The sequence below is a fragment of the Cajanus cajan genome, chromosome 6, assembly GCF_000230855.2.
Source record: "Cajanus cajan strain Asha chromosome 6, NIPB_CcT2T_4, whole genome shotgun sequence".
Taxonomy (NCBI): Eukaryota; Viridiplantae; Streptophyta; class Magnoliopsida; order Fabales; family Fabaceae; genus Cajanus; species Cajanus cajan.
In genome coordinates, this window is record NC_138522.1 from 6,428,295 (window position 1) to 6,480,220 (window position 51,926).

The 51,926-nt window shown below is 33.5% G+C and overlaps 4 protein-coding genes and 1 long non-coding RNA gene across 10 annotated transcripts; 3 read left to right on the forward strand and 2 right to left on the reverse strand.

Moving 5' to 3' along the window:
- The first annotated feature begins 8,505 nt into the window (after positions 1-8,505).
- Positions 8,506-12,091, forward strand: LOC109815447 (uncharacterized). 4 transcript variants are annotated; one of them, XR_002241167.3, is made up of 8 exons: positions 8,506-8,766; positions 9,169-9,220; positions 9,316-9,376; positions 9,483-10,196; positions 10,295-10,517; positions 10,718-10,975; positions 11,057-11,365; positions 11,498-12,091. It is a non-coding gene; the product is annotated as an uncharacterized LOC109815447 (long non-coding RNA). The 4 variants fall into 4 exon arrangements; XR_014434488.1 differs by having other exon boundaries at positions 9,319-9,376; XR_014434487.1 differs by having other exon boundaries at positions 8,507-8,766; positions 9,867-10,196.
- Positions 12,092-19,688: 7,597 nt separating this feature from the next.
- LOC109815469 (BTB/POZ and TAZ domain-containing protein 1) lies at positions 19,689-24,028 on the forward strand. 3 transcript variants are annotated; one of them, XM_083076612.1, is made up of 5 exons: positions 19,689-19,955; positions 20,078-20,190; positions 20,276-20,612; positions 20,706-21,022; positions 23,599-24,028. In XM_083076612.1, exons 1-5 carry the CDS (start codon positions 19,854-19,856, stop codon positions 23,747-23,749), a joined length of 1,020 nt encoding a protein of 339 aa, XP_082932738.1. In that variant the 5' UTR covers positions 19,689-19,853; the 3' UTR covers positions 23,750-24,028. The 3 variants fall into 3 exon arrangements, with proteins under 3 accessions (XP_082932738.1, XP_020235787.2, XP_020235788.2); XM_020380198.3 differs by having other exon boundaries at positions 20,282-20,612; XM_020380199.3 differs by having other exon boundaries at positions 20,288-20,612.
- A 12,220-nt stretch (positions 24,029-36,248) lies between these two features.
- Positions 36,249-39,029, reverse strand: LOC109815456 (uncharacterized). The gene has a single exon (XM_020380180.2). It carries the CDS (start codon positions 39,027-39,029, stop codon positions 36,249-36,251), a length of 2,781 nt encoding a protein of 926 aa, XP_020235769.2.
- Positions 39,030-40,777: 1,748 nt separating this feature from the next.
- LOC109815453 (peptide methionine sulfoxide reductase) lies at positions 40,778-44,416 on the forward strand. Its single transcript, XM_020380176.3, has 2 exons — positions 40,778-41,305; positions 43,992-44,416. The coding sequence occupies exons 1-2, from the start codon at positions 40,973-40,975 to the stop codon at positions 44,241-44,243; spliced, it is 585 nt and encodes a 194-aa protein (XP_020235765.1). The 5' UTR covers positions 40,778-40,972; the 3' UTR covers positions 44,244-44,416.
- Positions 44,417-44,558: 142 nt separating this feature from the next.
- On the reverse strand, positions 44,559-46,671 carry LOC109815452 (vignain). The gene is made up of 4 exons (XM_020380175.3): positions 46,068-46,671; positions 45,426-45,661; positions 45,198-45,338; positions 44,559-45,001 (listed from the first exon to the last, which is right to left on the reverse strand). Exons 1-4 carry the CDS (start codon positions 46,513-46,515, stop codon positions 44,738-44,740), a joined length of 1,089 nt encoding a protein of 362 aa, XP_020235764.1. The 5' UTR covers positions 46,516-46,671; the 3' UTR covers positions 44,559-44,737.
- Between the last annotated feature and the right edge of the window lie 5,255 nt (positions 46,672-51,926).

The following is a 51,926-nucleotide window of genomic DNA, read 5'->3' on the forward strand; positions in this document are numbered from 1 at the left end:
CCGGTTGTAATTCTCCTCGGCTCTAGCTTGATTTCTTGTTTCGGCCAACTCTTCCATTTGCATGTATTTTTCAGCTCGGCGTCGGAGATCATTCATGTCCACAGGTGGCTTTTTGCATAAGCTATTGACGAACGGTCCCGGCCTGAGGGCAGTGCTCAACCGATCCAGCGCCACGGCTGGGTTGAGATCACCGATCTCCATGGCAATCCTGTTGAACCGGTCCATGAAACATCTCAGACTCTCTTTCTTCTCCTGACGCACTCCCGCTAAAGCCAACGAGGTCGTCCTGTACGGCTTGCTCGTCGCAAATTGCAAAGTGAACTGGGATGACAACTCGCCAAACGAGTCGATGGAAGAGTTCGGCAACCTGGTGAACCAGTTTAGAGCTCTTCCTTTCAGTGAGGTAGGAAATATTCGGCACAGGGCCGAGTCGTCTTGGGTGGAGAGAGTTTCCTGCGTCAGGAAAACATTTAGGTGTTCATCGGGGTCGGAAGTTCCGTCATATTTCTCAATTGGGAGGTTTTTCCAATGATCCATGAGGGTTGTTTCCATTATTCTCCATGAAAAGGGATGTCTTAGGGAATGAACGGTGGTTTCAGCCCTGTTGGCTATCAATGAGGTGCTCGGCATTCGAGTTACCGGCTCAGTCGGGGCGTGATAGGCAGATTCTTCTACGGCTGTGGGGGTGGACGGCACACAAGTTTGGTTCAGGTTCCGGAGTTCGGCATTCTGCCGCCGTAACTCGGCTAGCTCCCGGGCGTTGGCTTCTCTTTGCCTGCATATGGTGGCCATTTCTTCCCGCAACGCGCGGAGGTCGTCTTGTAAATTTGGTTGGGTTTGATCAGTATTCGGCTGGACCTGCTGTATCACGGGTTCCGGTTGAGTTTGGGGCATTCCGTACGGGTAACGCTCTTGGTTAGTCATGGTGGGATTGGCTTCGGTATTAACGTTGTGAGTCGGTTGGGTCGTTGTTGATTGTCCTTTGCGGGTCACTACCATATCTCGGTCTCAGTCGTAGAGTTAAGAAAGGGGCTGAAAACGTCTCTTCGGCCCCACGGTGGGCGCCAAATGTTCCTGTGTTAGGATACACACTCCAATTATCCTTGTTGTAGTAGGTTTGCTCTTGGGTCTCGGTCTTCTCGTTCAATCCGGGTGGTCCGAAGCGAGAGGGGGGGGGGGTGCCTGCAAAGACACTCCAACGCTCAAGTAAGCACTCGGCGTAATAAATGCGGTAGGTCAAAAGTAGTTACGTACCTCTCAGGAGTTCTATTTATAGGTGTTCGTGTTGGGCCGTGATTATGGGTTGGGCCCCGGGAAATTAGGGGACTGATCCGAAGTTTATGCTAATTAATTTATCCGTAATTAAGCCGGTAATGACATTGACCTTGGCCAACCGTACCGATAAGTTCCGTACGTTCGTGTGGGGTCGGTGGTGTCGGGTACTCGGCGTGTTCGGGTACAAAAAGCGTTCGGATTGCTCGGCCTAGTCGGCACCATACGGTATAATAATAATAATAATAGAGTTTTTTACTCAAATAATATAATTTTAAAAAAAATTTACCTTTCCCCTTAAAAATTTTTTTTTTACCCAAATAGCAACTGTACAAATTTATTTCCCTAACTAACACCATTTACTGTTGACGTTCAGAACGGACCGTTCTGAAACCAGAACGGGCCGTTCCAGATTAAAAAATAACACATAATGAATGAATCAGAACGGGCCGTTTTGGATTCAAAATTAGCACATACAAAGGGGAACTAGAACGAGCTGTTCTGAATCCGGAACGGGCCATTCTGGCCTATAAATAAATTTTTTTTTGTTCGATTCTCACTTATCAAATACCAAAACTCAGAAACTAACATCAAATAATTAAATTTATTGAATATTAACATTATAAATATAACTAAATAAATTTATTAAAATTCAATACAATAATAAAGATCAATGGTGGCTGAAACTGAATTCATGGCCAATATTTGGATATGTCTTCCTAGTGTGACCAGGGGTGTGACCATGCGAGTAAGGGATATGAACTTTCTGGAACCTGCCGCAATCACACCACATTACATTTAGTCTTACTGTAAATTCCCTAGCGGGTCATGCGAGCAAGGGATATGAACTTTTTGGAACTTGTCACAATCATACCACATTTCATTTAGTCTTACTGTAAATCTCCCAGTGGGTCATGTGAGCAAGGGATATGAACTTTCTAGAACTTGTCGCAATCATACCACATTTCATTTAGCCTTACTGTAAATCTCCCAACAGGTCAAACTTCTCTCGGATGTTGTCTTTCTTCCAACTTTGTGGCCAAATCCAGAACCCAAGAAAACTTTCAAGGGTCAGCCAAAGCCTAGCAGGATTAGAACAGAGATGGACATTAGAGAACAACATAATCGTGTAAAAAATTGTTCGTATTGTCACATCCCTGGTCACACTAGAAAGACATATCTAAATATTGGTCATGAATCCAGTTTCCACCACCATTGATTTTTATTGTTGTAATGAATTTTAATAAATTTATTTAGTTATATTTATAATGCTAATATTCAATAAATTTAATCACTTGATGGTAGTCTCTGAGTTTTGGTATTTGATAAGTGAAAATCGAAAAAAAAGTCTGAATTTGTAGGTCAGAATGGCCCGTCTGGTTCCACTTTTTGTGTGCTAATTTTGAATTTGAAATGGTCCGTTCTGATCCATTCGCCATGTGTTATTTTTTAATCTGGAACGGCTCGTTCTGGTTTCAGAACGGCCTGTTCTGAATGTGAACAGTAAATGGTGCTATTTGGGAAAATAAATTTGCACAGTTGCTATTTGGGTAATTTTTTTTAAAAATAGTATTATTTGAGTAAAAAATTCAGTTATAATAACATCGATGTAACTTTTCCTAAATATTGCACCGTTTAATAACTTTATATTAATTGTGAATTTTGTAAATCCAACTGTTTGATTGAAAATTCATATCACTTTATATGTGTATATCAAATTTTGTTAAAATTGAACAACAACTTGAAGGTAATTAAAATGTTCATATTTTAGTATATTTTGAAATACATATATTATGTCAATTTTTTTTTATAAGAATGAAGTATCAAATCATTTTGGATTAATATAAAATTTTGTATGTATGATCTAAGATATATGAACTTTTAATCCAACGGTTGAATTTACAAAATTCACATTTAATATAAAGTTATTGAACAATGTAATACTTAGTATAAGTTACACCGGTGTTATTATAACATTTTTCTCTCTCTCTGTCTCTCTCTCTATATATATATATATATAAATTTTTTATCCTTCTAAAATTAAAAATAGTTGTTTTTAACTTTTTAATCCCTACTATTAGTTGATACTTGTTATTTGTTTATATGTTAAATGTTAAGTAAAGTGACTATCTTATGTTATACCTATTAATGTATGCGACAATGCTTTATTTTTTTTAATTATGTTATTAATGTGAAATTTTCAATAATTTTATTGATAATTAATTTTCATTATGAAAATTAGTTGGTTACCATCCTAGGTGATACTTATTAATCTCTTTGATAATATATCAACATGTGTTATTTCTATTCTTTTTCAAAATAGTTCTTAAAATAAATATTTTTCTATCTTAAAATTAAGATTAAAGACCAAAATTAGTAAAATTTTGAAAGAGTTGAAGTTGAAAAAAAATATTTTATCAAAATAAAAATTTGCATGTTTTAAATAGACCGAAAATAATAATTTTAAAGTTTAGAGAAATAAAAAAAAAAAATTAAAGACTAAAAATATATTTAATTCAAAATAAAGTTTAAACCTTTAACTTTAACCACAATTATATTAATATACGAAAGTAATAATATTCCTCGAAAGGAAACCAAAGTTATATATATATATATATATATATATATATATATATATATATATATATATATATATATATATTATGTTTACAACTATTAAAAAAATGTGTACTAAAATTAATACTAATAATATTATTATATTTATATATTATTATTTTGCATAATATTTTAAAATAATATAATTATTTAACTATTTATGTTATATATTAACATGGTTGAGGCACTTTGCATGAATTTTATTTAAATAAAAGTAAAATTAAAAAAAAGTGAATTTGGATTTCTGCAATTACAAAAAAATCTTTAAAAATAAAAAAAAAAACGCAAGTAGTTTTAAATTTGAGATTTTCAGAAGAAAAAATGAAAATATAAAAAAAAATAGTGAAACTACTAAATTATTTGCTTTTATGAAGAGCATGTAAAAGTTGAAACAATCAATTTAAAAAAAAAAAAAAAAAACAATGATGCAGAAAGATAATGTATATCTGCAAAAAAGTGATTCATGCAATTATTCATTTCAAAGAAACAAGATCAAAAAAGAAGCAAAAAGACAATAGCTTATCCAAAAAGAAATGTTAAACAAAAATATATAATTACAAATTTGAAATTATATGACTCGTAAAAATATTGAGACAACTTCATGTAATTATATTAAAAAAAAGTGGATATCAAAACAGACTTCTTTATTAATATAATAAATTATAAATATATATTATAATTTTAATTTATGTATCAAAAAATATATATTTACTATTACTAAATAAACAAAAGTTTATAAATAATATCAGTATTTTTTTTATAGATATTATGATAGTTTAATAAATATAAATTAGTATATATATATATACTTTTACAAAATTATATAACTATATTAGACATGATATAGATATATATAAGAATGTTAATTAGAATTATTAATTTTAGTAATTAAAATATACAAATTTAGTATGCAATACCTATATCATATAGTTTAAATCAAATTTTTTCTTTTTCCTAAAAAAATCATTTTTTCCTAATATATTTATATTTACATTTATTAAAATATTAATTTATAAATTAATATATTAATAATTATTTCTTATTATTAGTATTAATTTATAAATGATATATCAATACAAATGATGTATAACATATAACTTTTTATTTAAAAGTAGTAAATATAAGAACAATTTTGATTCTTATCCAAAGTATATATACTATAAATTTCATGTATATATTCAAGAAACTTAATAATTCGTTGTTAATGAGGATTCCCCCATCCTATTTTTAAACATTTTTAAAATTTCTTCTTTTATATTTTTATATTTCAGATCATCACTCATCACATTAATTAATACATTAGTATTTGAGTGATAAATGTTCATTACAACAAAATTGACTTATATTGGTATTTAATATGATTTTTAGTGGTAATAAAAATTGTTTCAAAATCTTTTATTAGCATTTTTATATTAGTTATTGTATGCAGTATCACTAAAATATTTACTGGTATTTATTTTACATGCTGGTAAAGACCCTTATAATGGTTGGAAAAAGTGTATACGTTTTTGTGACATTTTTTTTATTAATATTTAATATTTTTTGTTATTGTCACTAAAAGTTTAATAAATGATTCATAATATTCTTTAATTACTTTATTTCTAGTCGATGTGAGACTTATAAGATGAGAGTAACCCTCTACTTATATATTATTTAATTTTCTTATTTTTCTAATTGTCTTATCTCTGAATTAATTATTTTATTAATTAATAGTCGATGTGTGATTTAGGTTTTTCTCAATATATGCTCTCAAGTTTAGTACTATTGAGTTTGGTAATGGTGAGTAATCTAATATCAACTTAGAATAGTAAATTATAAGTCTAACTCAACCCTACAAAACAAACTTGTAAGGTGAGAGTTATCATCCACTTATACACTCTTTAATTATCTTATCATTAGTCGGTGTGTAACTTAAGTTTTTCCCAATAAATAACTGTCGCTAATAAGAAATTTTGGTATAATATAAATACATTTTTAGTGGCTATTATATATCAATCATTAATATTTTTATTAGACAATAAAATAGAAATAATTAATTTATTATCATTAAATAATTATCAGTAATAATAAATTTTGTTGTAGTGATTACTTCAATAAATTTCTAAATTTTTAACAAAAATTGACGAAGAGACCAACTTCACATAATTGTAATATTTAATAGACAAATTTTTTTATTAAGCTTATTATAAATTTATCAATTTTTTATTTTTATATAAAAAATTAAATATGGACAATATATTTATTATAAATAAAAAATTTCTCACTATTATTAATTATAACACAAGGAATATGTAAAGATAATTTTGTTAAAAGCCAAAACACACTTTAATAATCTCTACAGTTTAAAAGAAATTAGTCTATTATATATTATAAATTGAGAAATTGTTGTAAATTAATTTTTTTTTTTATAAAACTGATTAACCATATATATTTTAAAATCATAAACTATATTAATATAATATAGCATATTAATGGAAAATAATGAATGATTCTTCCAAGTCCATTTTACCAAGTTGCTAATCCTATCCACATAAGCAAATGAATAAAAAAAGCAACTGGAATTTTATTTTTTCATTTTTTTGAAAATATTTATGTCATTATAATCAATGTGTGAACTGTATATGCCAAATCACAAAATTACTTGCCACATATTTATAATTTTTTCTTGTCAATTAAATTTGAATTCTAGTTCACTGATCCATAATGTTATTCTTCACATGATATAGAATAAACATATTTTTTGTAGTTCAAAAGATATGTAACTTCCAAACAATTCTGTTTGATGTCGGATAAGGCAACATGAACACTTCTCTCCTAAAAGAATTGGATATATCAACACGAGATGATAATTGGAAGTACATAATTAAAGTCAATCTAGTTTGGATGGTCTTAGATGAATGGGCCTCTTGCTTAACCAATTCTGTATTCAACTTGCTAATTTTTAGGTTTATGATATATACACCTCCATTCCATGATAGATACATTTTTTTTTAATTTTATTTAATATATATATATATATATATATATTTTAGATATTTAATTTTTAATTTTTAATTTTTAATTTTTTACATATATCTTTCTCTTTCTTTGTTTAACTCATGATATATATATATATATATATATATATATATATATATATATTAAGTACACCTCTTTTTTTTTAATAAAAATAAATTCTTGAAATATCATCAACGTAAAAAAAAAAAGGAGAAAGTTATAAATTAAATAATAAAAGAATAAAATTTTAAAAAATACAGGATAAAAAATTAAAAATATTTTAAAAACTAAAAAGAAAGAGATGTACTTAATAAAAAGGTGGTGTATATATCATCAACCAATTTTTATTAGTTTGGGCTTCGAAGCTTTATGTGGGCTTGAATGTTTTCTATTGAGACTAATAAATGTAAAAGAACTAGATTTGTCATTTTCGTGAACCATTTCCTTAAATCTTTTCCATTGTGCACATTTCCCATTTTCATAAACAATTTCCATTTTTTTTAAAAATAAAAACAATCATTGCATTTCCTTTAAAATAGTTTCAACAATATAAGGGTAAACGAAGTCAAAGATATGGTGGCTAGCAAAGGATCTTAACGCTTTTGCTAGAATGTGAACGATAAAATTGGCTTGCCTCTTAATATATAATTAACCAAGTAACTACTAGGGTTAGCCTAGTAATTGGGTGGGGAGGACTTTGGTTAGTTAGAAGTATTAGGACCTAGATTTAATCCTCATTGCGATCATCTTTTTAGTCTTTCCTATCTTTTTTAAAAAAAAACTAAGTATTTTAAGTTTGAGTTTACATTTAGAGGTGATAATAACTCTAAATTTTGTTTGGCATGAAGTATTTTCCATGATATAGTAGTATGTAGATCTAACAGAATACATTCCATTTCTACTGAAGTTCCATATTTTCTTATTTGCATCAGTGTAGTTTGGGAGGGGTATAGTTTCAATATTTTGGATATTCCATTGGCAAAAGAGAGAATGAAGTAGGTCTGGCCACCATGAACCTATAGTGTGATCAATCAATTCTTGGACTTTCATATTTTCTGAACTAAGACAAGGAACACTTGTGATGAATGGATTATCCTTAACCACCACCTATGAAGCAAGAAAGCTACGCCACACAAAACTTGGATTTGTAACAACTAGGCTCCCAAGAAATCCTCATTAGGATAGTATAAGTTTCCAAAACCATTTCCTTAAACCATGCAAAATCCCTTCTTTTTTCATAATGCCCTTTTCGACAAACATAAAGGACGTAATCCAAGCCCTTGCATTGAATCTCATAATATATATTTAAGAGAATGTTTTGTTAAACGTTTTCCAAAAGTAGTTAATTAATTATATTTGTCGATTTCAATTAGCTTGTGGACTGAGACACTACAAAAAATTAATTAATTTGTAGCGGTTTTTTTCTGGCGGTTTCAATAAACTGCCAAAACGTGTTGTATTTCTAGCGGTTATTATAACCGCCACAAAATATTTGAATTTTCGGCGGTTTGAAACCGCCACAATGTTTAAAATCGTTGCCAGCTCTTCATGCAACCACGTGGCCAATTCAATTAAAATATTTTTTATTATTGTTAAAAGAATAAAAATAAAAATGTTAAGTTAAATTCAAAATATCAAAGGCACGTTTGAACTTCTTCTTCATCTTTTTCGCTCAAAATTTTACATGCTATTGCCATGAGCGTGAGCATTCAATTCATATAGACGTTACATAGATTCGTTGACGGAGAGAGGCAGACTCAACGGTTTCAGTTCGAAAAGTTGTGCGTTCGAGCTTGGGCATATTCGGAGGCAACGTTGTGATTATTACTTCGATTCGCTCGTCGATTGCGATAATCTAGCATTCAAATGATGAATCTACAGGTATTTTGTGTTGGAAACTTTGATTCTGTTAAGGCTATTGATGATTTGCTAATTACAAGGACAAATGGTTTGGGGCTTAGGGTTTGGAACCATATTTTGATATTCTGTTAAGGCTATTGATGATTCTGTTAAGACATAGTTTTAATTTTACTTTTAGCTCAGCCATTGTCAATTGGAGATTAAAGATGGATCAGTGTTTTGGAAAGATACACAATTATATATATATAAGCCATATCATGTGTATGATATATCAGTATACTATATTGGATGAAATGGAAATTAAATAATGATGCGCAAGTGCCATATATAGAATAGCCTATGAAATCCCAACCGTAGTTCATTTTTTAATCTCTTTTTGACATCTTATTTATCACATTGCTGACTTTATTTTATCTTTCACAGGGACTTCACAAACCCAAATCTCCCTACAGAGCAGAAAGGCAGGCCTTCACAAGTATGTTATGTTGGTTCTTTATTTATCTATTAATGAATCAAATATTTATGAAGTCCATTCTAATATATATACTTTTCCTTTCGTCTATTGTTAAGTAGCCTGGATATGGTGATGGAGGAAACATGTGTGCTGCTCAAGGTTCTGGAGCCAGGACAGGTGATAACTATTTTAAACTGCTTTGGTTGGTCTGGTTTGTTTGTCATATTTTGTCATTTGTTAATGTACTGATGTTATTTTCCTCTTTCTAACTGGATTTCCGCAGGTGGGTATTTTTCACATCAAGTTGAAGTCCCAATTAGATATTATATTCTTGTATAGTTAAATATAAGAAGTTATCATCATTTTTTAATGTACTGATGTTTGTCCCGTTTTCTTCTTTTGAAAGCTGGCTTTCGCTTTAAAGTTGGTTTTGCTTTTCAAATTGGGGTTTAATTGGGAGAGGGGAGGAGCTTGTGTGTTGGGTTTTGGCTTCTTGAACTATGAGATCTCTTTCCACTTTGAGATAAATGACATGATAATATGAACATATAATTTTATCTTTTAATTTTTAGTAATATGACAACAGAAATGCATGAAATGGAGATGCTTTCTTTCTTTTTAAAAAAATAAAACAACTTATTTATTATTATTATTATTTCAATTATAGACGGGAAATTCTGCAGCCATTGCAGCTGCCTTTGGGGGAGGTTTGCCTTCTGGAATAATTGGGACAAATGACAGGTGTACAATTCTTGTATCAAATCTGAATCCTGACGTAAGCATTTTGTCAGGCTTCTTCTAGAAAGTTCTCTCCAATTCTCAGCTCATTTAGCTTGAAATTTGCTTATTTAAGATAATTGACGAGGATAAACTATTCAACTTGTTCTCTATTTATGGGAATATTGTGAGAATTAAACTTCTGCGAAATAAACCAGATCATGCACTTGTTCAGATGGGAGATGGTTTTCAAGCTGAATTAGCTGTACACTTTCTGAAGGTGTGTTTCATATCTATATCTTGCTGTTTGTATATTATGATACTACAATTTTTGTGTGATGATATCTTTACTCAAGCAATAAGTTTTTGTTGTTCCAGGTTATGTATCTTTCTGACATTCCTTCATGGAGAAGCAAGCATGGTGGAAAAGTTCTTGTGAATATTGATAGCTTTGGTGCTGCTGGAGATGGAGAATCTGCCACCTTTAATGGCGAAGCTAAACACATTCAGAGACATGTACAAGGAGGATGAGATTAGGGGGATCTTGGGTGAATTAGGGACTGACATTACCAATGAAATTGATTTTGAAGCCTTCTTAAAGGTTAGTAGTTTGGCATCTTTGACTCTTTCTTTTTCAATGTTATTAGATTAGATAACTTTTCCATGTTGTGAAGTTATAATAAAGGATGTTACGTTGAAATTAGTTGTAGAAATGAAACAGATCATGTGCTATATAATATTAAATATAATGTATGTTACTTAATGTAGGTAACCTTCCAATTAATTATATTTTTCATGCAGGCATATTTGAATTTGCGAACCCAAGCTACAACATAACAAGGTGGTAGGAGGCACTCTTCATCATTCCTCAAGGATTCCATAACCACCCTTCTTTACACAATCAGTGAATCAGAAAAAGCCTGCTATGTTGCCCATATAAACAACTGCCTTGGTGATGATCCATTTTTGAAGCATTATTTTCCATTGGACCCAGCTACAAATGATATTTTTGATCTTGCAAAAGATGGCATTCTTCTGTGGTATATATATATAAGCAGGGTATGCTGATTTTTTGCACTTTAATTGTTTGTATGAGCCTTTAATATATATTGGATTTGATATATGTCGTGTTGATTGCAGTAAGCATATCAATGTTGTCGTGCCTGGGACTATAGATGAGCGAGCCATCAATGCCAAACGAAAACTTAGTCTTTGGGAGGTAAATGAGAACCATACACTATGCCTCAATTCTGCCAAGGCTAACATTTGGCACACAGGACTTGGTTGAAGCAAGAGTAAGTTTAGCAATCTGAACTCCACAAATTGCTCTACCGACATTTACCTAGGTTCCATGGCCCTTTTGTTAAAATTAGCTTAAAGGGTCGATTTTGGCACGAGTATTCCATGGTTCTTGCCAGAGTCGGTAATTATCTCAAACAGAGGATTCCTGTAAGTCTCTTTCTGCTTCTTTTCTTTTTCTATAAGCCAAAAATATCCACTTATAATTATAATTTTTTTTAATTCACGCTGTATCCCATAGCTTACAGGCAACACTAAGAATTTTTAATGCTTTGGTTTCAGGAGATTTTGGAGGTTGAGATAGAAGACGAGAAACAATTGGATGACAGTCCAGAGAATTTTTAAGGTACCGTGCACGGCTTGCTGCCCTTTGGTCTTTTGTTTTAGGTGGTCGTTGACTATCCGATTCTCTAGATAACATAATTTTAGTGTGAATCAGAAACTGTTGAGAAATAATGATTATGGGAATATCTGTGTAGTTGTACTATCCTTGTTACATGTCATGGTTACTTACACACGAAACTTTCTCATATAATTCTCCTCCGTATCACCCATTTCTCTTTGGTCTTTGGGATACTACCTTGTTGGTGTCATTGATCAGACTCACCAAACAACACTAACTCTTATAGGGAAAATTACGACTGGAATTATTCGTATCTCCATCATTTGCAAGAGTATTGTGGTTTTCCCTTTTGTCCAATTTGAGATTTCAGTGATGAAGAATAAGGTGATTTGGTAGATAAACAGGGAAATAATATTGCTAAGAATTTGTTTTTCATTGTTTTTAGTAACATCATGTGATTTATATAGTGGAACATTTGTTGCCTCATTTACCTGCAATAAATGATTTATATGTGCGTGTACCATTTCAGTATTCTCATTTATTTGTGGCGGTCTAAAACCGCCAGAAATGTTGAGTCAAGCAAATTTTAGATTGATTTTGTGGCAGTTTAAAACCGCCAGAAACTGTCAATCAAGTAACATAAAAATGCATTTTGTAGCGTTTTAAAACCGCCACAAAGTAATTGAATTTTCTGGCTCCCAAAACCAGCGTTTACAAAATCTACGCCACAAACCGTTTTTGGCGACTGTGGACCCGGCGGTTATTAATGACGCTGGTAATGCCATTTGTGGCGGTTTTTAACCGCCACAAATTGGCAAAATAACCGCCACAAATCACACATTTTTTTGTAGTGAGAGCATATGTCACGTGAAAAAAGTTTTCACTTGACTCCTCTTCATTTATATATAGAATATATAACAATATTTTCTAGTGGTAAAAAAAGAAGTTCAAAACAGATTATTGAAAAATAAGAACACAAAACTGCAAAGAAATGAATGCTCACTTTTAGAGGATTATGTTCAAAGCACAAACCATCACCCAAGGAAAGGTAAAAATGAAGAAAAGTAACAAAACATGTACTAAGGTTAATAACCATGCATGTCTTGTTGGATTAGGGGTACTGAATTAATCAAAATTAAAAATTTAGAATTTTTTTAAAATTAATTGGATTCAAAGAATTTTTAAATCCAAACATAGAAACGAATCCTTTCTTTAATATATATTTTCAATTAACATATAAATAGAAAAATAAATAAATAGATAGATAGATATGAAGAAAAAGAGAAATATTGCCTTTTTATAAAGGAAATAAAGTTGACTCAAACAAAATTACTTCCCATGAAAAATACATGTAATTTATACTAAAAACTAAGATGTGACAATGTAATTTTATATTCAATGCATTCAAATCAACATTGTAAATCAAAATAATTAGTACTTGTAAAATCACACTCAATATGAAAATAATCAAACTAATTTTGGTTATTTTTTGTAACTGTTTATGAGTTGGAGTACTCCTTATATTCCCTTTTAATATATTTTATTTTTCCTAGAAAAAAAATGAAAAAGATATTCAATTAAAGTAATAAATAAATGATTTTGATATAACTAGTAAATTTAAATTAAATTTTATCAGTTTTATAATAAATAGTTATCACTTTTCATCAAATATAAATTTATTAATGTGCATAATATCACATTCCAATATTAAATTAGAAATTTTTTCATATAAATTTATTAGGGAAACTTAATTGTGTACCAAGAACCAGATATAGTATTAAAGTAAAAAAGAACAAATATAAAAATTATTATGCATCATTTTAATTTGCTTTTATCTTTATTTAATAAAAAAAAAACATTACTTTAATCCTTATTAAAATAATTTTTGTAAAAGTTTTCTTATTTTTTCACACAAATCCTTCAATTGTTATTTGGATCATTTCATACAACAGGCAAAACATCTCTCTCCAAAAAAAATTTACAAAAATTATTTAAAACACAATTCAACGTCTTAGAGGTTGGTGAGAATTTGCCTCATAATTTGACAAGGCATGAATAAAGATATATTTAAAGAGAGAGAAAAAAAATTCATTTAAAAGTACCTTTGGTACACAACAAATTTTTTCATGTCTAAAAATGATGATTTCTAGAAATCATGATTCCTAGTATATATGAAAATTTGTTTTATTGATCACAAATATTTTTAAGAATGTTTTTAAACCTTACTTGAAAATAAATAATTTTTACTGCATTAAATAAACAAATAAAGGTAATATGACATTTTTATCATATTAAGATTTTATTTTTATCTCAAAAAAGTTAATTTTTAATCTCGTTTGTGGAAATATTTTTGTGGAAAACTAAAAACTATTCTCAAAAAACAATGTTTTTTTTAGGAATTTTATTTTTTAAACAATAAACTAAACATGAGAAATTAACATTCTCGATGTCAAATTCCAAAAAAGTAAAAACTTTTTGTGTACCAACATTTTCTAACTGTATTAAAATTAGGCTAAAAACCTAATTTGGTCCCTTATAATAATTTTTTATTTCAATTTAGTCTCACTTTTATTTTTTGTTTCAATTTGGTCCCAAACTAATTAATTGGTTTCAATTTAGTCCCTAATAAATTAATTGGTTTCAATGTGGTCCTTCCGTCAAAATTTCTTTAACGTCGTTAAATATTGAGGACGTGGACGTCAGTTGGTGCTGACGTGGATTGATAATAGGCAGGCGGATGCCAACGTGGATTGGGACGTGGATACGTTTTTATTTTGCTTCTTGTTTATGTTTTTGTGGATGGGTAGTTGTTCATTATTCTCATTTAAGGTTTCTTTGTCCGCCCCCAGTTCTTCTTCTTTTGTTATTTTTCTTCTTGTTGTTGTTGTTCTTGTTCTTCTTCTTCTTGTTGATAAATTAGTTTTTGTTGTCCCCATGTTGTCATTTGTAGGATTTGAAGTTAGGGTTTATTGTTGAAGAATGCAAACGTCCCGGATGTCTGCGAATTCATGCCCAATGAACCACGAATTCAAGTGGGTTTGAAAGTCATGGTAGTAGGTATTTTGTTCCCTATTGCTATTGCGGAGAGGTTGCTGTGTTGCGAACAGCAATGACATCTACCAATGCTGGTAAAAGATTCTGGGGTTGTCCAAATTACAAGGTATGTAATGTAAATTAATTAAATTAATTTAGTCCTAATTGCTGATTTTGTGGTTTTGTTTATTTGGTTTTAAAAATTTGTAGTTTGGTGATGCTGAACAACAAGGATGCAACTTTTTCAAGTGGTCTTTAGAGGAATATGTGGATGAAAGGGATTTGTTGGTAGCTAGGCAGAGGAGAAAGATGAACAATCTCCAGAGTTCTTTGAAGTCAATAAGATGGTGGATGAAGTTGTTGATAATTGTTGTAATTTTTTGTTGTTGTTGAATTTGGTTTTAATGTATGTAATTTGTAACAACTTGGTTCAATTTGGAAGGGTGTTTTATTTGAAGTAGTGAAATATGGTGTTTTGTATTTAAAGACACCTTTTGGAATATTGTTGATGGTTATTTTTGTAATGTTGGTTTAATTGCAATGGAATTATCAAGAATTAGTAATGATAGTATTGTAGCATTGCCTGAAGTTTAAATTTAATGGTTTGTTTTTAAGATTAAAACCATCAGTGCAACAAGTATGAATGTCAAAGCATACCAAAATTCATAAACATACATATATTAAGGTTTAAGATTTTAAAGACTTTAATACATATGGTATGAAATTTGAAGGAGTTAAATATATATGCTAAGAAAGTTCAAAGACTAAACAAGAGAAAATGATAACATAAATTGGATTTAGGATTTATAGGATTTAGGTCACTGATGTCGTGTCAATCACGGGTGTGATTGTGAATCACGACCGTGATTCTCACGGGTCTAGCAGGTTGAAGTTAACATGTTTTTATTGTGACTTATAACAGAGGGAATCACGAGCGTGATTGTGAATCACGGTCGTGATTCTCACGGGTCTGGCGGGTTGAAGTTAACATGTTTTTATTGTGACTTATAACAGAGGGAATCACGGGCGTGATTGTGAATCACGGCCGTGATTCTCACGGGTCTGGTGGGTTGAACTTATCATGTTTTTATTGTGACTTATAACAAAGGCAATCATGACCGTGATTGTAAATCACGGCCGTGATTGTAAATCACGGCCGTGATTCTCACTGGTAGGACTTAACGTAAATCTCATTCTGACGGGTTGGACTTAATATGTTTGTGATTATGACGGGTTGGACTTAAAATGTTTCTTTATTACGGCTTGGACTTAGTTAATATTGTCAATTACCACACTTAGTTAATAGTGTCATTTACCAGACTTAGTTAATAGTCTCATTTACCACACTTTGTCATATTGTTTGGCATTCTGTTATTCTTGCATTTGAAAAAACTATATAAAAAAATGATCATAATAATAGCGTATTGCATTTGTTGAAATATAAGTAGCCAACTATTGTAAATCACAATAATAATAGTCTCCTACATTAAGTATTGTCATATGATGACCAATTAATATTGTGATGCAAAACATAATCTCAAAAGTCTGCTACATCATAAGTCACCAATACAGTCTAAACACAAAAAGTTTTAAACCCTAAACACTAAAACCAACAAGCAACAATCTTCAACTTTGTCATGGTTTCCAGTGTGGTCGTGCTTTCCTAGGCTTCAACTTCTCCCTTGGTTGGGCCGCCTCAGATGCTTGTGTGGGTTGAGATACCTGGGTGGGCTGAGATGGTTGTGTGGGTTGAGATGACCAATTAATATTGTGATGCAAAACATAATCTCAAAAGTCTGCTACATCATAAGTCACCAATACAGTCTAAACACAAAAAATTTTAAACCCTAAACACTAAAACCAACAAGCAACAATCTTCAACTTTGTCATGGTTTCCAGTGTGGTCGTGCTTTCCTAGGCTTCAACTTCTCCCTTGGTTGGGCCGCCTCAGATGCTTGTGTGGGTTGAGATACCTGGGTGGGCTGAGATGGTTGTGTGGGTTGAGATACCTCGGTGGGTTGAGATACCTGGGTGGGCTCATTTGGATGGGTGGGCTGAGATACCTGGGTGGGTTCAGATACCTGGGTGGGCTCAGATGGTTGGGTGGGGTGAGATACCTGGGTGGGCTCATATGGTTGGGTGGGGTGATGTGTTTGAATTGGGTTTTCCTTACAGGTTGATTTGTTATGGCCAAAACTCTTGCACCTACTGCACTTTCTCCTACATCCCCTCCTTGTCAATTCAGTGTCATCCTTCTTCAGTTCCCATGGCTCCAAATTCCTTCTTTTCTTAGGGCGTCCTGGCATTTTCTTACATGGTGGTGGAAGAACATCAGGGCACCATGTCTTGTTCCAGAGTTGCTGACCATTTACTGGATATATCATTGATTGATATACAACTTCATATGTTGCCCTCTTGTAATATTCTGGCACAAAAACCTTTGGATCCAAATTCATATACCTCATACATGATATAACATGGCAGTAGGGCAACCCAGTCAACATCCATTTTCTACAGCTGCATTCCTGCACTTGCAAGTTGATAGTATATTTATCTCCTATCAAGTTGACATTTTTGACCTCAAAAAACTTGCTCTCCAGCCCAACAGAAAATAATATGTTAACTCATTATAAACCAATAATGGGTTAATCTAAACAATTCAAACCATGTGAAATATACCTTGTTATCCACCATTTGCTGAAATTACTTTCCTTTTCAATCTTCTTTAATATTTTAGGAAGAATATCTCCTTAATGTAATGTGATGTTTTTCCTATTTTTAGCTCATCTGTTCATCAAGTACAATCGCATGTCTTCTAACATGGTAACAATAAGTTTTTCTCTAGCATCAACAATGACCGAGTTAAATGCCTCACTCATGTTGTTAACCAAAACATCACATTTAGGATTTGGCTTGAACCTTAACTTGCTCCAATACCTGAAACCAATAACATATAAACAATTATTTGAATAAAGGCATAAACTACAAGTTATGAAACAATGTACGGGTCAATGGGGCCAATATATGCACAACACACAACAACATTTTTCGGGCCACACAACAACATGAAACCACTCCACTCCAACAAGATTTATTCATACAGGAACCAAAATAAACCACAAATTGCCACCAACGTATTCTTTGGGACCACACCAAAAGCAACGAACCCAGTGTTTGGGACCACACCAAAAGCAACGAACCCAGTGTTTGGGACCACACCAAAACCAAAATCTTTCCAATAAACATCAAAACGCAACTCATAACCCAGGCCCACTCTTACCCGTAGCCCTAAAGTGAACCCAACAAGACCCTTTAATCAAAAAAAACCATAAACAAAGGACTTACCCGATTAGAACAACACACAAACGTCGCTTCTTCTTCTTCAATGCATGCGCCTTCTTCTTCTTCTTCAAAACCCTAAGAAAAACTTTATCTCCAAACCAATGAATCAGACTTCTCTCATCTCGGTTTTCTCTTCTCTCTCTTGCGGTTTTGGCACAAAAAATACTCTTTCCACGTTGGAAATCCACGTCAGCATTACTTACAATTATCACATTTTAATTTTTTGCCACGTGGAAAAAATCCAAACGCCGTTAAAGAAATTTTGACGGAAGGACCACATTGAAACCAATTAATTTATTAGGGACTAAATTGAAATAAATTAATTAGTTTGGGACCAAATTGAAACCAAAAATAAAAGTGGGACTAAATTGAAACAAAAAATTATTATAAGGGACCAAATTAGGTTTTTAGCCTTAAAATTAGGTTAGTGAGAATTGGATTCATAATGTGAAAAAGCATGAATAAAAATACATTTAAAGGAATTAAAATTAATTTGGACATCAAATCAAGTTGGATTATTTATTTGAAGGCCCAAAAAGACTAGGACAATAGGTCATGACAGGTGTAAAAATTATATCTAAAAGATATCAAACTTATTTGATTGATTTTTTTAATATTTTCTTTTAAATACATATAGAAATATTAAAATATAAAGTGACCTAATACTAAATCAAAGAAAACATGACTTACATAAAAACCACATCATATCGAGTTGGGTTGATTTGTTTTGTCAATTCTAAATACATCCAAGTTAAGTTAAACTTTTTTTTTTTCATCCTTTAGACAAACTTCCCCTTAAGAAATTTTAAGAGAAAAATGAATTTTTTTATAAGTTAAAATTTGATTATACATAAATTAAAAATATATTTTAAAGAAGATAATATGAGTTCAATAAATTAATTAGCTTATGAATAAATTAAATTTAATATTTGGAGAAAGTTATTTCATTCTTTTCTTCTTAATTTCTTCTCGTATAAGTGTTCATGAATAAATTAGTTTAAATAGGCCATTAATTAATTCAATCTTTACATAGTGTTCGGTAAGAAAGAAAAAAAAAAGGAAAGAAATTCTTATAAATTTTTTTTGTTTGATTCAATTTTCGGAAAAAGAGGAGAACAAAATATCTCATTCTAATTTTAATTCGCCTTCAACATTAGTGAATTTGGAGGAGAGTGAAGAAAAAAGGTTTAAAATATTTTTAATATAATATTTGAAATATCTTTACTTGTACTTTTAAATTTAAAATTATAAAAATAGATTAATTTTTTAAGTCTCACCTAATTGTCAATAAGAAAAGAAATTTCCCTCTCCATTAAAATCCATTTTTTCCTCTCTTTTTGACGAAACAGAAAATTTAACCTTTTCTCTTTAGTCTATAATAAATTCTTTTAATTAAGTTTTTTTTTTCATTTACATTACTTGACTAAAAGATTATTTAAAAAGATAAAGTCCAATTATTGGTACTATTTCTGACAATTAATATTTATTAAATCATATTAATTAATTATTTTTATATTTTACATTATAAATTATTATTTATTATTTACTCAATTAAAGATTCATTTTTTTTAGGTTCGTTCCTGGAGTATCCACCGCCGACAGCAGTGACTAATCTCCTCGCTACGTTGGAGGCACCTCAAAGGGTGGGATAGCTGGCCCCAAGATTTAACGCGGCTGCATACACAAGGCAGGATTCGAAAAGTTTAATATGTTTTTAAACTAAAAAAAAAAAGGTGAAAGAAATACCTTGTTTGCATCGTGGTGGATCGTCCATCTCTTGGGGTTTATACTTCATAGTTTACTTACTCTCATGATACTTCTTAACGAATTGGCCTGTACAACCAAATCATCGTCTTCCTCGTAACTCCTAAACCAAACCTTGGATCACTCTCGATCAACTCAATCAATTAATTCATTTTCATGGACGCATACGTTTCTCCGATCACCCAAGATTTATCTGAACCCGACATTTATTTATACACTCCCAGTGGGAAGCGCATCCCAGTGCACGCATCCATTTTGGTACTGTCCCTTTTTTGTTTCTTCAAAATTCGAAATTTTCATCTAGTTAACTAATTTCCAAATTCTAATCTCATAATTTCATAATTAGGCTTAACTAATTTTGTATTTCATTGGGTGGGAAGGCTTCGGCATCCCCAGTTCTAGGAAACGTGATAACGTGGAAGGGAGCCGTTAAAATCCAGGGCGTCCCAGACGGCGCCGTGACGGCGTTCGTAGAGTTTCTGTACTCGTCCAGGTTCGTTGTGGTTGTGGGTAGTTATTAATTAGTTAGTTAGTGAGTGAGTTAGTTGGGGAAATGGGGATTGATAGGGTGCGTGCAGGTGCAGGTGCAGGTGCAGGTGCAGGGAGGAGGAGGAGATGGAGATGGAGATGGAGAAGTACGGAATGCACCTTCTAGCGTTGTCGCACGTGTATTTGGTGAGGGTTTTGAAGCAGAGGTGCGTGGAAGGACTGGGGAAGCGCGTGAGCACGGAGAACGTGGTGGACGTGTTGGAACTGGCGAGGCTCTGCGACGCACCCGATCTTTACCTCAAGTGCGCCAAGCTTCTCGCGAGTCATTTCAAATCCGTGAGGGAAACAGAGGGGTGGAAGTTTCTCCAAACCCACGACCCGTGGCTGGAACTCGAGATTCTCCGCTTCATGGACGAACACGAAAAGGTACCAAGTTTACATTAACATTAACAACATCAATCATCCATCATATATAGTTAATTGTCTTAAATCTTAATTAGTGTTATGAACACTATACAGAGGAAGAGGAAATCGAGGAAGCGGAGGGAGGAGGAGAGGGTGTACGCGGAGCTGAGCGAGGCGATGGAGTGTTTGGAGCACATTTGCACGGAGGGGTGCACGCACGTGCGGCCGTGCGATGTGGAGGGTGGGCGAGGGAGAGGACCGTGTAAGAAGTTCGGCACGTGCGAGGGTGTTCAGGTGCTGATTCGGCACTTTGGAACGTGCCAGAGGAGGGTGAAGGGAGGGTGTTTGCGGTGTAAGCGCATGTGGCAGCTCTTTAGACTCCACTCTTCTATTTGCCTATGCCAACATTCATGCAAGGTTCCTCTTTGCAGGTCCTTCTTTCTCTACATTTTTATTTATCATTTTTCATATTTATTATTATATTTTCTCTTTGTGATTTTTTTTTTTTCCCTCTCTGTGTCCTAATTTTTAGAGTGCCTTCAGTTTTTACCAAACATAACAAGTTTACGAAAACCAGATGCGAAGGTGTTGTTCTACTTCTACACTTGTTCTAATCACATGCCAATTCATATCCATATTCAAAATCAAAACAAATCTGCTTAGTTCTGAATATTTTATTCTTCCTGTATGTGGTTCATTTTATTTTGGTAACTAGAAGTTCTTAGTTGTGCCTGAGTCACAGATATAATAAGTCAGTCATATAGCCTGAGTTGGGCGTATTTGAAAAACCCTTTTTTTAACAAAAACACATACTTTCCAAAACACCAAGTAATTATTTCTATCACATTTGTAAAATTTTAACAATAAAACAAACACACACATGTTTTGGTCTCTACAAGACCTTTAATTTTAGATTATATATACTTGAGGGTGTTTCGTTTTGGTATGTTAAAACTTTATTTTATTATTTTATTTTATTCGGGTATCGTATATTTCCTGAAAATTATATTTCTTAGAAGATAGATATGTTTGCCAAAAATACCATAAATATATTTTGTATGTTTAAAATATTCTTGAAAATAAAAGACATGATTATAAAAGAAAAGACTTTCCTCTTTCATGAGAATCTTGGATTCCCATCATCTCCCATTCCCCCATACGAAAATTTTAGTAAAAAAATTAAAAAATGTTTGTTGAGAGAGTTAGATTCTTCATAATAATTTTAAAATTGTTATACCAAACACAACAATTTAAGATTCCTTATAAACTTAGAAGAATCCCCCTACAAAATACCTTCTTAATTATTAGAGATTGTGGTTAGCAAAGGAAATTTAGTCTTTTTTTTCTCATATGATAAACCAAGTTGAAAATTTTGCTTATTATTTATTCATGGGAGTTTTGATACATATAAAGTTTTTATTTTTCAATAAATCTGAAGTTAAAAAATGTTAGTTTTTAAATGTTTAATTTATTATTTAAAAAGTAACATTATTTATGAAAAATGATATTTGCATAATTGTTGTTATTGGGGGGATGAATATAATATTTTTAAATTAAATGGAAAAATTTATTGCTATAAAAATGTCACTTAACTTTTATTTATTTATTTATTTATTTAATACAGTTTAGTAAAACTATTTTATTACCAAATAACATATATAAATATTCTTAAATATATTTATAAATACATAGTTTTTTAAATTATTTCTGAGAATCATAATTCTTAATTCCTATAATTTTTTATTTTCAAGAATTGCAATTTCTGAACATAAAAAAAAAAATCCTTTTACCGGACGCCCACTTTGTGTCTTCTTGTTGTAGGAGTATTATAATAAAGAGAAACTATATTTGTATGTGAATTTTATTAAAAAAATTTAGTATATAAGAAAATCAAAAAAATAAATAGAAAAGAGAAAAAGGTGCAAACTAAGATAAGTGATGTGAGATGGAGGGACAAGGGAAAAAGTAATATTATAAAAGTAGTTTAAATTATGGTATAAATAATATAACTATTATGAAATGAATTTGACATTAAGCTTTTGGTATTTTGAATAATTTTCTTTTGTGAATGCATTAAAAAAAATTTATAAGTCAAAATTAATTTATGTCTACAAGTTAAAATAAGTTTTTGAAAAATTAAATGAGAAAATTTTTACAAATTAACTTTTAATTAATAAACTAATTTGAGAGACAAATTAAATTTCTTCTTTTTATTTTTTTAAATTCTATAAATGATTTTTATTGAAAAATTAATCTCTGTATCAATGTTAATTTCCGCATTCTCTGTGGGTTGCTTCTTACGTTCCTTACTCCTATTATAGTTCGATTACGTTCCTTACTCCTATTATAGTTCGATCGTCCCTCATATATTCTGCGACAAATGTCAATCAAGGGATATTGTCTTATACGTTATCTCCACAACTACAATAGGAGGTTTAATAACTATGATCGAGGTTGTTGTCTTATGGCTTTTGTGTTCTTTGCACAAATCAAAGCAAAGCACCGACGCAATTCATAACAACATGGTATATAGTAGTAGTTATTATGGGCCGGGAACATGCCAAACATGCGTGCATCAGTGACTGTGAGAGGTCCCCTCCTCAATAGCCACAACAAAAGATTATTATAAACCTTGGTTAATTATATGATAATGTACATCATGCATCTTTCAATTGTCATTAAAAAAGAAGCAATAATAGAACAAACAAGTAGGTCTTTGTCGATCACCTGCGCTAGTGGGACAAGTTGAGAACTAAACCACTAGCTAGTATTACTATTTACTCTGCAAATTAATTAATAATCTCGTTCTTATCTTCCACATCATGTTTTCTAAGTTGTAACATTCAATCCAAATTGTCTAATTTAACTAGCATTCTATGGTGAATCTAATTTGCTATGTTGTCACTGTCTTGGTTTCTTTTAATCTTATGATTATCTTGCCTTACCTAGTCTATAGTATTATTTATTAATTTAGCGGTGTAGGTTAACCTTGGTGTTTGAACTGCAGGCAAATTCGAATGAAAAAGGAGGAAGAGAACAGAAAAGATGACGCAAGGTGGAAAGTACTAGTGAGGAAAGTGGCCTTGGCTAAAGCCATGTCTTCCTTGGCACTGCCAAAGAGGAAGAGGGATGAGGAAACTAGACCTGAGGAACCTTAAAATAATAATCCTGATTCCTGTGATATAGTACTGTATCATAAGTTTCATATATGTTCACATACAGGGCTATGTATAGTGCCATGCTTTATCGTTTTTGATATATTGATTATATCTTATAGAGAGAAGTTTTATGTAATGTAGAACTATAGATCAACAAGGTTTTGGATAGTGTGAGTGGGATCCTGCTGTGCATGCCTGTTTAGAGGATTGCTAGGTTCCCTAGGTATAAAATCACAAAATAATTGAGAAATGGCAAAATGTGGTGTTAGCCTGTGATTAGTATTTTTTTTCCTCATGAGTTATAAGGCAATACTCATGATTGAGATAATCTCAAACATATTCTGTTTGTTTTAATGGCAGGAAAATAAAAGTAAGGATGTTTAATAAAAAAAAATAGAATGATGGTTTGTTTTACTAAGTATTTTTTCTCTTGTTTTTATTATTTTTATTTTAATTAAATAAAAGGAAATGCATATTGATTATCTGTTTGTCTTTAATTAATCAAGCATATGGGCCAATTTATTTATACTTGTTTCTAAAAAAATTTAATAAAATAAACATTAACATTAAAAAAAAATAATTTATGCATTTGTTTAAATTAATTATTTTAAAATAAGTAATCTTTTGTTTTCTTTAACATCAACTCATATCAGCTTCTTAAAAAAAAATTCAAAAACACTTTTTTATAATTATTATTTTTTACTTTAAACAAAATGACTCAATATAAATGAATAGAAAAAAAAAACTAGTAACATACTATATTAATATATACTCATTTTAACACTCTTTTATATGTGAGTGAGATGTATTAAATAATTAAAGAGTGAAACCCACACAATTTATAATAAAAAAAATAGTGAAATCTACAAAAATTTTACGATTTTCAACAAATTTTAATTAATAGTAAATATTCTGAAAGCATGCTACTAATATTTATTTAATTGTGCATAGTTTTTTTAACCAGCTAGGATTTGAACTAATTTTTGTTACTTTACATTATTACTCTTTCACACACACATATCTTTAATCTTAATGCGTAACAAATATAAAGTTGAACTAATAAATTCTTATTTATTATCACATTATCTCATTTTTAAAAAAAAAAAAATTACGGAATAGTTAATGGGGAAACCAACCGGTGTTTATGTATGTGGGTCAAGATTATTATTATGGTGTTAAAGTAATGAAATGATATTTTTAATAATTTTTTTATAGAATGTAAATTTAAATAATTTGACTATTATATGTAGGAATGTTAAAAAAATTCATACTTATTGATATTTGTAGATAAAATCTACAACGATAAAAAATGAATATTGTAAATGAGTATCCATAATTAATAGGTATAGATATTTTTAATATTCGGATGTTAATGGGAAGGGTACGGGTATCATAGTATTCATACCTGTTAATATTTAATTTATTTAGACTTGTATAAATTTTATTTGAACTTGTATGAACCTGATTTTATTTGAATTTTGTTTGGACTTATAATAATTAAGTACTCTATCTTATTATCTTTTATTTCGATTTATGTGTAATCAAAATATTTTATTTTAACAATTATTATTTAAATTTTAAACTATTATGATTGAACGCTTAAAATTTACTTTATAAATTCACTTATTGTTATTAGTATAATTGTAAAAAATACTTGAATTTTAATTTTATTATCTTCAAACTTTTTATGCAGATTTTATTTAGTTATAATCTTCAAATTATTTTTCTTTACAAATTTTTATAACTTTTAAAAGAAAAAAAAGGTTATAAATAACTAAAATGTATATTTAAAATATTTTTAATTTTTTTAAGTAAATATCTATTGGTACCCATGGATATCCGTGAATATTAAAAAAAAATATGGGTATCTACTTAACAAATACTTACACAGATATGGAAACAGGTAAGGGAAAATATTTATCAATGGAGAGGGTAGCAATGAACTATTATCCTAAACCCTAAGCGAGGAACTATTACTTGTACCTGCCTCGTCCTGTCGACATCCTTAGTTGTATGTGATAATATTACTAATAAGATTAAATACAAAAAGTTACATACAATTCTAATGTTATTTAGGAGTTCATAAAATCAATTATAAAATCAATTTATTTTAATGTGTAAAATTATATTATATATATATATATATTATTAGATAACATATTTAGAAAAATTTAAATCATTTAAAATTTGATATGTATAATCATAAGTGTAATATGATTATGATTAGATCAGTTGAATTTATATTTTATAAAAAATATATATATTGAAGGTATCATTTTATTAATTTGACATCATAATGTCACCAAATATGAAGAAATACAAGTTTATTTTATTTTACACTTATTTGTTAGTTTGAATTAATAAAAAATAGAGTATCAAATAGTTCTTAATTTTTTTTTAAAAATTGTAAGTTTGATATATATACATTAAGAACTTTTAATTCAATGATTCGATCGTTGACATTTGTAGTATAATATGAGTATTGAGTAGAATAAATCTAGTTAGATTTACTCTTAGAGTAAGTGAAATCCTCTATATATATATATATATATATATATATATATATATATATATATATATATATATGAGGAGGATTCAAACAATACCGGTGTAACTTTTACTAAGTGTTACACTGCTCAATAACTTTATATTAAATGTAAATTTTGAAAATCCAACCGTTAGATTAAAAGTTCATATATCATATATATCAAATTTTGTTAAAATTAAACAACAACTTGAAGTAATCAAAGTGTTCATATTTTAGTATATTTTGAACCCTCTCTCTCTCTCTCTCTCTCTCTCTCTCTCTCTCTCTCTCTCTCTCTCTCTCTCTCTCTCTCTCTCTCTCTATATATATATATATATATATATATATATATATATATATATATATATATATATATATATATATATATATATATATATATATATATATATATCATGAAAGTGAGATTGAGAAAAATTAGTATGCATTTATTTTAGAGTAGAAATAAAAAAGGTTGGAATTAGAAAGATTTTAATTATTCTATATATTGAGATCAAGAAAATTTGTTGCATTTCTCGGTTTAATCATAAAAATCTTAAAAGACAGGTAAAAATAAATGGAGGTAGTGATATTTCTACCTCTTTCATGACAATTTAATGATAAATAATAAAAGTAAAATTGATACATTGTAATTTTTTTTTAAAATCAACTGAAACAATTATTTTGGTTATATTAGTCTATGTGGTTCTATTATAAAATATCTTATAATGAGGATAAAAGATAATATAATAACTTATATAATACTCTCTTCCTCCCATAATAATTGTTGTATAAAAAGAAAAATTAAGTCTCAAATGTCATTTTAACATTTTAAAGTAACATTAATTACCTATTTTCTAATTATACCTCTAATAATATTTATTAGACAGTTGTTTGTTTCTAGTAAATAAGATTAATAACAAGATTAATTTTATAAAATTATAATTTATTTATTTATTAATTTTTCTTGGTATGTATAAAATAATTTATAACAATATTTATTATAAATAATATATATATATAGAGAGAGAACATATTCAATGAGAATACATTTTATTATGAAAGATGAGATGAATAAATCATAAATTTTAGATTATTGATAAAAGTAATTAACAATTAAGATTAAAATTTAATTATAAAATATTTCCTTATAAGATTATTGTTATTTTCTCTTCACAACTATCAACATCACAATCATTAACTGCCACAATCACTATCATCATAAATGTCATCAGCATCATAGTTTACGATAGTGGTGACAATAAAGACAATGACAACTATAGTGATAATAATAATGATAAAGATAAAGATAATGATAATGGTGACAATAATGTTATCATTGTTGTTACCATCGTCATCATCATGAGAGTGAGACCTACTTCACAAGCTTCACCATGTCTTATGTTAAGCCCAATGATATAAGGTAACATGAGACAAAATGGTGGAGGTGGGATGATGATAGAGTTGAGAAGAAGGTATGAGAGGAAAGAGAGGAAACACAAATGCTCGAGGAAAGAACCAATGTCTCTTCCTTTATTTAGTTAAAGTTTATTTAAGATTGATTATCTAAGAATCGATTTTATATACTATATACAAAATTGATTTTTAAATAATCAATCTTAAAACTAGTACCAAGAGAGATCTTTTATAATCAAACATTTAAGAACTGGTTTTATATACTATATAAAAAAAATCATTTCTTAAATAATCAATCTTCAAAATAATACCAAAGAAACCCTTTAAAATTAGTTAAAGTTTAACTAATTTTAAAAGTTGTGATATTATTTAAAAAAAAATATTATCAAATCACTTTTTAATTGATTTTCTCTAAACCAATTTTAAAATATTTTAAAATCGTGCGAATTATTTGTGGTACACATTTAGTTCTTTTGCGAGGTTATGTATCTACCCAATCCACATACGTACAATTTGTTTAATTGCAAAGGAAATTAATGTGTACAAGTCACCGTATGAATAAGACTTGTGCAGTGCATGAAATTTTCCAGAATTACACGTTATTATGCTAGTTTAATAGTTACAGGATACTCAACTTGATAATCACAAAATCTCTTAAGCACTATCTCCATCATATTTAATTTAAATGAGAATGTGCATAAAAACATGAGAGAATTTTTGAGTCAGAATAACAGGAAACATCATGTTAATAAAGAAACTCTGCAAAATAAAAGAATAGCAGGACACCCTAATATGGAGAATAACTAATCATATGCTGGTTGCAATTTTTTAGTTAATAAAACTTTACTATTTCAATTAATCTATTTATATATTAATTTCTAATTTTATTTAAATGGTAATTTATTAATAATTATCCTATAAGATAACTATAATTAATTATAAATTTTATTATTAAAATAAAAAATCTCAATTTGATATGGAATGGAAAGAAAACGTGTATCGTTAAAGGGAATGGAATATTAATGAAAGAAGGAAAATTCTTAAAGGTTCAATTTTATTTTATTTTATTTTTTTATAATTCAGGAGTGAATTTGTGAAAAAATCTAATATATAAATTAAAAGAAATGAAAACTAAAAGGAAGGCATGGTTAATAAATTTTAAAAAATTAAAATAAGAATAAGACGCACATTTTTTTTGGACAAAAAATTAAGCCGTGCTTGAGAAAATGTATTCAAACTTATATTTTAAAAAAATATAAACACCTCTTGATGTTTTATCATATATTATAAACACCCAATTTTTTACTCTTATCTTTTAATTGTTTAAAAAATATTATATTAATATTTTATATATAATATTAATTTTTAAATTATTTAATAAATAATATACAATGTGTAACAATTCAGATGCATCAGAATGAGAGAGATTTAGATATTTATATAAGTGTGAAATATTACTGTTGATGATGACTTAATTAAATTAATTTGTACTATGTATACCAATAATATGCATTACTTTTTAGTAATTCATCACAAAAGAACTTTATAGTTAAGGAAAATGATAAAATCTCTTAATGAGATTTTGAAATACATTTCGAGTAATTAAAATAATATTTTAAATTATAAAATATGAAATTAAATAATTATTTTATAATAAATTTATTAAAAAATAATTTTTTAATATTCGGAGGATGATACGGATGAAAGTTTCGGAGTCTGTAGCTGTATTCTATAATTAATTGTGCATGGTTTTTGAACAATTTATGGTGTACTCTATAATTAATTGTGCATGGTTTTTGAACAATTTATGGGTGGGTAAACTTTTAAAAAAGTTTCTAAAAGTTGTGTTAATTTGTGGGGATTAGTCATTGATTCTAAAAGTAAACATTCACTTTAGGAAGGACTATTCATGAAAGGTTTTAACCGGTAAAAAATTTTGATTAACGAAAAATTATGTGAATTATCATGATATAAAATATTGTGAGATGAAGTCATTGAAATGTTAAATTTGAGAGATGTTATAAAATAATTCTCGTAAGAGAAGTTAATATAAATGTTTAAAATACAATAAGAAAATGTTTGATGGACAACAAGATTTTTCATACCTTAAAATCATAATTGTGAGAATCATATCCTTAATTAGGAATCTATCAAAATTCATTTGATTGCTTATAAATGTTAATAAGAACGTTTATAAATATTACTCAAGAAAATAAAAAATTTACCAAATTCTCAACAGTAACAACAAAGATTTGTTCAACTAGACAATAAAGGAGATTTTGTCATGAAGGACAAAATCAGTAGCCTATCTGCAGTTGCTAATGAGAAGCTTCATTATTGTTCCGGCCACAAGGTGCACTAGGGTTTTTTTCTAGGTCAAGCCTCAAAGCCAGAGCATTCAAAAGTGTAATCTGCCTTCTTAGCTTTAGGGTTTTAGGTTTTATACTTTCTCGTTCATGGGCCTCATGGGCCCCGTGAATGTGGGGATCTCCTTAACTGTTATTATTTGGATAACACTTGGCTAACGCGAGGATCTTTGATCAGTTTTCGACCGACCATACCAACATCGAGGGAGTGGTCGGGTATTAGCCGAGAGGGTCTTAAAGGTGGGGGGGATCGGAACAGGGCCGATCTGGTTCAGGAGAGAGTGAGGTCGGATCCCGATCCCATTGTGAAAGTAGGCAAAATCGGGAATCGGCCGAGACAGTACAGTAGGCCAAATCGGGAATCGGCCGAGACGGTACACTTGCGTTCCAGCCTTGAGCCTATGAGGCGAAAAGGCTAAAGCAACTATACCTCTTAACGGCATTGGAGATAGGCCGAGACTACGTGTCGAGGATCGGCCGAGACGGTACACTTGCCTTCCAGCCTTGAGCCTATGAGGCGAAAAGGCTAAAGCAACTACACATCTTAACGGCATCGGAAATAGGCCGAGATACTTGTTGGGAATCGGCCGAGACGGTACACTTGCCTTCCAGCCTTGAGCCTATGAGGCGAAAAGGCTAAAGCAACTATACATCTTAACGACATCGGAAATAGGCCGAGATACGTGTCGGGAATCGGCTGAGACGGTACACTTGCCATCCAGCCTTGAGCCTATGAGGCGAAAAGGCTAAAGCAACTATACCTCTTAACGGCATCGGAAATAGGCCGAGATTACGTGTCGGGGGTCGACCGATATGGTTGACGGTGGGCCTCAGAGTGTTGCAGACGAAAAGTCACGTATACCTTGTCTCTTCACCTTACCCTTGAAGCAACACCCATTTATTGTAGCGCCGTCATCGCAGTAGGCACATAATTACTGTGCCACGTGTCGTGCGTTTCGTATGACTTGAGTGTGTGGAGCCCTTGGGGTCACAGGGGGGTGGCACTTCACGCGCGTTATCCCCCTCTCCCGCGCGCCCTTTCAAATCTATAAATACATGCCCTTGGTGAAGGGCAGGTGTTTTTCCCCCCATTTCTTCTCCTTTCTGTTCTTCGTCTCCGACGAGTTTTCTCCCTTTTCTGCGTCTTCTCACGGTGGTTCACGGTGGTTCTTGTGGCAGCTTTGAGTGGGGAAGAGGTGTTTGTGAGCCTTTAGGTACGCCTACCTACTTTATCGCGTTTGTGTCTAAGTTTTCTGGTTGTTTAAGAAATTTGGGTCTTTTTAAAGCATGGAGTCCGTAAATTATAGGGAGATTTATGAGTGGGTGAAGGATGATGTATTGAGGTGTGAGTCCTCCATAAATTCCTGGCCTATAATGGAGAGTTTTAACAGAGAACACGTAGTGTCACGAGGCCCCGAGGACGTCTTAGTGTGTGAACCTTGTGTAGATATGGAGCCTGTGTGCGTGAGTTCGACTTCTGAGCGTTTCACTTTTTGTTACGCCACTCTCATTACCAAACTTAGGGTTAGGTGGCCCCTTACTAAGTGTGAAAAAGGAGTTCTCTAGAGTTTGAATGTTGCCCCGACCCAGTTCCACCCAAACAGCTGGGCCTTTGTCAGGGGCTTCGAGGTTTTGTGTCTTGGGCTCGGTATAACTCCGACCACCAACGGTTTCTTTTACTTTTTTGAAGGTCGGTCTTCTAAACGTAGTAGTTGGATGTCCGTGAGTGGGGTGTCGGGTCGGGGCAATCAGGAGATGGCAAAGTTTTGGAAGCAACAGAAGGCTTTCCAGGTCGCCGGGTTAGAGGGGTCGGCGACCGAGAAGGTCGTTACTGCCGATAGGCCGACTCCCTTGATCAAAAGTGTGGCCGAGACGTCCCACAAGCGTCGCCGAGAAGCCGACAAGCCTATCTCGGTGGTGAACCTGGAAACGCTAGTAGCTGCCGAGGGAGATAAGGGCGAGGATGAAGTGCAATCCACTGAACGGACTTTGAGCATGTGCCTTGGGGATAACTGGGACCCTATGGATCTCGGGGCCGATCGTGGTAAGGCTTTATCTTTCTGGGATGAAAAATTTAATCATTCTGCCCATATTCATGAGATCGACCTGTTGGCTGGAGACAAAGATGACTTGGAAAAGATAAGCGCCTTTTCCATTGCCAAGGGAGTTGAGTCCTTGATGAACAGGCTTTCTGCCCTTTCCTTGATTAATGAAGACAATGTTCGTGAGATGGCTAGGGACCTCAAGCTTCAAGGAAAGAAGCTCAACTCGTTGGAGGGAGAATTAAGCAAAATGAAAGGGGACTTGAGATGGGTGGCCTCCGAAAGGGACAAACTTCTGGAAGGGCGTCGGACTTTTGATGCCGAGAGAGAGAGCTGGGCCGCCGAGAAGATGGCGATGGAGAAAGAATTGGATGAGGCACGCCTGGCACGGGACAAGTCGGACGATGCTGCAAACGTCTTCGAGAGTGATTTGTCCATAGTGAAGATTGAAGTGGAAAAGCTGCAAAGCGATCTACAAGCGGTCAAAATGGATTCTTTGAGGAAATTCACTCAAGGTTTCGATGCAGCCACGAGCCAAGTAAAATTTCTCCATGCTGATATCGACCTCGAGGGCATTGGATATTTCAAAGAAGTCATAGATGGGCAGCTCGTAGACCCCCTGGAGGACGACTGAGTTTAACTTTGCAACCTTCTTGCTTTTGTATAAGTTTCTACCTATGTTTTGTGTTCTAGTCTTAATTTTCTAGGTGTAAACGTGTAACTGTTTGACTTTGGTATCTTCTAAAATTCGGTGTTTCTTTCCCTAAGTCTTGCTTATGTTCCTTGTCGCAGTGTTTATTGTTGAGCTCTTGAATTGATCAAAAGAACTGAGACAAATTTTCTAAGTTAAAAAGGAGCGTTTTCCAAAGCTAAGTCGCCTAAATGAGGAATTTTGTTAAAAAGAATCAACTCGCCCAAATTCCGACTTCAAGAGAGTGGAAAATTGTTCCAAGTACAAAAAATCTGTGCAGATAGTCGGTCAAATTCCGCCTCATGTGGATAGCATAAAATATTTCTAAGTTAATCGGTTTAATTCCCATTCGTGTATCAAGGCTAAAAAATTCTAAGTTAAAAAATGAAACTTTATGAAACCAGTCGGTAAAATTCCGATTCATATGACAATCTAGAAAATTTTCCAAATTAAAATTGGAACTTCGCGAATCCAAGTCGGTAAAATTCCGATTCATACGTCATACTAGAAAATTTTCCAAGTTAAAATTGGAACTTCGCGATTCCAAGTCGGTAAAATTCCGATCTATGGCATATTAGAAAATTTTCCCAGTTAAAATTGGAACTTCGCGAATCCAAGTCGGTAAAATTCCGAACCATAAGTCATACTAGAAAATTTTCTAAGTTAAAATTGGAACTTCGCGAATCCAGTCGGTAAAATTCCGATTAATACGTCATACTAGAAAATGTTCTAAGTTAAAATTGGAACTTCTTGAAACCATTCGGTAAAGTTCCGATTCATATGAAAATCTAGAAAATTTTTCAAATTAAAATTAGAACTTCCCGAATCCAAGTCGGTAAAATTCCAATTAATACGTCATACTAGAAAATGTTCTAAGTTAAAATTGGAACTTCTTGAAACCATTCGGTAAAGTTCCAATTCATATGACAATCTAGAAAATTTTCCAAATTAAAATTGGAACTTCGTGAATCCAAGTCGGTAAAATTCCGATTCATACGTCATATTAGAAAATTTTCCAAGTTAAAATTGGAACTTCTTGAATCCATTCGGTAAAATTCTGATTCATATGTCATACCAGAAAATTTTCTAAAAAGTGAGGCATTAGCCTAAGCAGTCATCCAAATTTCGAATCGAATAATGGATGAGAATTGTTCAAATAATTAAAATTCAAATAGAGGAATCGTCATTACCCCGACTCGGCTGTGCTTAATCGCCAATATTCCGACTGGAAAGAGAAATAACATGCATCAAGTTTTAAAATTCCATCTCATTCATAAGAAATCGCGAGTTTTGTCTTCGAGTTATTTATACTCGCCCAGTCGGACTTTTGCCGACAATCACGAGTTTTGTCTTCGAGTTATTTATACTCGTCCAGTCGAACTTTTGCCGACAATCACGAGTTTTGTCTTCGAGTTTTTTATACTCGCCCAGTCGGACTTTTGCCGACAATCACGAGTTTCAGTCTTCGAGTTATTTATACTCGCCCAGTCGGACTTTTGCCGACAATCACGAGTTTTGTCTTCGAGTTATTTATACTCGCCCAGTCGGACTTTTGCCGACAATCACGAGTTTTGTCCCTTTAAGATAACACACGTTAAAAGTCATGAAAGAAGTCCTGGGATGATATTTATTAAAAATTGAAAAAGTGGTGCCTCGTTAAAAACCTTCTCAGCAAAAACCCCTCTTATTTTTACGGGGAAAAAATACTGAGTTAGGAAAAGAGTGCACCTACTAAAAATGGAAAGAAAGACTAGCTATAATAGAAGCGTAAGTTGGCCGCGTTCCAAGTTCTCGGTATCATCCCTCCATCCAGGGTTCTAAGTCGGTAAGCCCCTTTGCCGACTACATCATCAACTTTGTAAGGGCCGACCCACTTATGTGACAACTTGTTCCTCATTTGTGTTAGCTGAGCACGCTTCAAAACGAGGTCTCCTACAACAAAGTCTCTTGGAATGACCTTTGTGTTGTACTTGAAAGCTGCTCTTCTTTGGGCTGCTACTTGATTTATCCTCGCTCTCTCTCTTGTCTCGGCGATCAGGTCCAAGTCAACTCGTCTTCCTTGGTCGGATTCCTCCTGAGAAAAAGCTGTAACACGTACTGAGGGTTCAACAATTTCAATCAGGATCATGGCGTCTGTTCCGTACACTAGGTTGAAAGGGGTGTCCTGGGTAGAGGAATGGACAGTTGTGTGGTATGACCATAACACTCGGGGAAGCTCCTCCACCCATGAAGCGCCTGAGTCCTGGACGCGCTTTTTCAAACCTGAGAGTATAACCTTGTTGGCCGACTCCGCTTGGCCGTTAGATTGGGGATGTTCGACGGAGGTGAATGTCATTCGGATACCGATCCCTCGACAAAACTCGCGGACTCTCGCGCTCGCGAATTGTGTCCCATTATCTGACACGAGCATATGGGGAACGCCATATCTGCATACTACATTCTTCCATAGAAATGTCCTTACCTTCTCCGCTGAAATGGTTGCAACAAGCTCTGCCTCAATCCATTTGCTGAAGTAGTCCACGGCCACGATCAAGAATTTCAATTGTCTCACAACAATCAGAAATGGACCGAGAATGTCAATACCCCACTTGTTGAATGGCCAAGGAGACAAGATCGAGTGGAGTCGTTCAGCCGGGGAGTGGTGCAAAGTTGCATGCCTTTGACATTCATCGCATTTTTGAACCCAATTTACGCAGTCATTTCTCAGACTCGGCCAAAAGTAACCTGCCCTCGCAACTTTGTACACAAGAGCTCGTCCTCCGATATGACTTCCACACATTCCACTATGCACTTCGTCCATCACTCTTTGCGCTTGTGACGTGGTCAAACACTTTAAAAGGGGAGAGCTGAAACCTCTTCGATACAACCTTTCATTGATGACCACGAACCTGGGTGACTCTCTCTGTATTAGTGATGCCTCCCTCTTATCCTCTAGTAACTCTCCCCGAGTCAAATATGCGATGTACGGTCCCATCCATGAATCGAGCTCTTCTTGGATGAAAAGAACACCCCCATGTGGCTCGTTGATACTTGGTTGCGCTAGGGTTTCTTGGAGGACCGACCGAGTGGCTCCTGGCTTCTTCGTGCTTGCATGCTTGGAAACCAGATCGGCCCTCGAATTTTGCTCTCGTGGTACGTGGTTAAGCGTGAACTCTCGGAAATTTTCCGATAAGAGCTTAACCTTTTCCAAGTACTTAGCCAGTTGAGGGTCCTTTGCCTGGAAAGTGCCTGCTACCTGCCCCGTGATCAGTTGAGAGTCACTTCGTGCTGATAAACTCGTCGCCCCCATTTCCTTCGCCAAAGCCATGCCGGCCAACAACGCCTCGTACTCGGCCTGGTTATTGCTTGCTCGGAATTCAAAACGCAATGATTGCTCCAAAAAAATTCCTCCCGGTCCTTCCAAGACGATCCCTGCTCCACTTCCCCCAAGGTTCGAGGCTCCGTCCACCGATAGGATCCACTACGTCTTTCCAGTACTGCCCTCATCGGCGGGTGAGGTCAGCTCCATCACAAAGTCAGCTAGCGCTTGAGCCTTTATTGCTCCTCTCGGCTCATACTTGATGGAATGCTCCAATAGCTCTACAGACCACTTCATCATCCGGCCTGCTAGGTCAGGCTTCTGTAGCACTTGCCTAATCGGATGATCTGTTCGGACTACCACCTCATAGCTCTGGAAATAGTGTCTCAACTTCTGTGCTGTAACCAGTATCGCAAGAGCCAATTTCTCAATCTTCTGATACCTCGTTTCTGCTCCTTGTAGGACCTGACTCACGAAATACACAGGAACTTGAGAGCCTTCCTGCTCTTGGACTAGAGCCGCACTAACAGCTCGGTCGGAAGCCGATATGTAAATCAACAAAGGGATATTCGGCCTCGGTCTCGCCAAGATCGGCGGCGACGCGAGCAACTTCTTCAACTCCAGAAAAGCCTCCTCGCACTCAGTCGTCCAAGCGAAGCGGTCATTCTTCCTTAAGCATTGAAAAAGCGGGAGGGCCTTGTCGGCTGCCTTTGAAAGGAAAGGCGACAAAGATGCCATTCGCCCAGCGAGCTGTTGCACCTCCTTCACCGTTGCTGGACTCCTCATGTTGATGATTGCCGAGCACTTTTCTGGATTTGCTTCAATGCCGCGATGGGTTAGCAGGAAGCCAAGGAACTTTCCCGCTTGAACCCCAAAAGAACATTTTTCGGGGTTCAGCTTCAGCTGATACTTGCCTATGGTCTCAAATAGTTCTTGCAGGTCGTCCAAATGCCAATTCAGACTCATTGATTTCACCACCATGTCATCCACATAAGCTTCCACGTTCCTACCTAGCTGGTTCGCTAATACTTTGTCCATCAAACGCTGATACGTTGCACCCGCATTCTTCAAGCCAAAAGGCATGACCTTGTAGCAGTAATTGGCTTGATCGGCGATGAACACGATTTTGTCCTCGTCGGCCGGGTGCATTCGGATCTGATTGTAACCCGAATACGCATCCATGAAACTTAACAGCTTGTACCCCGACGCGCCATCGACGAGGCAGTCTATATTCGGCAAAGGGTACGAATCCTTCGGGCACGCTTTGTTTAAATCAGTGAAATCTGTGCACATTCTCCACTTTCCACTGCTTTTACGTACCATCACAACATTTGCGAGCCAGGTCGGGTATTGTATTTCTCGTACATGCCCTGCCATTAATAACTTGTTTGTTTCTTCAGCGATGGCTTTTCGTTTTTCTTCACCGAATTTCCTCCTTTTCTGGATCACCGGTTTTGCACTTGGGTCTATGGCCAACCTGTGGCACATGAAGTCGGGGTCAACTCCTGGCATGTCTTTGGCGTGCCACGCGAATGCCGATATGTTCACCTTCAATACCTCTATCAGTTTCACCGCGTCCTCCGGGCTTAGGGATGTTCCAATCTTTACCTTCTTCCCTTCCTTTACGGCCACTTCTTTAACGTCCTCGGCAGGGGCTGGTCGGCGATCAAAATGGCTTACACTAGGATCTAGATCGACGGAGTGGACCTCCTGCTCTACCTGCGCAGTGTACAGTCGCCTTCGTGCCTTTAAACTATCCCCATAGCATTTTCGAGCAACCTCCTGGTCTACTCTAAGGACCCCCACAGTACCGTTCGGCAACGGATACTTTACCTTCAGATGGGAAGTAGACACTACCGCTCCTAACTTGTTCAGGGTCGGTCTGCCGATCAGTATGCTGTAGGATGACTGAGCATTCACCACCAAATACCGAACGACTACCGTCTTCATCTGAACTCCTTCACCAAAGTTCGTCTCCAGATCGGCGTATCCCCTCGCGATGACCTGGTCTCCTGCAAAACCCACTAGAGTCCCTGCATAAGGAATGAGTCGGTCGTTAGGTATCTTCATCCCCTCAAAGGCTTCCCAAAATAAGATGTCTGCGGAACTTCCCTGATCAATCAACACTCGCTTCACATTGTACCCCATAACAATCGCCGATATGACGATGGGGTCGTCCTCGTGAGGGGCTACTCCTTCATAATCCGAGTCTGAGAACGAAATCTCAGGCTGAGACGGTCGCCTGAATTCTGATACTGTCAGCACCGACCGAGAGTACCTCTTTCGGGCTGTTGAGGTAGCTCTTCCGCCTGCGAAGCCCCCTGCGATGGTATTGAAGTCCCTTTGGATGGGTTGCTGGTGGGTTTCCGACACCTTCGTTGGTGTGTCTCTGGGAGGAGTTCTCTCTCTACGCCTATCCCTCCTGGTGTCATCCTGTGCGCGCCTGTGTCGCCTATCCGACGAGCCTCCTTCCTGTTTTCTTGCCACAAACTCTTTCAGCCGCCCCTCCTTGATCAAACGCTCGATCTGCCTCCCTAGGACAAAGAAATTTTCAGTGGAGTGTCCATGAGCTCTATGGAACTCACACCAATCAGTTTTAAAGGGTCCCAATTGACGTTCCGTTGCCGCTGGAAATTCAAACAACGATGCGCTGTTCACATCGTGAAGTATCTGTCGCCTGGGAACATTGAGTGGAGTAAACTTCTCTTCGTCAATGTTGCGTGTCCACTCGCCCCTTGCCCGACAACCGTGATCGGCCTGCCTGTAATTGCTCTCCTTCAAGTTGTAACGGTCACATTGTTTACTCCAGTCCGATCGTGGTCGGAGATGCTTATTTCCTTCCTTATTGTTGCCCCCCGCCTCTCGGCTTTCCGCCGCTCTCTTGCTGATCTGTCCTTCCTCCGTCTTGACATGACTCAGCGTGAAGGCTCTCACCTCCGACATCGTCTGGCAATTTGCTCTTTCCAGAGCGATGTCGAAAGCTCCAGACCTCAAGCCTTTCTAGAATGTGATGACAGCCATCCTCTCATCCAAAGATGCTATCCTCAAAGCGACCTCATTGAACCTTTGCATAAATTCCTTCAGCGACTCCTCCCGCTGCTTCTTGAGATCGAATAAGTCCGATGTAATCGGTGGCTTCTTCTTGTTGGCAGCGAATTGTGCCATGAAAAGCATACTGAAAACGTCGAAGTCGGTAATTGAGCGGTCAGGGAGACCACTAAACCAATCAAGTGCTGTTTTTTTTAGTGTTCCCATGAAAAGCTTACAGCGGACTTCCATGCCTCCCCCACAGATCAACATTTGGGCTCGGAAATCCGTCAGATGCTGACTGGGATCCTGCGTTCCATCAAAGGGATCGACTTGGGGTATCCGATGATCCCTGGGGATGGCCTCGGCCTCTATGGCTTCTGAGAAAGGCCGAAAATCCCTAGGGACTTCCAACATAACATCCTCCTCCACCGTCCTGGTACTGGCTTCTATTATGGCCTGCATCTCGTCTGCTCGCCTCCTGATCTCCTTGTTTTCACATTGGATGGCCTCCTCTCTCTCCCTGGATCGCGCATTCTCCTCCCTTAAGCCATTGATCATGGCCATCATCTCCTCCATGGTTGGTGGTTGCGAGTTGTTGTTGTTATTGCTGCCTCTCGCCATGGTAGAGTGTAGGTTTTTTGTGTTTCTTTGGGCGTAGGAAAAGTTTCACCGTAGCCCCACGGTGGGCGCCAAAATGTTCCGGCCACAAGGTGCACTAGGGTTTTTTCCTAGGTCAAGCCTCAAAGCCAGAGCATTCAAAAGTGTAATCTCCCTTCTTAGCTTTAGGATTTTAGGTTTTATACTTTCTCGTTCATGGGCCTCATGGGCCCCGTGAATGTGGGGATCTCCTTAACTGTTATTATTTGGATAACACTTGGCTGACGCGAGGATCTTTGATCAGTTTCCGACCGACCATACCGACACCGAGGGAGTGGTCGGGTATTAGCCGAGAGGGTCTTAAAGGTGGGGGGGATCGGAACAGGGCCGATCTGGTTCAGGAGAGAGTGAGGTCGGATCCCGATCCCACTGTGAAAGTAGGCAAAATCGGGAATCGGCCGAGACAGTACAGTAGGCCAAATCGGGAATCGGCCGAGACGGTACACTTGCATTCCAGCCTTGAGTCCATGAGGCAAAAAGGCTAAAGCAACTATACCTCTTACCGGCATCAGAGATAGGCCAAGACTACGTGTCGGGGATCGGCCGAGACGGTACACTTGTCTTCCAGCCTTGAGCTTATGAGGCGAAAAGGCTAAAGCAACTATACATCTTAACGGCATCGGAAATAGGCCGAGATACATGTCGGGAATCGGCCGAGACGGTACAATTATCAAAAGAATTATCAAAAGGAATCTTATCTCTAGTATAGTACAGTTCCTATTTGTATTTTGCATTTGAATTCCACGGTTGAAGTTTGCGACCTTTGTAAAAATTACTTTAATATAAAATTATTAAGGTAATAATTACACTTATATATATATATATATATATACATTAATTAATTAATGATTCCACTTTTACAAAACAAAAAAGCACCAGTGCACCACAAAAATAAAAGTATTAAAATAATAAATAATAAATAATAAATAATAAATAATAAATCTGATTGCATTGACACGTTAAAGTTAAACGAATCGAAAGGGAAATGGAGAAAATAGGCGTATAGGCCAAATTGGCAACAGCGTTAGGAGCAGGACAATAGCGATTCACTTAGCATTTCAGCCACAAACAAATTTAGAAAAAATGCAAAAGACATGCTTGTCCTTGTGAGAGAGAGACGTGAATGAATAAATTATCCTCTAGTAGAAGGAGGCTTATGCATTAGGTTAAGGCTGTGTGATTGATTATCAGTTGATGCAATGGCTACGAGTGGAAGCGTTGAGGGGCAGAAGAACCCTGCCCTTGAACCGGATTTGGATAGTCCGGATAAGGCGGATCACGAGTTGGCTGAATTCGGAGCGGGTTGCTTCTGGGGCGTGGAATTGGCCTTTCAGCGAGTGGAAGGAGTGGTGAAGACTGAAGTTGGGTATAGTCAGGGTCACACACCGGATCCCAATTACAAACTGGTTTGCACCGGAAGCACTAACCACGTTGAAGTTGTTCGCCTCCAGTTCGACCCCAAACTTTGCCCCTACACCCATCTCCTCGCTCTCTTTTGGTCTCGACACAACCCCACTTCCATCAACCGCCAGGTACCATCCAATGGATTTTTAACTCTTTTATATATATATATATATATATATATAATTAATATGCTTGGAATTTTTTCTTCTTCTCTTACAAAATTAATTTTAATTTTAAAGCTGCGTATACTTGTGAAGTCAAACACTTTCTCAACTGTTATTCTCTCATTCTATGTTAATATCTAATTTAATTCATTAAAAATTTAGAATAAATTTGCTTTTGATTTCTTAAATTTTTAAGGGTTGTTTTTAGTTTATGTGTTTTCAAAAATTTTATTTTAATTACTAATAATATATATGAAATTAAGAGATTTTATCATATTTGATGTGATATTTTTATTAACAAAGACACCAATAAATAAATTTTATTAATAGTATTTGATAAATTTTCTAATAAAATTCAAATATAACGACTAAAACAAGATTTCTTTTAAATTACAGAGACTAAAAAAATCAGTGTTAAATTTAAGGAACTAAAAATAAATTTAATGTGATATTTTTACTAACAATGACATTAGTACATCAATTTTATGTAATAGTATTTTGATAGATTCCTTAATAAAATTCGAGTATAAAGTGTACAACAATATTTATTTAAAATTACATAGACTAAAAAAATTAATTTTATATTTAAAAAATTAAAAATTAAATTACCTTATATTTAAGGAATTAAAAACACATTTAAACTTAAAAGAAATGTCAAAAACACTTGAAAGGGAACTTGTACATAAGTTCATGATTTAGTTCTAACTTCCAAGTGCTTTTAAGTGTATAACTAACACTCTCTAAAGGCAAATTTTGATTGCATCTTTGGTACCAATCTTGCTTCTTCCAACATACCTTTGGCTTTCTTCTTTTTCTTTCCGTCAGTTTCATCATCTAAATAAATTATTGAGAAAAAAGGTACTTGTATCTTTACAAAGATAATAGAACTTGATCAATAACCTGATGTAATTTTCTGTAGTTTAGATGAACTAGTATAAAAAAGACACTTTATATTCTTTGCTCTTATCTCTTTGCATGCACTTTTTAAGGCTTTGTTTGAATTTGAGGATGGAAAAGGAGAAGTGGAAAAGGAGGGATTTGAAGGGAAAGTGAGAGGAAAGTAAGATTGTTTGGATTAAGGGAAAGTGAGTGAAAAGTGTAGAGAAAGTTTGTGAAAGTTTGTGAGTGAATTGATTGATGTGATAGATAAAAATAAGTTTTTTAATTGATAATTGTGTAAGATTACTATTTTGCCCTTTGGTTAAAAAAAGATTTTTAATTATTATAATTAAAAGATAAATATATAAATTTTAACTAAAAAAATTATAAAATATTAATTTAAAAATAATTTAATTTAAATATTTGCTTTAAATTTAATGATAGATAAAAATAAAAAATTTAATAGATGAATATATAATTTACACTTTTACCGTTGGATTAAAAATGAGTATAATATTATTTATTGTAAATAATAATAATTATAATAAAATTATATTAATAGGTATAACTTATTAAAAAAAAAAAAATAATGATAAGAATAATAATAAATATTAAAAAAATGATAAGAATCATAATAAATAATAGAAAAATGATAAGAATCATAATAAATAATAATGATACTAATTATAATAAATAATAATAATATTAATAAAAATGAAAATAATAATATTTATAATAATAAATAATAATAACCAAATATATTATGATAATTATATTTTGTAAAACAAAATTTGATACCCAGAACGGGCCGTTCTCAAACCAGAACGGGCCGTTCTGGGGTTACAAATTAGCTCACAACGTCCATCTATGAAACGGTCCATTCCAAAACTGGAACGGCTTGTTCCCAAAGTGGAACGGCCCGTTCTGCGTTCGCATTTTGCACATAAAATTCATTTTTGGAACGGGCCGTTCTGGGTTCCACTGGAAGCGAAAATACCCCAGTATAATCGATTATGCTTGGCCACATAATCGATTATGGCCTTGCATAATCGATTATGCTCAGCCTCAGCCATAATCGATTATGTGGCCAACCATAATTGATTATGCTTCCTTCGTATAATCGATTATGCATGCATGGGACAGGGGCATTTCCGGGTTTTCACAAATCCTACGTGGCTTTCTTCTCCTTTCTTCGCTTTTGTGCGAGGACGCAAACCACGCTTCTCCCCCCTTTTCTTTGTCTTTCCGTCGTCGCAAATCACTGGAAACAATCAGCAATTTTCTTCGCCTTTCCTTGCTCGTAAACAGTAAATCCCTGGAAACAAACATTACCTAAAGTTTAAAATACTATTTCAGTGAGTCATGTCAACTTTGATCCACGAGAGAAACAACTATTACTTGTTTATGCATGGGTACCAAAATTTTGACCCAGACTTACTTAAAAAACATGGATCTCCGACTCACATCCAAACGTGCACTGTGTGTATCTTATTTTAATTTTATAGCTACATATACTTGTGGAGTGACAAAATTTAGGTTTTTTATCTGTAATTTTTTTTTGTGTTGTTTTCAAATTAGAATTAGATTTGTACCAATATAAACCTTTGGTAAGTAGTAAGCATATTACCAAAGTACAACAATTTTCTTTTATTAAAAAAAACAACAATAAAGCACTAAACTTGATATAAATTTTGTTCGTAGTGGAGGCTATTATTCCATAAAACATGTTATCTTCTTTAGTTATTTATTCATGTGTGTATATATATCTCAGGGCAATGATGTGGGTGCACAGTATAGATCAGGAATATACTACTTCAACGAGACACAGGCTCGTTTAGCCCAAGAATCGAAAGAAGCAAAACAGTTGGAATTGAAGGAGAAGATTGTGACAGAAATACTTCCAGCTAAGAAGTTTTACAAAGCAGAGGAGTACCATCAACAATATCTGGAGAAGGGTGGAGGTCAAGGTAACAAACAATCTGCAGCAAAGGGCTGCAATGATCCCATCAGGTGCTATGGCTGATCATCACTTGCTCCACACTTCACCATGTCTGTCTCCTATCAGCTATTTACTGTATTCCAATGTAATAACATTACCAAAAAATAAAATGTCATGGTGATTCTTCTAAGTGATCATATGCAAGTTGATCAACTGATATTTATATAAATGCTTTAAAGTAGCTCTTGTCGGCCTAATGGTTGGGTTTAAAGTAGTATTTATAGGATCGACTTTCTAACCTTGTTGCGGTATTTATAATTCTAATCAATAAAAAAAAATAATGCTTAAAGTTATGAATTTGCATGAAATTAGGGTACATGAGAAATTGCTAGCAGTCCATTCAAATTGAAATGTTTATTTCTTTATGATGTGATAAGCAGAACTATATTAGATGGATACATTAGAATTGAATCTGAGATACAAATATTAGTTGACATGGAAATGGGGCAATTCCTAGCGTGCTAGAAAACAACAACCAATACTGATGAGAATTTAATATTGTGGGAAGCAATCAAATTTCAAAGTTCATCTTTAATAGATGATGAAGGACTTGTTGGATTCTTGAAGGTGTTTTTGACCGGGTAGGAAGCCTCCATAGCTATGCCACATAGTCCCTCTTTGTTAGATATATTCCTTTGCATTCTTATGTAACCCTTTTCTCCCCATTCTGGTCCCCAAGAGTTCTTCACTATCCAGTAACTAGTCCCATCAACAGTTGTTCCATACCCCACAACCGCTACACCATGATTTAGCTCTGTGCTACAATATCCAGTAAATACTCCCTGCAATCATTTGTACATAAAATTAAGATACCATTTTGTTGCAATGTTGGTATCCAATAGTCAAATTAGCTTTGACTACATAGTGCCACTTTTTTGTGCAGGGAACTGGGAAATGTTTAGTGGTAATGGTAACTAATACTTTGATTTTAACAACTTTTGAAGAATTTTACATTGAATATGTGAATTAGATATTTACCTCAGAGTAGAACTGCAAATCATATCCCCCAGCATCTATGGCTACTGAGACAGGTTGGTTGGCAACAGCTTTGAGCAATGCATTTTCATCGTTAGCAGGGACTTTTTCATGGCCATCAATTGACACAGCTTGGTCATTCTCCTGCAACATGAATGATTCTTGCATTTTTAGTTGCTCAAGTTATCAGTCAAATATATTTGTTTTGTCAAAGTTTTGCTTCATATGCACCTTTGATGCATCACAGGTTCCTTTTTGTGCTGTGTAAGGGTAATTTCTTTCTGTTGTTATGCCTCCCTTTTGCTTGATATACTCAAAAGCATATTCCATTAACCCACCATTGCATCCTGAGTTTTTTTTGTTGTCACAGTCCACCAGCTCTTGTTCAGACAAGGTGACTAGCTTATTTGTCTTGATTTGGTTAATGCCTTCGACAGCTACAACGGTTGAAAACGCCCAGCAACTACCTACACAAGACAATTAATGGCAAGATAATTTTCATAAATTTAGGCTTGAAGACCAATAACAATAAGCTATAGCATATAATTACTAGCATCAACCTATGGATAAGAGGTTAAAGTAATATGTATAAAATCTTAGATTGAATTTCAGTGTAACTATTATTAAAAATAAAATAAATAAAACAAAAAAAAAACTACAGCATTCATGAGCACATCAATTCCGCCTTATAGCTATTTACCCAACAACAACAGTTTTGTCCTATCAGGTGAGAATGACTACTTAGATCATATAACACCATTGGACTTGGTTAAAAATTAAATTCTCAAATATATTTCACTCAAATGTGGAAAAATAGTGATAGAGAATTAGAGATAAGCTCTATGATTAGTGACTAGTGATCATTTAGCTTACCACAGTGGCCTTGATCTTTTACATCAGTAACAGCACCTTTCTTCCTCCAATCTACAGATGGAGGGACAGGGCCAACTTTCTCATACATGAAGGTCCCGTTCCCACGTGGTGTGCCTCTGAACATTCTGTAGTGATTCACCTTTGAGCCAGCATAGGTGCTCCTGAATTCGTGGTTGGTCATGTCAGAAAACTTGTTCAGTTTCAGCTTGTAAGGCTTCTCCATTTTGTTAGTGTTGTGGACATGCATCACATTTGCTTTGAACACGTTAAACCTCTCGTGCTTGTCACTGAGGCTTCGCGAAACCGTGTGGTGACTCCTCCATCTCTCGTACAAGTCCCACAAGCTTTCCTCGGATGCCAAATCTTTGTCATGAAAGTCAAAGCTATTGGCCACTCCGAGAACCAAAGCAAGGGACAGAACAACCCACAAGAGCTTCTTCATTGCCATGTTTGTGTTTGGAATATCAATTCGATGAAAGATGGGGGGAGAAGGGACCAAAGGAGGCTTTATATAGGGAAATGGAAGATAATAAGTGTGGAGAAAACAATAGAAAAATAAATGTGGAAGTTACAGGTTCCTTATGGAGATCAACAATGAGAAATGATGAAGATACCAAGGTGTGCACTTAGAGAATTGTATAGAAGAGTTAAGGATATGCTTGTGTTGCTTAAGTATGGAAGCAAAAGATTGAATACTAAGTGAATGAATTAAGGAAGGAAACTTGAGAAATTTTCTTTTGCATATTTTTTAAAGAGTTGTGTGAGTTAGGGGCCTATCCTGAAGCTGTGGCACATAATTTTTGTGTCATGCTATCTGTTATTGTATGCTTGAAGGGTCATCTTTCTGTTGCATGCTGATCACGCTATCAGATTAAGGAGATAGGTGGAGGAGGAGAGTGAGGAACATGGTTATACGTGCGGTTTTGAGGCATCATGGGTCGCAAGTGTAGTGAAACATTCGGATAATTATGAAACATTATGGTAACTGGTTTTATCTTGAATAACCGACCAGACCGTTTTTGAAAGGTTTGGAAAAAAAGCGTGAAAATGTACCCGAAAGGTAAGAGTAGTGTGGTGCTACGCATGAAAAAGTGCAGCATAGTCTATTTCTGAACATGGCCAGAAGACTTGTACAGTTATAACTCTTCTGAAATAGAAATCTAACGCGTTTGTGGTTATAAAAAGCTGATGTCACTTATTGAACATTTAGTGTGGTTTGGGTGTAACGTATATACGACAGTAACGACACATTTTCAAGCTTATTAATCTTAATATACCCTTTACGTTATTCCTAACTTAATTTAATCCATCATGCATAAATGTGGTTTTATGATTAAGATAGTATGTTAATTGTTATGAATCTAGAATTATGATCAGAATTTGTTAAGTTAATTTGGCAAAGGAGTTTTATTTTTGTCAAATTGAGAAAGGTTCCATTCGGCAAAAGCAACGTGAAATAACATTTTAGTTTTTGTATTGTTCAGTGGTTATTATCATTTGACTCGAGAGTCCAGCATGGCGTAACTTGCTTGTTGTAAAGGATTACAATAGCGTAATGCATGAAGCACCATTAATTATTTCTGGAAATGTAAATCATATTAGACTTTATTATTGTGTTGCCTTTTGGCTGAAGAATTAGCTAACACGGACAATTTTGTACGTTTTTATTAATTTTTCATAAAACGATGAGATCCATCGCGTGCTTCCTCGAAAGATTTTTGTTTTATATAATTTTTCAAACTTTTATTTTTAATTTTAAGAGAAATTTGATGTTTCAACAGGTTAGATTTGAGTAAAAAAATGTTTAAAGTAATTGAATCAATTTAGTTTAAGAATACTTTAATATAAAATATGGACCATTTAATTCACTTCCCCGTGCTAGAATTCACCATTTATTTTAGATGTCCGTAATTTAGTAGATCTTAGAAAGAAAATATGTTTCGATATAATATAGAAACGTTTTTCAGATTTTTTTTTATATAAATAAAGAATATTTTTTAAGAAAAAAATTCCAAAAACATTCCTAAACTTGTATTTGAATGAATTTATGACTCATGTATTCATGAAATGAGACAACAAGACAAAACTTAAAAAGTTTTGTCATATTACGTAGTTCTAATAGCAGGTCTAAGATCCCAATTTAGTGGAGATAATTTTTTTTATAAAAAAAAATTATAATTATCATCATCATATATATAAAAAAAACAAATATAAAAAAAATAATGAGTTCAATTTATGAAATTAGTGCAAAATACAAAATTTTAAACATATATTAATAATTTAATTAATACATATGTGGACATATTTAACAATTAAGTGTATCTTTGGTTCCACATTTAAAAAAAAGTAATCATAATTTCTTACTTTCCAAAACAAAATTTTAAAAAGTAAAAAAGGTCTTATTTTAAAATTAAATTGGCGTTAAACGCCAAATAAACATGTTGTAAGTTAATAATCGGTTGAGAATTTCGTCATGGGAAACTTAACCACTTATACAGTACATCTATATATGCATGAAAGTGGGGGCATTTGCCCCACTAACATTTTTTTATATTTAATTAATTTATATATATATATTATTAAGATTTAAATATATTTTTGTTATTAATTTTAAAATTGTTGTTTTCAGTTTCTATAATTTTTAAAAAATTTATTTTAATTTTTTAAGTCATCAATAACATATATAAAAATGACAAATTAAGATAGTAATATAATTTTAACTGAATTTAATGTGATATTTTTACTGATAAAGGCGTCAGTAGATAGATGTTAAGTGGCAATATTTGATAGATTCTTTAACAAAATTTGAGTATAAAAACTGAAACAAGGTTTTTTAAAATTACAAGGAATAAAAAGTCTAATTTTCAATTTGAGAGACTAAAAATAAATTTACCTTAAATTTGAAATATTAAAAACATATTTTAGCTCATTATAAATTTATAATAATGTACTCACACTTGCCATGTTAAAAATTAAGTGTTCTCACTCTTTTCTATATTTTTATTTTGTTAAAAAAGTCAAAGTTAATATATTAATTTTTTGAAGTATTTCTTCACAGTATATATAATATACTACAGCTCGTAATAAGAGTCATGTTTAAAAAAAATCTTAAAATAAGTGTTATGTTAACTTTTTAATATAATATTATTATTTTTTCATTTATACCTTTCATAATATTTTTTAGAAAGTGAATATTGTATTGCATTGTTTATAGTAAAGAAGATTAATCACAAGATTTCTTTTTCTAGCATATATAGAACAACCTAAAACCATACTTATTATGAGATAATGAGAGTAATAATTATTATGAGATAATGAGAGTACTAATTATAGTTAAGTCAAGTTGGTAAAAATATTAAGGAGTGATGATTAACCTAAATATTATACTATTTTTAAAATGAAAAAAGGTCAAATTTTTTATCTGGGATATAAAAAGAGATGAAAGTGTTAAAAATGAAAAAATCATTCAATATTTTTAAAATATGAAATCTCATAGAGAATAATTTGATATATATTTATATTTAAAAAAAATATATAAATTACACATTTAATACTACAAATTTATATATAAATATTACCCTCACTACTTAAAATTTATGGATCCGTCACTTATAAGAATCCAAGTTTTAGCTTACTTCTACATTTTTCTTTTTTAACAATTTGTGTCCACAGACCATAAAAATATAAATATAGGACTGCTAGTGCCGAAAACGAAAAGTGAATTATATTTCTACTTACTTAAACGTTGGTACAGTAATGGATAATAACAGAGGGTTGATTTTGTACACTAATCTAGTTCTAACAATATGGAGAAATGAGTATGAGGGAGAATGTAATGTGTTTGATGTTTGGTTACACATTATCGGCATTTTTGTGCAAAGCTAGAATGTATAGCTTTTGTGCCTTTTGGTAAACCGATAGGGTTTCCTATTATATTGTGTTTACAAACATTCATTAAATTATCAATAGTAATACAAGATTGATTTTGTACACTAATCTAGGCCAATAATCGAGAGAATTAATTCTTTATATAATGACTTGTTAAACGGGAAAGAAAATATATTAGATCCTAATTCTGGCAATACAAATCAAAATTGCATGATTCTAATTAATTTGTACAAACATCAACACTCCCCTCAATCTGAGTAATCTGAGAGATAGATGTTTTTCATTTTCAAGTTGGATTTGAGATATTTATGTGTGCCTTGGAAAATCTTTAGTTAGGAATTAAAATGTTTTTTGTTTGGTTGCATTACGATTAATATTTATAACGTTATCGTCAATTTTTTCTTTTATGAAATGTCGATCATTCTTTATATGTTTTGTTCTATGCTATAAAATTGGATTCTTTGTCATACTAATGTACGGTAGCTTTTGTCACATAATATTCTCTTTGTTTGGTTGGTGGAAATCATGAGTTCTTTCAGCATTTTTCCAGCTAAGTGATATGATTGAATGGAATATATGATTTTATCTTATAATCAACACTTATTGTTACTCAATCAAGCATATCTAATGTGAAATTTTCCTCAAATTTCCCTTAGAATTCCAAAAAGAAGAGTGATAAGATGTTTGGTGGATTATTAATAAGTAAATTCTCTTAATTTTGTGCAGAAGAACCTAAGTTGAGTTTGAAGTAGAAAGAGAAATAAAAGGAAAATTTAAGGGGCTCAGCGCCCCAGCTCTTATTCAATGCTTTAGCCATGGAAGAATTGAAGAAGCATAGAGAACCAAAGACTTGGAGCTGTAGCGCTCATCCTAGCATTGAGTTTTGGATAGTTGGAACAAAACTCCAGAGATATAGTGCTGCAGTAGTGATGTTGGAGCCGCAGTGTTGAATCTCGAGAAGGCAAAGGATTAATGGTTAATACAGTGCCTTAGCACTCAACCTAGTGCTCTAGTAGTAAGAGGCTCTTTCAGTATAAAGAACTTCTTAGTGCTACAGCGGTGAGATGGAGCTGCAGCCATGGAGTTGTAATTTATAATTTTTCCCTTGCTTTACTTAGTAGTAGTCAAAAAATGACTTCCAATTTGTCATACCTTGAGTCTATAATTTTTAAAATTTCTGAATTTTTCTTTAAGTGAAAACCTCTGTACGATTTACCTCTAAGAGATATTGTAGGATCTTCTTCGTTACAAAAGTTTTATCTTATTAACTTTTTCAAAATATTACATTTAAAGTTAAAATCTTAATTTGGTTCTTTATAATATTTTTTTATTTCAATTTAGTCCCACCTTAATTTTTTGTTTCAATTTGGTCCCTAATAATTTAAATTAGTGCAATGTCAGACTTTCGTCTAAATTATTTAAAAGGAATTAACTGTTGGTCACGTGGATGTCACGTAGATGCATACGTAGATGCCAAATTTCTTTAATGCATCTGGAACCAGAATGGGCCGTCTTAGTTTCAAAACGGGTCGTTCTGGTTGTACTCTTGGTGTGTTAATTTTGCACCTAGAACGAGTTGTTCCAAATGCAAAATTAACACACCAATAGTACAACCAGAACGAGTCGTTCTGATTTCAGAACGGGCCGTTCTAGTTCAAGAAGAATGCCAAACACAAACAGTCTATGATTATAGTTCACGCCCGTGATTCTAAATCACGGTTGTGAATTGTGCAAGGAAAAAGACCCAAAGTACAAAACATTTTAAACACTGTATTTGGTAATATTGTCAATGGGATTGATAACTTCAATTGCTAAACATTTAGGCTATACAGGACAATACAGTGTATCACTCAGGACAATGATAGCAGGTTTTATTTCATTGTTAATCAAACTGAAGTGAACCACTTACTACCAAATCGATACTATACAATCAAGGATGAAACGACATGGTGTTTTCCCTTGAAGTCATTG

Excerpts from the sequence above, each read along its gene's own strand:
- LOC109815469 (XM_083076612.1), top strand. The coding sequence starts at position 19,854 with ATGGACGCATACGTTTCTCCGATCACCCAAGATTTATCTGAACCCGAC. Across the intron at positions 19,956-20,077 it reads CAGTGCACGCATCCATTTTG|GCTTCGGCATCCCCAGTTCT; the intron begins GTACTGTCCCTT and ends TTGGGTGGGAAG. Across the intron at positions 21,023-23,598 it reads TGCAAGGTTCCTCTTTGCAG|GCAAATTCGAATGAAAAAGG; the intron begins GTCCTTCTTTCT and ends TTTGAACTGCAG.
- LOC109815456 (XM_020380180.2), bottom strand. The coding sequence starts at position 39,029 with ATGTCGGAGGTGAGAGCCTTCACGCTGAGTCATGTCAAGACGGAGGAA.
- LOC109815453 (XM_020380176.3), top strand. The coding sequence starts at position 40,973 with ATGGCTACGAGTGGAAGCGTTGAGGGGCAGAAGAACCCTGCCCTTGAA. Across the intron at positions 41,306-43,991 it reads CCACTTCCATCAACCGCCAG|GGCAATGATGTGGGTGCACA; the intron begins GTACCATCCAAT and ends TATATATCTCAG.
- LOC109815452 (XM_020380175.3), bottom strand. The coding sequence starts at position 46,515 with ATGGCAATGAAGAAGCTCTTGTGGGTTGTTCTGTCCCTTGCTTTGGTT. Across the intron at positions 45,339-45,425 it reads GAACCTGTGATGCATCAAAG|GAGAATGACCAAGCTGTGTC; the intron begins GTGCATATGAAG and ends TTCATGTTGCAG. Across the intron at positions 45,002-45,197 it reads ATTTGCAGTTCTACTCTGAG|GGAGTATTTACTGGATATTG; the intron begins GTAAATATCTAA and ends AAATGATTGCAG.